General features: G+C 39.6%; 1 protein-coding gene and 1 pseudogene across 2 annotated transcripts; both read right to left on the bottom strand.

Moving 5' to 3' along the window:
* Window positions 1-19,344: 19,344 nt before the first annotated feature.
* Window positions 19,345-19,950, bottom strand: LOC145819064 (uncharacterized). The gene has a single exon (XM_082913049.1). It carries the CDS (start codon window positions 19,948-19,950, stop codon window positions 19,345-19,347), a length of 606 nt encoding a protein of 201 aa, XP_082769175.1.
* A 12,447-nt stretch (window positions 19,951-32,397) lies between these two features.
* On the bottom strand, window positions 32,398-56,015 carry LOC114263139 (cysteine-rich receptor-like protein kinase 25; annotated as a pseudogene). Its single transcript, XR_014361632.1, has 8 exons — window positions 55,581-56,015; window positions 53,896-54,316; window positions 43,279-43,302; window positions 33,938-34,066; window positions 33,696-33,817; window positions 33,385-33,595; window positions 32,927-33,164; window positions 32,398-32,621 (listed from the first exon to the last, which is right to left on the bottom strand). The product of XR_014361632.1 is annotated as a cysteine-rich receptor-like protein kinase 25 (transcript).
* Between the last annotated feature and the right edge of the window lie 16,074 nt (window positions 56,016-72,089).

Genomic DNA, 72,089 nt, shown 5'->3' with positions numbered 1-72,089 from the left:
TTTTCAAAAAGATTTGTCGGATTTGGACTCATTTGTGTTTATCTATTTCACATTGCACTTGTGAAATCAGATTCAAAACCACAGGAGTCCAAACTGTAGGGTTAATCGTATACAAAAGGAGTACGAAAAGCAAGCTATAGGGTACTAGCCAACAAATCCTAAGCACTAGCCAGTTTGTGACCCATCTCATCGGCGGTGGCAGCGACGGTTACTCCGATGCCGAGTTTAAAGGCCGGAAGGACTATTGGAGGATTAGTGGGATCATAAGCAGACGTCTCCAAATCTTGACGCCTTCTGCTGTGCATTTTTTTGGTAGGACCATTGGGAGGTCGGCGATGGCGTTGGCGTTCTGATGGTGGAATCAGTTGGGCTGGAGCAAAAGCAAATGGCTGGTCGACAGGGTCAGACATTGAAGCTTTCTCTAACCTCAGTAAAGAAGCAGCAAGAGAAATTGAAGTAGATGGAGGAGTCTCGCGCCTTCTTGGGACATCAAAAAGCAGGGACCAGTAGGTAGGCATGCAATTTAGTAGGATGAGGGCCTTCCGGACCTCGACGAGTAGGCTAAGAAGCCAGATGAGATCTCAACTTGCGATGTATGTTTAGCGGAAGTTCTTTGATGGCTGAGGATGAGCTATAGAAACAATAAGAAAACATTAGAACATATAAAAAGAATAAAATTTCTAAGTGTTAAATAGCGAAGGGTCTTGGGGGTAACTAAGTCCTTACCCTTATCTTCCCTCAAGACTCTTCGGTACAATGAGTAGGGATGAAGATCGTTGTTTGCCGCAAATTCCCAATTGCTCGAGATAATCAAATAGTCATCTCTAGCTCCTTTGTTGGAGTTAGGGAGGTCGACTATCAGTTTGTGCATTGTGGATCTGGGTTTGAGATAGAAAGAGTAGCCGCTAGCAGATTTGAGGCCATACGTGGTGTAACAATATTGTATGTCAGACAAGGTAATTCTAGCGTTTTGTTGATATGCCAACTTGGCAATACCATTGATGACCCTGAAAGTGTTTATGGCCAATTGCATGGGGTTGAGCTTATAAAAGTGGATCACTTCCCTAAAAAGGATGTTAAGGGGGAATCTAATTCCACCCTCTATAATGAAAACTATTGGAAATGGCATATAGGTCTCCCCAAGCATCATAGAGTCCTTCTTTCCAACCAATCTAAGTTAAACGTCGACTAGAATGGAAAACTCTTGGCAGAAATATTCTAGTTTGTTGGGTGAGTCGACTCTCCATTTGAACATTCCCATGACCTTGGCTAGGGTGAATCTAGTATGTTTTACTTTTGGGAAAGTGGACAGTATAGGTTAAAGACCTTGGCAAAACCCTAATGAGCACTAGGGCAAGGATCCTAGAGATCCAAGGAGGGTTCTGTTTCAATTTTTCCTAGGAATGATTTCTAACAAGTCCCAAATCCTAAATCTAGGCAATATTAACATAAATGGGCAAGAATCAGAGGCCAAAATCTAGAAATAGACAAAGAAAACCAGAAGAACATGATTCAAAATATGAAACAGTGACAGAAATGCAAAGAAAGGCACAGATATGGACAGTGCAGCGGTGTGTATTCGAGAACACAAAGAAGATTGGGGCATTTGCGGAATCGAATCATAAGAGGACGGATTCAAGAAAGTTTGGCCCATGGTACCCAGTGCTAGTGTGCAAAAAATCAAAAATAGGGTTCAAGAAATGTGAACCATTGTAGAAAATATAAAAGGGGAAGTCAAGATCATGAGGAACACTGAACAAATCAGGACAAAAGACATATGGAATAGAGAGACTTAAGCATGGATGCAGATTTAATGGCAACACAAATGTGAGTACAAATGCAAAATGTGGTGTTTAAACAATCCAGGGAAAAAATATATTCAAGAACAATAAGAAACCAAAGCTAAATAGAGGACTTATAGAATGAATCCGATGAGGTAGACCTTGCGATTGAGTTTGCCGGAGTCAAGCGATGAAGATGATTAGAATTAAACAGTGAGGGGCTCGCGCGTAGGAGTTGAACAGAACAGTTACAGAAGCTTGAAAGCACAACAATGGAGGTTTAAGAAAAATTTCGTAGAGAGAGAGAGACTGAAATTGCAGAACTAAAAAGATAAAGAGAGACAGAGGAAGAGTTTTGTTGAAATAAGAAAGGGTAGCAAAACATAATGTAATTGCATTGGATAATGTGCCTGTTAGGCGGCATGGCAGATTTGATGTGACTTGATGGCATGTAATGGGTATAGACCAATACGGCGATGACACGTGGAAGAAACAATTAGCATAATGGAGCACGACAGCTCATGCGCAGATGGGATTCTTGAAATTCTTGAACTAGTAGGGTAATGATCTCGGCTAGTAAAGCGATCTTGATTGAAATGTTGAAAGCACTTGGTTCTTGATTCTTGATTCTTGATGAAGTGGGCATTTGGGTCCTGGTTACTTGAAGTCAACGAGTCATGATCTCAGTCAGAGAAATACATTTATAGGATCCATCACCTTAGGTTGCCGAGGTAGTAGAACCTAAGGGGTAGTTGTAGGGAAGTATTTTGCGAATGACACCATGTGGCCAAGGTGGTTCTGAGATATTAGCTAAAGTGCCACGTGGGTGAGTCATAGTTGCCGAGATAATCGCGGTATTGCTGAGGTTTGGTACGGTAATGTCAGGATTATGGGATATCTGGATAGAGGACAAGAGTCCTAGATAAAAGGAGGCCCTTAGTCTGGATAAGGATAAGGCTCTTGAGGAGTTTATCCCTATCCAGTTAAGAGTCTGAGATAAGCACTAAGCTTGAGTCTTATGAAGTGAGACTTCTAGAGGACTAGGTCACTGCTGACTATAAAGGTAAGGCACCCTCGTGGATCTAAGATACGCTTTAATTTGTGCATTGAGTACTTGTGTGAAATCTTTGAGAGATTGTTTGACTGACTTGATCGTCGGAATGTTCCGAAGGGGACAAACCATTGCGGTATCCTCATTTTCTTGTTAGCAGGTGGTTGGCTCAATATATTCTGTCGTATGCTTTCCAGCTAAGTTTCCTATTTGATTGTATGATCGGAAATCAAGACCCACAATGAAATTTATTTTGTGAAAGAAAAAATTGAGACAAAAGGAATAAACACCAAAAACCGTCCTAACAGAATAGATATACGAGTTACTATGAATTTATCGTTGTATTCATTAGACCATGTGAGTCTTTAATAATGACTCATTGAACTTCTTCCATCTTTCAGTTGGAAATGTTAGGATGGCCATTACGAATCATTAGAATGTTAAGATTAAATAGTTACAAAGATCTTATTAATACGCGTCCTAATAAATTTCTAAAAGTTATAAATTTTTTATTACATGCATTTTTAAAAATAATATATAATTTTTTAACATGCTTCATAAGAGTACACATTAATAAAATTCAAATTTTTTATATACAACAATTTTCTTTCTCATCAAATTTTACTATGTATTTATTTATTTAATTTTGATAACAAAACACTCACATGAGTTTTAAGATAATTTTTCTTATCATTTCTCTCGAACTATCAAAACAAATGGCTGTCACCATAGGAACTTAAATTAAATTTTCATTTTTTGGGCTGTGAAGTGTTGACTAAAATGAAATTAAATTAAATTTCAATGGTGACCACCATTAGTTTTAGCTGTGTAAGAGGAGCTAATTTGAGCCCACTAAATTAATTAGGCCCAATAGTCCAAGGTTGATGGACCCGAATTTATCGCAAGTCCAAGATTGGTGGGCCCAGATTTATCACCATCAAACGGGCTGAATCGCTCTAAGCCTCAAAAGGGTTCAGATCCAAAAACATAGAGACTTACTCGAGCCCGGACTCAAAAGGATTCGGATCCATGAACCTTGAGATCCGAAGCACTTGGCTTCGAATGGATTCAGACGCAATCTAGAAGCCGCTCCATTAATGAGTCTCAGAACACTTGCGGACTCGAAGCTTTTCGGGATCTTCGTACCAAAACCATGGGCATAATGGAGTCCGAACAAAGGACCCAATCTCGAGGACGGTGAGTGGAGATAAATTCACTCTTTGGTTAAACTAGCCTATACCCGGATCAAGATGGCACGATCTAGGGGCTCCCTGAGACTCGGTAATATTCGCGACAGGACGTTCTCTTGAACTACCCCTGACCCTTCTGTGGCAAGACGTCCTCTGGGACTACCCCTGACCCTTTGGGATGATTAGGGATCATTGGTTAGGTGTGGCTAAGAATAAGGGTTCGTCGAGAGGTTGATCTCCTCTTCGGGACTTTCCTTATCCTCAGAGAGGTCACCTCCTCGGACAAGGTGGTTAGAGAGAATATTCTCCATGAGCCTTGCACATGGGCTCCATCCTGCATCATTAGGTGCCTATAAATAGCACCTACCCATAGCTTTACAAGGAATGGATTTTGGAGAGATAACTCTTGGAAAAGAACTAATTTCCCTTCTCCATTATCAACCTTGAGAGTGAAAGTGGGAGATCCATGAGAGAGCCTTGCCATTATTCTCTCTCTAACTACTTTGCCTTCTTCTTCACGCAATCTCTTATCTCTATCATCTCTTTGCTTTTGTGTTCTTAGTTGTGACTATTGAAGAATCTAAGTCTCTCATCATTTTCTAGAGAATTTGAATTTTTCTTCAAAGATCTTCGAATTTTCCAACTACATTCTTGAACCCCTCCTCGTACATTTGGCGACTCTGCTGGGGAGGCAGATTGGTTAATGGTCTCAACGAGATCTGAAACCCACACAACTCCGGCAAACATGGCAGGAGAAGATGAAGTTCACCAACAATGATCCTCTAACGGTGCGATGACAGGACCATGGCTCCAAATCAACCACTTTTACTCAAAGCCATTCAAGGACTTCAAAATACTCAGCAAGGGATTCTTACCACTCTGCAGAATCTCACTCACACCATGTTGGTGATGAATTCTAATTTTGCACCGGTGCAAAACGGAAATCAAACTAGCGGTGGAGTTAACCCCGCCGGAGTGCAAAATCAAATCCAAGGAGAAGTAGGCCTCAATTAGCCTATGGCTCATGGCAACACAACTTCAATAACGCATGCTCAAACCACAGTAGGTGGTAGCAGTTTGCCCACGCCCGGGCTACACGGCCTGCCAAGCCAAGATCTAATGGTGGCTAGGGGAGGTTCTGGTGTAATGAATGGCGCTCCGACGAATATTGGTGTCCAAGAAAAAATATAAAGGGCATGATGGCGCAAAAGGGAGCTCTGCCCATACCTAATCTTGTTCCACCACCAGTAAATGTTACTCATGTAACGAGCAGGCCTCCTTTGGTGCCGACAACAAATTTGCAAGCCCAACCCGGTATAGCTGCGACATGCAGTGGACCTTATGGACCTCAATTCAATATCCCATCACCAACTGGCTTGTCCATATGTGCCGATGGCCAGTATCGTCAAGTGTCTTCACCAATGATGAATTCTCAACACCAGAATGGCCAAGCCGTTCCTAGCTTATTCTTCAGGTCTACAAGCCAAGTTCTAGGAATACCACTATCAATTTCTCTCCCTCAACAATTTCTCACTCTTCCCGATGTGCTAGCTATGTTCGATCTTGAATGGGGCAAGATGACTCTACCCTCTTTGCCCGATCCTTATGTCAAGCCACTATACCCTATCGAGATGTTAAGTTATCCATGCCCAGAGGGATACACGGTGCCGCAGTTCATCAAATTCGATGGCAAGCAAGGAAATGCTCGAGAACATGTTGTTCGATTCATGGAGAGTTTGGGGATTCATAATTCAAATCATGTCCTCCATCTAAGAGAATTCTCCAAGTCCCTCACCGACCGAGCATACAGTTGGTATGTTAACTTGGCCCCAAACTCTATCCGAAGTTGGAAGGAGATGGTCAACAAATTCCACGCCAAATTCTTTCAGGTGGCCGAGAAAATGACCACACTTACCCTATGTAAGGAAAAGCAACGAGAGGGTGAAGACATTCTCGAATATGTGAAGAGGTTCCAAGACAAAGTCGTGGACTGTCATAAGGTTGTGGAGGAAAGCTACTTGGTCCAAATCTGTGTTGAAGGGGCATTGAATGGGTACAAGATGCTTCTTGTTAATCACTAGCTACCTACCTTTTTAGCACTAATTAAAGCATCTCAGAACATAAACATACCTCTATCTTAGGAGATCGGGTTCGAGACTAGTTATAACACTAGCTTTAAGGCATCCTGAGGACCTTCTGTCACTGTGGCTTCCGCGTCTTTTACCCGAAAGTCACGAGGGGAGGAATTCAGAGGTCAGAAAAGGAAAAACAGCGAAGATGACACTCCCTTTCCGTGTAGTGTTAAGGAGGTAAAGGCCTTAGTTAAAGAATGGGTGGTAGACGGGGAGCTAAAGTTGCCTCGTGTCGAAGAGCTTTTGCCAAAGAAAGACCACGAGGGCCCTAGTTATTGTGTTTTCCACCGATCACTGGGACATCCTACGGAAAAGTGTCAAACGCTTAAGATGATCTTGAGAAAGAAAGTCGAAGCAAATTAGCTAGAGTTCAAAGAATAGGGCCTCAGGATATCTTAGAAGATGTGGCTATGATGGCGTATGATGGCCACAACCCGAGCAGCTAGTGAAAGTTTTTCGAATGACCTAGCAACTCTAGAGGCAAATGTCAACATTCCGTAGAAGAAGTCTATCTATGACATTTACAATTTATATTTACTGCATTGTCCAAGAAGTTCTATCTTTCTTATGTTATGAAGATATTTATTTTCTCTATATTGTGTATCTTCATTGTGTTATGTTGCTTGAGATAGTTTTCAATTTTTGTTGCCCTTCAAAGAAGAAAGAGGAATAGTAAACTCGGTTACCAACTTGAAGAAACCTTTCTTGACGCAGTAGAAGTGCACTCCCACTAGGACCTCCGAAGAGTGGCCATTGCTTCCATCAATGCAAGCTTCGAGGGTCTTTCTTGCTAAAGTAGTGTGTGTGCTCTCACTCGGACTTCCGAAGAATAGCCCTTACTTCCGTCAATGCAAGCTTCGAGGGTCTTTCTTGTTGAAGTAGAGTGTGTGTTCCTACTCAGACGTCCGAAGAATAGCCCTTGCTTCTATCAATGCGAGCTTCGAAGATCTTTCTTGCTGAAGTAGAGTGTGTGCTCCCACTCAGACTTTCAAAGAACAAATCTCGCTTTCATCAGTGCGAGCTTCGAGGGATAGCCTTTGCTTCCATTGATTGTCAAAGAAGAGAATGTACATCCACTCGGACTTCCGAGGGACAGCTTTGCCTCCGATCGGATTTCCAGGGAACAATCTTTACTTCCGTTTGTATGAGCTTTGTAGCCTCGGTTGACAGTCAAAAGGGATCTTTCTTACGGTTGCTAGCCAGAAGGGATCTTTCTCGCCAAAGAAAAAAGTATGCTTCCCCTCGGACTTCTGAGGGACAACCCTTGCTTCCGTTTGGACTTCCAAGGGACAACCCTTGTTTCCATCAGTGCACGCTTTGAGGATCTTTCTTGCTGACGTAGAGTGTGTGCTCCCACTCAGACTTTCGAAGAACAGACCTCGTTTCCATCAGTGGGAGCTTTGAAGATCTTTCTTGCTGAAGTAGAGTGTGTGCTTCCACTCAAACTTTTGAAAAACATACCTCACTTCCATCAGCGTGAGTGTAGACGTCCCCGAACACCCCGGATGGATGAGTCCCGTTCTGTTCATTTTGTGGGGTCTACTACAGTTCGGACTCAAATTGTCACAGTTCTTAATCTGAACCAAAGAGTCCAAATCTGGCAAATCGTTTTGAGAAAACAGATTTTTAGAAAAGAAGTGCCAAACACGGACTGCTTTGCCAGATACAGAGTCGCCACCTAAATATTTTATTTTGGGGGAATTTAGGAAACCCTGACTCGGTGCCAAAGGCCACGTGTCCGTCATCACCAAAGTTGCCTCGGCTCGGGAACTTGGATATGATTGGGGAAGGTCAGCTATGAGCACCCCCTCTCGCCTGATCCGATGATCGGCCTCTACTAAACATGATATCCGATTTTGAAAACGTTATGTGTTCTTAATCCGGTTATTAGCCTAGAATTACTATGTTATTCGCACAGCAAACAAGTATAGACCAAATTGCCTAAATTGGAACAAAGCATTGCATGTTTGTTTTGAAAATGGTTTGCTACTCGCAAGTAGGCTAAAATGCAGGTTTTGCCACCCTCAAGTGGGCTTTGGAAAAGATGATTTTGTCACTATCTAGTGGGCTTAAAACTCACAGTTTTAATGCATTATTCCAATTTGGGTAATTCAACCTCCATCCAAAGGCATTCAAGCAGTTATATCACATAAGCAACTAGCCTCATTGTAATCATGCTGTCATGGCAACACTCACACGCATGCAAGGATGCTAAAGCATAAAAGCTCACCTAGTACTCCAAGCCAAAACAAAAACTAGTTAGTAATCATATGCATGATCCTAGTTCATGTTCAAGATGGCTAATGTAACACATGCAAGGATGCAATCCAGACAAGCTCGGCTAATCTACAATGACATGTGAAATGCTACAACTAACACGTATTGAAATATGAATGCAGTTAGATTGATGCGCTGAGCCCGGTGCATGCAAGAGAAATGTATGGATGCACGCATGCATAGCATAAGGTATGCTAAATTAAATATGCCCTAATACTAACCATCAAAAGCAGGTAAGTGAAAGGGAGAAAGAAGTGGGGGTTGGAAGACATGCACACACGCACCCACACTTATTACAAATTTGCCCTCGCTCGGAGGGACCGAAAGAATATTACAGTCTGAATAAATAATACTAAATTAATTATTACAGAACTTCTAATTTAATTAACAAATTAAATGCAAAGGGAAGGTGGCCACAGCCCCCGCCTCGGGATGCGCGAATGATGCATGCTTGACCCATCTCGCCCGGAAACTCGCTGCCATAGCACTGTTGCCTCTGTTAACACTGCCCTGCCCCTCTGGGGACTGCCAAAGTCCAAGGGTATGCTCTCTGGATGTTGGGGAATACCACCGACCAAGCAAAAACACCATCGGCCGAGGGGAATGATCACCGGCCGCCTTTTAATCTATCGGCCACAGATTCCTGGCCGGTCGGCACTGTATGTAGCCGACCGGCCAAAACTTCCTGCAGAACCTGCAATTGACAACAGCAGAGGGCAAGCAGTGTATGGCATGGAATTTCAAAGCAATGTGTGCATGGCCACTCTCCCAATCATGTAATGGACTCAAGGGAGTGTGGCCCTCGACCCTCGGGCCATCAATCACGCATTTCAATGCATGATGGCCCAAAAGCCAAGTGTGCAACTTCGATATCAAATGAAATGCAAGCACAAAACACATCAAAGGGCCCCAACCCCTATCATGTTTGATGAAGAGGCAAGGGATGCATGCTCAATGAAATGCAACCTAGTTATGGAGGCTAAGTATGCAACATGAACATGCGAATGAGCGATGTATACTAGGCGTGCAACCTAAACATGTAAGCAAACATGGCATGCAACAACATGTGATGATGGACTTAAACTAACATGGATAGCTCGCAAGCATGCCAAAGGCAGTGGCCATTAGATGAAAATGAGACAATTGAAATGCGTGCACACATGCACGCAAACCGCGGACCGAACCTAAGGCATCAAATGCCACTCTACCAAGGCATGGCAAGGGATGCAATATGGCATACAAACATGTGATTTCAGCACTGAAACATGATGCTAAACAGCTCCAAAACATGGAAAAATGGCACCCGATGCATGAGACGAACCCCGAAACTCAAAACTAGGCACATGGAATGACCTATAGCTATACAAAGCATGCATTATTTGATCATGAAGTATAAAGACAGAGCCAAGGCAGTCCCAAAACACGAACATTTCCAGTTCAAAGCATGGCCAAAAGTGCTAGCAAGATGGACTAAAATAGCATGCAAGATTGGCTAGCAAGCATGAGTTATATGGCAAGTATAGGATCCACATGGAATCTCACAAAACCAGAAAAAATCAGTGAATAAAACATGTGAAAATAGACCCAAATAACCACTGAAATGAGGCCAACACATGCAAAAAAGATGAGCTCCTTTGGAGAGCTATGCAAGGGATTCTTAGGCCCACACAAGATAGACACTTAGCATGGCACAAACAACTCTGAAAATCAACTATGATAGCTCCAAAACTTACCAAATTGACCTTGAAATGTGGCTAGGAAACATGCAAGATAGGGTCTCTTTGGAAGGCCAAAAAGACCATCAAACAAGGCAAGGAGAGAGGGGGTCACCCCCCTCTAATTTGGAGGCTCAAAACAGTGGGCTAACCACTAAAAATCTACTGGATTTCAGTGGCTAGAAGGCCAAGCCAAGCATGCAACAAGAGCTTAGGTGTAAGGCTCAAAATAGGGGACAATCAAGCATACAAGGAAGCATATGACCTCAAACAAGAAAATTCCCTTAATCAAACATGAAGATGATGTCAAAAGATGACTTTTTCCAGTTTATAACAAATCTCAAAAGTGAACACAAATAGGGCTAATATATTATGCAAAAAATAGCCATAAAAGAGGGATAAAGGGAAACCGGTAGCAGGCGGCTTCAAACAGAGAAAAACCCTTGATCAAACATGAAGATGAGCTCAAAATATGACTATTTATAGTTCGGGTCAGAGCCCAAACATTCTTGCAAGTATGGCCTATAGATGAAGCAAGAAAAGACTAGAAAAGGGAAAAGAAGAACTCACCCTTGTAGAGCAGTAAACCAGCAGCTCTTGGACCAAATTTCTGAGCCCTCAACCTCTTCAAATGGCCTCCAAGTTGCTGGAATGGAGTGTAGAGGTGTGGTGCTATGGGTTGTAGTGCAAATGGCCAAGAACCAAGGGTGTTTGGAGGCTTGGATGAGATAGATATATGGAGGATTGTATGCAATGCTCTAGCTGGTTTTTCTAACCCTTCAAAATGGTGGTGGAGTGCTGGTTATATAGAGGGAGAGAGGCTAAAGAAAGGAGGGGAAAACAAATTCAAATTTCCCCCCCAAAATGCAGCCCCTCGGACAGAGGGTCTGGTGCAAAATAGCTGGCGCAGCTAGCATTCAGTCAATCTATAGAATACTCCAGAAGGTCGTCGACTAGCAAAATTGGCCAATCGGCTACTTTTACTGGTCGGTCGGCCATCTATTTGGCCGGTTGGCTAAATGGATGGCTGATGTGTGGCTGATAAAAAAGTGGCCGGTGGGTTCCTAGATTGAAGCCCTGGAAGTTAGCTTTCCAATGGCGCAAACCTTGCATTAAAATTCCTCCTGTACAAAAAGTTATGCACTTTTTGGTGAAGCCGCGCAGATTCGATCCAACCGGGATGATGCCCAACTTCAACTGGTCATATCTCCCCCACCCGGACTTGGCTTTAAGAGATTATTGAGTGCAAAATGAAGCCCCGGAAGTAAGCTTTCCAACTGTGGTGGCCCCACAGCTAAAATCCAAGTATGCAGATGAATAAGCCCGATTCAGCGAGGGCTGCTCGACTCCCTTCTACCCGGATTCATGCCAAACTTCTCCCAAACTAGTTTTCTTCTCTCCTTTCCTCTTTTCTTCAAATCCAAACCCCTAAACAAAGTGTTTCGAAAGATTTTTTCAAAGATTTCATCTCTCTTTCATTCATCTGCACTTTGTCCTTGCTCGGTTTATCGAAAAACGCATCATTTGACAAAATGCGAGCCTCGGAACATCGCAGAAACTTTATTTCAAAAATGTTTTGAAAGAGAGGGTTTTAAGGTGTAAAAACCATCCAAAATAATTTTGGTCCAAAATGGGGTGTGAAGTTGAGATTTCTCTCTCTTTGCCGAAGAAATTGAACATTTGCCCTGCACACCTTTCTCAACCAAGTAAACCATCAGTGGTGCCCAAGTCTTAAGTGCGGTCAAAAATGGGGTGTCTACAGTGAGCTTCGAGGATCTTTTTTACTGAAGTAGTGCTCCCATTTGGACTTCCAAAGAACAACCCTCGAGACTCGGTTGCCTATGAGAAGAGATCTTTTTTTCCGAAGTAGGATGTGTGCTAGTATTCGGACTCCTGAGGGATAGCCTTGTTTTCGTTTAGACTTCCAAAGGACATCTCTTGCTTTCAATAGTGCGGGTCCGAAGAACAGCCCTTGCTTCCATTTGTTGGAGCTCCAAGGATCTTTCTTGTCAAAGTACAATGTACTCCTACTCAAACTCCCGAGGGATAGCCTTTGCTTCCAGTAGCTGCCAAAGTAGAAGTGTGCATCCATTCGGACTTCCGAGAGACAATCTTTACTTCTGTTGGTGCAAGCTTGGTAGACTTGGTTGCCTTCTAGAGAGATCTTTCTTGCTGAAGTAGGGTGTGTGCTACTATTCGGACTCCTAAGGAACAGTCGTGCTTCTGTTTGGACTTCCGAGGGATAACCCTTACTCTCATTAGTACGAGTTCTGAAGGCCTCGAGGTCATGGATTTCGTACAAGAATTCATTCTCCGAGTATACAAGATTCAAGTGGGTCATTTTCCCTCAGATTATAGTATTCAATATTAAATACCCAGTTTATACAAGGCTCTGACTCTGGATGGAACAAGTTCAGTAACAAATTTCAGGGCTCCAGATCCAAAATATTTTTTACTTGAAGATTATATTTCCCATTTGTAGCGAGATTCAACAGATTATAATACAAATTTCAAGAATATCTCTTCCAAGTCAAGATTCATAGCCCAAAATTTCTTACAAAACAAGTTTCAGTAAGAGTGGTGATTATCTCAAGATTAGGAGGTCAAATTTCAACCCAAAGACTCATATATATATATATATATATATATTTAAATGAATCGCACAACATTTATCAGGGTTCAAAAAGGGGTCTTCACAGGAAGCCTACCCACAGATCTAAAATTGCAAGAACAAGAGGATGAGGTTTTTTTTTAACTTACTCACAGAGTTGGGCAGAGTTTACCAGCAAAATTGAAGCAGCACAAATTAATAGGAATTCAAATGTAATTTCGGCATCAACTACTTATTTCTTGGAGAATCTACGAACGAGGAATTTTACATCAACAAATTCAAGCTCTAAAACAGTGATTTCTAGACTCAAACTCTACAACAACAACAACAACAACAACAACAACAACAAAATTGCTCAAGCTATAAAAAAATTCGCGGCAACTTTACAACCTCCAACATTGTGTAAAATTCATGATTACGTCAACAAATCCAGAATCAGGAGCCATTTTCTCGGGGTAGCAAATAAAAATTTTTACTCTCAAGAAATTTCAATATCAAGTGGGAGTCGTAACATCAAACTTCTATTCAAGCTCCTTGGTGGAGTTTCAAATCATAGAGCACTAGTTCAAGACTGAAATTAAAATTACCATTGGTGTCACGCCCCAAACTTGCCCCTAAAAATTCGGGCATGACCTACTCAGAAGCAGACACTTATCCTGCTATATATAATACCCGGGGCCTGAACGGAAGCGTTAATATAATAGAATTACATGCGGACACATCCATTGAGCTACTACAAATATGCCAGGACCACGACTCGGAATTAAACATATAGTGAACATGCATCTGAGATTAAGTTACATACACATTTACAAGTCCAGCCCAGAGGTTGGGCATATAACAAAACATTAGATACAAAATGACAAAGTCTAGCAAAATTGCACTAGCATGCAAGGGCTTCTCCAAGTGCCTGGTTGCTTCGGTTGACCCAAAAAGGTAGATGATATCAATGCTAGGACTGACCTCCAAGTTGGTTACCTATAGAATTAGAAAAAATTACAGAGTGAGACAAGCTCAGTGAATAACAGTACTTAAGCAGTTTAATATCCAATTTTAAACATAATACATAACAGTGCATTCATAAAAATGAGATCCAAACAGTGAGTCTGATGTGGTTTTACTTTCAGAACGGCCTTGGGCCTAGTTATCACAGTTATAACAGAACGGCCTACTGGCCCAGAAATACAGAACAGCCTTTCGGCCCAGAGGTATACTGAACAGCCTTTCGGCCCAGAAATATAGAACAGCCTTTCGGCCCAGAAATATACTGAACAGCCTTTTGGCCTAGAAATACATAACAGCCTTTCGGCCTAGAAATATACATAATCCTTTTAACATTACATTTCCACCGAGTTCCAATCAACACATATGTTAATGTCGTAATTGACGGAAAACAGAACCTTAATAGCAGATATTAATGGTAAATAAACGTACATTCAGTGTACTATTACTCACAGTATTGTTGCGCAGCGGTGGTTCCTCTTGTGGTGTGTCCTACACACATATATAACAAACATTAGTTTCTTTCTCCTTTTAAACCATTTCTTGCGTTATTACATTTCAATTGCATGTACAATCATCAAAAGATATAAAACACAAATTCTGAAAAGAGCTGAGGGTTAAGCACGTAAAGCGAAGCGAACGAGGTTTCCGACCTGGGCCGCACGTGCGGACATGCACCGCACGTGCGGTCCCCCTCTACCGCTCGTGCGGCCAAAAACAGTATGCTTCCCTATTTTTTTTTCCTCTTCTCTGCACGTACGGCCACGACCTCTGCACGTGCGGCTTGGCCCCTGTTTGGCAGTTTAACCTTCATACAAAACCCCATGTTTGGTGATCATCCATGAGGTCCAAAATAGATTCTTTATATGCCAAAACAAGGTTCAAAAATTATGTAAACAAGAATACAAACACAACCACTTGAACATGAAGTTGATCTACATCAATTGTTCACCACCACAATCTATTTCTATTACATATACATACATACATATATAGCCATATGTTTACATAAGTGCCAACATGATAATTCAAGAGATAAGTTATAGATTTCCTCTTAGGTGACCCATATTAAGTTAGAATCATCAAATAGTAGCATTATTTGTACCAACAGATCAACACACCCATCCAACTCTCCATTACAATTCTAGGTTACACCATATCAAGCAATTCCTTCTCCAAATTAAAAAGACAGGATGGAATTAGGGAAATTTAGACTTACCTTGAACATTACTATCTAGATCTCCCTTCAATCTCACAAGTCTCTACCTTCTTTGATGAGCTACTCCTCACAACCCTTCTCTCAACTAAGGCCTTGTTTGGCATTCCCTAAGAAAGTCAAAAAGTCACTATTCTGTTTAAGTCATATCATCTTATTTAAGTCACATCATCTCTCAATCACATCACTTAAAATCCAACCCATATTTCATTAAAAGTCAAAAAGTACACTTATTTAGAATATTCCAAACAACCCCTAAGTTCTTCCTCCAGGAGATATTTCAATAAGCTTCTAAGTCAAAATGATCCAAGAACTTTGATATATAGAGATATTTCTATAAGGGTGAATAAGACAAAAATTCAATCGTTTAAGCATCCCAAATTGAAATTCCACAGAAAATCCCATTATAGCTTAAAAATCATGTTGATTTCAAATGTCAAATCAATTTAAGAAAATTAAGTCTCTAAGGCTTCCAATTCCTGATTCAAACAGTTTAAGTGCGACAGATAATTTTCTTATTCAACAGATAGAAATCCATATTTCCAAGTTTCACTTAATTGGATGTAGTTTCACATAGAATTTCACAATAAGCATTCAAAAACACAGAATAGAGGACTGAAAAGATACCAGATTCATGTACGAGGGTCGGGTTATTACACTCTCCCCCCCTTAAATAAGTTTGGTCCTTCAAACTTGTTTTACCTTAGGACGGAAACAGATGCGGATATTAATGTTGCATTTCATCTTCCTTTTCCCAAGTTGCCTCGGTTCCGTAGTGCTCTTGTCATTCCACTTTTACCATTGGAATTTCTCGATTCCGTAACTGTTTCACTTGACGGTCCAGAATTCAAATTGGTTTTTCCTCATATGTTAACTTGTCAGTCAGCACAATTTGGTGATAATCAATAACATGTGACAGATCTGGAAGGTATCCTCGAAGCATAGAAACGTGGAACACGTTATGCATCTGACTCATATGTGGTGGAAGGGCAACTCGGTAGGCTACTGGACCCACTTTTTTCTAAAATCTGAAAGGTACCAACATATCGGGGTGTCAGCTTACCCCTTTTTCCGAATCTTGGATGTCCTTTCATTGGGGTAACTTTCACAAAAACATGACTATCCACTTCAAACTCCAAATTCCTTCCCCGGTTATCCGCATAACTCTTCTGTCTACTTTGGGCGGTTTTCAATCTTTCTCGAATAATGCTAACCTTTTTAGTTGTTAACTGGACAATCTCTGGCCCTAACAATGGCCTATCTCCAACCTCAGCCCAACACACGGGAGAACGACACGGTCTTCCATACAGAGCTTCATAGGGTGCCATTTGAATACTCGAATGGTAACTATTATTATACGCAAACTCGACCAACGGCAGATGAGTTTCCCAACTTTCTTGAAAATCCAGAACAAACATTCGAAGCATATCCTCTAGCGTCTGAATCGTCCTCTCAGATGGTCCATCTGTTTGAGGGTGGAAAGCTGTGCTAAACTTTAATTCTGTACCCATTGCATCCTGTAGACTTTGCCAGAACCTTGAAACAAATTTTGGATCTCTATCAGACACAATTGAGACCAGAACACCGTGAAGCCTTACAATTTCATTCACATAGATCACAGCAAGTTTATCTGCATTATATTGGGTCTTCACAGGCAGGAAGTGGGCGGACTTAGTCAATCGGTCGACAATGACCCATATAGAATTCATACTTCGAGGTGTCTGTGGTAAGCCTACAACAAAATCCATGGTCAGATGTTCCCATTTCCACTCTGGGATTGGAAGAGGTTGTAATAATCCTGCTGGTTTCTAATGCTCTACTTTTACTTGTTGACATTGCAAACACTTAGAGACAAACTCCACGATCTCTTTTTTCATACTTGGCCACCAAAAATTTTACTTCAAATCCCGGTACATTTTAGTACTTCCTGGATGCATTGAAACTCTTGAGGCATGTGCTTCTTCCATCAATTTCCGTTTAAGTTCTAACACATTAGGGACACATACTCGGTTTTGAAATTTAAGCACAGAATCCGTCCAAGTGAACCCCAGTTTCGGTTTTGTCTTCATTTCATCATGTATCTTCTTTAGAGCTCCATCTTCCATTTGGCGTAATTTAATCTCCTCAAGTAATGTCGGTTGGGCTATCATTGTTGCCACTGTTGCTTCTTGACCATGTACCACTAAATCGACCCCCATCTTATTCAGCTCATTTATCAACTCCTTTTTCTCCGTCAATAGATTTGCCAAATTTCCCACATTTTCCGGCTAAGTGCGTCTGCCACCGTGTTGGCTTTACCAGGATGATAGTGGATCTGCAAATCATAATCCTTAATAAACTCCAACCACCGCCGCTAGTGCATATTCAACTCTTTTTGGGTAAAAAGGTATTTGAGACTTTTATGGTCGGTATAAATGTCGCAAGTAGTCTCATACAGATAATGCCGCCAAATCTTTAAAGTAAAAATTACTGCGGCTAGCTCAAGGTCATGCGTGGGATAATTCTTCTCATGAGGTTTAAGCTGTCGAGAGGCATAAGTGATAACCCTTCCGTTTTGCATAAGCACACAACCAAGTCCCTTATGTGAAGCGTCACTGTAAATCACAAATCCCTCAGTACCAGATGGTAGTGCAAGGACCGGAGCTGTAGTTAACTTCATTTTTAATTCTTGGAAAGCAGAATCCCGCGGTTCCGACCATTCAAATGCAACTCCCTTTTTAGTCAACTGTGTGAGTGGTACAACAATTTTGGAAAAATCCTGAACAAATCTCCTATAATATCCGGCTAACCCCATAAAACTATGCACTTCAGTCACATTAGTCGGTGTCGGCCAGTTCACGATTGCCTCAATTTTGTTTGGGTCAACAGAGACTCCTTCCTTAGTTATAATATGCCCCAGATATGCCACTTCACGTAGCCAGAATTCACACTTCTTTAGCTTTGTGTACAACTTCTTTTCTCGGAGGGTTTGAAGAATTAAGCGAAGATGATCCTCGTGAGCTTCTACATTCTCTGAGTAAATGAGGATATCGTCAATAAAGACCACGATAAATTCATCCAGATAGGGCTTAAAGACACGATTCATCAAATCCATGAATGTCGTGGGTGCGTTAGTGACTCCAAAGGGCATAACCAAAAATTCGTAGTGACCATATCGGGTTCGAAATGCTGTTTTCTCAACATCACCAGCTTTAACTTTTAATTGATGGTACCCGGACCGTAGGTCAATTTTCGAGAAGACTTGCGCTCCTTGTAACTGATCAAACAAGTCATCAATCCGCGGTAATGGGTACTTATTCTTGATTGTTACTTTATTAAGCTCCCGGTAGTCTATACATAATCGGAGTGTTCCGTCTTTCTTTTTCACAAACAGAACTGGTGCACCCCACGGAGAAACACTCGGGCGGATAAACCCCTTACCCAGTAGGTCTTGCAACTGAGTCTTCAATTCCCTCATTTCAGCTGGTGCCATTCGATACGAGGTTTTAGAAATGGGTTGGATTCCCGGTAACACTTCAATCGTGAACTCGATTTCACAGTCCACCAATTCTCCTGGCAATTCTTCCGGAAAGACGTCCGGAAATTCATAGACAACTGGGATAGCATCAGTATTCCCATTCATTATTGGCCCTTCTAAAACACTACATAAGTACCCTTGACACCCTTTCTGAATCAATTTACAAGCCCTTGCTGCAAAAATCACATACGGTGGAGAAGTTACTCCCTGCCCCTGAAAAGTAGATTCTGATTGCCCCGGATGGTGGAACTTGATTTTCTTCGTCAGACAGTCTATAGTGGCACCATATTCACCCAACGAATCCATTCCCAGAATAATATCAAAAGAAGTCATATCCAGTGGTAACAGATTAGCATATACATGGACATCCCCAATTAGAAGTTCACAATCAGAATATACAGAGGTACAGATCATGGAATTTCCCATAGGTGAAGATACACACAGCACATAAGTCAATTCTTCTTCAGGATTATCTAAATTTTTCACAAATAATGTTGACACAAAGGAACAGGTAGAACAAGAATCAAATAAGACATAAGCAAAATGACCATGAACCATAAATGTACCTGACACCACTGTCGCTGCATTCTGTACATCTCCCGGAACCAATGCAAATACCCTGCCTTGCCTCGTAGTGTCCTTATTGTTAGCAGACTTAGCAGCTGACTTGGCATTAGGAGTCGGTGTAGACCCTGCTGAGCTTGAGGCGGCCTTATTACTATTTTGTTGATTCTTCTGCGGACAGTCTTTTATCAAATGACCCGTTTTACCACATCGAAAGCATGCTCCAGACAATCGGTGACAAATCCCACGATGCCTCCATCCACATTCTGGGCACACAGGAGTTGAATTTTAAGGAGAAGTAGTAGTGCTGGAGGTCCCCGAATTTTGCTTCTTATTTGGTGGAGTAGTTGACCCCTTGACCCATTGGTTATTCTGCCTCTTTCCTTTCCATTCAGAAATTCGAGTCTGAGCAGCGATATTCCCTTCTGCTATAACAGCCCTTTCTAACACATCAACATAGGTAGGCAACTTCAACACATTAACTCGGTCCAGAATAGTACCCCGCAATCCTCCTTCGAATTTTCGCGCCTTCTTATATTCTGTATCTACCATGTGAGTTGCAAACCGGGCTAGTTCCGCGAATTGAGCTTCATATTCAACAACAGTTTTATTTCCTTGTCTAAGTGTTTCAAATTCGGTTACCTTCTTGTCTCGCATACTTTGGGGAAAATATTTGTCATAAAACAGCTCCAAGAATCTATCCCATGTCAACCCCTGGTGCACTGTCCTTGTAAGCATCCACCATCTCCGCGCCTCATCTTCAAGAGTAAAAGCAGCAAGCTGCACCTTTTGGATTTCAGTACAAGGGAAAACTTCGAATAATTTTTCTATCCCTAACACCCACACCTCAGCCTTCATTGGTTCGATCCCTCCTTTAAACGATGGTGGTTTCATCTTTTTAAACTCCTTTGTAAGTGTAATGGTTCGGTCCACAACATGAAAATCTTGTATTACAGGTGGGGGTACTGGCGGTGGTGGCGGCTGTGGCTGTTGTTGCTATTGTTGTTGTCGTAGAGTCTCCGCCATTTCCATAATCATCATTTCCATCCTGTCCAACCGTGCCGAGGTAGCATCTTCCTGATCTTCGGTCCTTGTTCTCACCATGGTCTACAAGACAATCAATTACAACATACAAAAAAGAATACAATAGGCATTGATCATCGTCATTAGCATTAGCAGAAAACATTTAACGTTGCTATCGATCTTTCATAAATATGCAAAACGTTATGCATGATGCCTAAATCTTTCTAGACATCCAAAGGCTCAATGGACCCGTGTAAGAGATAGCAACTCATGCTCTGATACCACTTGTCACGCCCCAAACTTGCCTCTAACAATTCGGGCATGACCTACTCAGAAACAGACACTTATCCTGCTATATATAATACCCGGGGCCTGAACGGAAGCGTTAATATAATAGAATTACATGCGGACACATCCATTGAGCTACTACAAATATGCCAGGACCACGACTCGGAATTAAACATATAGTGAACATGCATCTGAGATTAAGTTACATACACATTTACAAGTCCAGCCCAGAGGTTGGGCATATAACAAAACATTAGATACAAAATGACAAAGTCTAGCAAAATTGCACTAGCATGCAAGGGCTTCTCCAAGTGCCTGGTTGCTTCGGTTGACCCAAAAAGGTAGATGATATCAATGCTAGGACTGACCTCCAAGTTGGTTACCTACAGAATCAGACAAAATTACAGAGTGAGACAAGCTCAGTGAATAACAGTACTTAAGCAGTTTAATATCCAATTTTAAACATAATACATAATAGTGCATTCATAAAAATGAGATCCAAACAGTGAGTCTGATGTTGTTTTACTTTCAGAACGGCCTTGGGCCTAGTTATCACAGTTATAACAGAACGGCCAACTGGCCCAGAAATACAGAACAGCCTTTCGGCCCAGAGGTATACTGAACAGCCTTTCGGCCCAGAAATACAGAATAGCCTTTCGGCCGAGAAGTATACTGAACAGCCTTTCAGCCCAGAAATACAGAACAACCTTTCGGCCTAGAAGTATACTGAACAGCCTTTCGGCCCAGAAATACAGAACAGTCTTTCGGCCCAGAAATATACATAATCCTTTTAACATTACATTTCCACCGAGTTCCAATCAACACATATGTTAATGTCGTAATTGACGGAAAACAGAACCTTAATAGCAGATATTAATGGTAAATAAACGTACATTCAGTGTACTATTACTCACAGTATTGTTGCGCAGCGGTGGTTCATCCTGTGGTGTGTCCTACACACATATATAACAAACATTAGTTTCTTTCTCCTTTTAAACCATTTCTTGCGTTATTACATTTCAATTGCATGTACAATCATCAAAAGATATCAAACACAAATTCTGAAAATAACTGATGGTTAAGCACGTAAAACGAAGCGAACGAGGTTTCTGACTTGGGCCGCACGTGCAGCCATCACCTCCACTCGTGCGGACATGCACTGCACGTGTGGTCCCCCTCCACCGCTCGTGCGGCCAAAAATAGTATGCTTCCCCGTTTTTTTTCCTCTTCTCCGCACGTGCGGCCACAACCTCTGCACGTGCGACCTGGCCCCTGTTTGGCAGTTTAACCTTCATACAAAACCCCATGTTTGGTGATCATCCATGAGGTCCAAAATAGATTCTTTATATGCCAAAACAAGGTTCAAAAATTATGTAAACAAGAATACAAACACAACCACTTGAACATGAAGTTGATCTACATCAATTGTTCACCACCACAATCTATTTCTATTACATATACATACATACATACATATATAGCCATATTTTTACATAAGTGCCAACATGATAATTCAAGAGATAAGTTATAGATTTCCTCTTAGGTGACCCATATTAAGTTAGAATCATCAAATAGTAGCATTATTTGTACCAATAGATCAACACACCCATCCAACTCTCCATTACAATTCTAGGTTACACCATATCAAGCAATTCCTTCTCCAAATTAAAAAGACAGGATGGAATTAGGGAAATTTAGACTTACCTTGAACATTACTATCTAGATCTCCCTTCAATCTCACAAGTCTCTACCTTCTTTGATGAGCTACTCCTCACAACCCTTCTCTCAACTAAGGCCTTGTTTGGCATTCCCTAAGAAAGTCAAAAAGTCACTATTCTGTTTAAGTCATATCATCTTATTTAAGTCACATCATCTCTCAATCACATCACTTCAAATCCAACCCATATTTCATTAAAAGTCAAAAAGTACACTTATTTAGAATATTCCAAACAACCCCTAAGTTCTTCCTCCAGGAGATATTTCAATAAGCTTCTAAGTCAAAATGATCCAAGAACTTTGATATATAGAGATATTTCTATAAGGGTGAATAAGACAAAAATTCAATCGTTTATGCATCCCAAATTGAAATTCCACAGAAAATCCCATTATAGCTTAAAAATCATGCAGATTTCAAATGTCAAATCAATTTCAGAAAATTAAGTCTCTAAGGCTTCCAATTCCTGATTTAAACAGCTTAAGTGCGATAGATAATTTTCTTATTCAACATATAGAAATCCATATTTCCAAGTTTCACTTAATTCAATGTAGTTTCACATAGAATTTCACAATAAGCATTCAAAAACACAGAATAGAGGATTGAAAAGATACCAGATTCATGTACGAGGGTCGGGTTATTACAATTGGAGTTCATAAATTTGGAATGTTTCAGAGTAGGAACTTCGTAATATCGAGAATTATTTTTGAATAGAAATGTAGACATTCTGCATTTCGGTTCCCTACAAAAAAGAAAAAAAAAAAAAAGGCTTCCAGCAAAATTAAGAAAGAATTCAAAGAGCTTACCCACCAATGTATAGAAGCAATAAAGAGACTAAAGACCAAAGGCAACGTATGTAGGTAGCGGAATAACTAGGTAGACCGACACCACGTTGAATCGGTGATGTGGTCGGCATTGGCGGGTCACGGCTAGAACCAACGGTGATGGATTTCGGTGGGCGGGAAAGGATATTGACAGACCGACGCCGCGTTGAATGGTGGCGTGGTCGTCACTGGTCAGTTGCGGTTCGGAACGAGACGGACGAGCCACGTGAGTTGAAGTGGTCAGAGAGCAACATCATAGTGTGGGTTTTCGGTGACAGGGCCTGGAGCTACGATGAAGGTCACTGTGCAAATGCCAACAGCCTCTGGTTTATTGAAGAATGATAGCACGGTGGCCTCTGGTAGTGTCGAAACAAAGCTTTCTTAAAGAAGAAGCTTGGTCTCTCTTTGTAGAGAGAGAATGTGTGCTGCTTAATAGGTCTTGCCAAAAAAGAAAGAGGTTTGGATTTTTTTTTTTTTTTTTGTCCTTATCCTCAAAAGAAAATATATATATATATATAATAGGAGATGATTCTGATGGGAATTTGGATCCTCGGCCGCCCTTCTGGGCGGCAGTTCCCAGCAGCCCCCCCAAAACGACGTTGTTTTGGGGGTTTTTTCATTTTTTTTTTCGCAGAACCAGAGCAGAGGCGAGGGGAGGGGAGCTCGCCGGATTTTGGGGTCCGGATTCGCCGTCGCAGGTCGTCAAGCTCGCCAGCCGTCCGATCGTCGCCCGATCTGCCGTCGCCTCCGCGTTCGGCCCGCCTCCGCCTCCTCCTCCTCCTCCCCCAGTGATTATGGCCCCCTCCAGTCCGGTGCTCCCTCTTCTTCTCCCTTCCTCTCTCTCTCCTTCCCCTCCCCTCCTCTCCCCCTCTCTCTCTCCCTCCCCTCCCCTCCCCTCCCTCTGGTTCGGTTTTCCAACGAGGAAGAAGAAAGAAAAAAAATCAAAATCAAAATAACCCCCAAAACGACGTCGTTTTCCAACGAGGAAGAAGAAAGAAAAAAAATCAAAATCAAAATAACCCCCAAAACGACGTCGTTTTCGGGGGCTGCTGGAACGGCCGCCGGGAAGGGCGGCCGAGAATCCGGACTCATTCTGATGGTCCCTCAGGTATGCTAAGGGTATATTTATATATATAATAAGCCTCTGAATATTCTGGAGCATCTTTGGATTTGAATTTTTTATAAATTGTTGAAGAAAATGCAAAGTCAAGTTTGACTAAAAAAAATGTGGGCTTTATCTTTTCAGAATAAAAAAATGATGATGATGGGTGTTTTATTCTTCTTGGAGTTAAAAAAAAAAAAAAAAAAAAAAAATCTTCTGCTATTAAAAAAAATAAAAATTTGATTTAAATCCAAAAAAAAAAAAAATCAAAAGCGCAAAAGTATGTTGGCCAAACATGGCATAAAGTCAAAAAAAACAAAAACAAAAAAAAAAAAAGAAAATATTTTTTTTATTATCTTTATTAGTTGTCAATCTTATCCATGAGTTATGATGAGTCATCAATTTTATCCAAAGGCCACATGAAGACAAAATATTCTCGAAGACGTAATGCGAAGCATGGCTGAAAAGGTGCAATTATGCATGTCCGAAAAAACTAAAATTTCTTATACACTATAGACACCCCATTTTTGACCGTCCTCAAGACTTGGACGTCATCGTTTGAACACCCGATAATCATCCATGTTTGTGTTCGTTTTGAGTTCCCGGAGGTCTCAGCCACGCGCCTTGCCTCAGGATCTCTTAACTCGATTGTGCTGTCCTTGGTTTTGCACCAAGAACTTGTTTGTCTTTGCACTTGAGGGTAGAGAGTAGCTTGTTAGCTATCCCTGATACCCACCGGCCTTGGCTTGAGGCCACCGGCCCTAGTTTAATGCTACCGACCATTGGTGATGGCCGGTCGACACTTGGTGTGGTCGATCGACCATTTGTTTGGCCGATGGACTCCTTTTCTAGCTGGTACCACCTTTTTGCCTTTTTCAGGCATGGTGCATGCTAGCTATGCCAGCTGTAGTGCACGAACTTGTCCTCCATACACGTGTATGGAGGAATTGCACCCTTTGCACCCTTTTGGTCCTAGCTTCCTCAAGAAGTTTGGACCCTTTGCTCAAGCTTCTTGAGGAAGCTTGATCCTTTGTCTTAGCTTCCTCAAGAAGCTTGAACCTTTGGGTTAGCTTCCTTGAGAAGCTTAACCCCCTTAACCCTTTTCATTTAGCTTCCCTTAGAAGCTTTAGCCCTTTGTCTTGCCTATATAAGGAGACTTTCCCTCTCCTTTGAGAGGGTTCAGCAAAACCAGACCTAATACGTATATATATATATATATCTGATATATACACCTCCTCTCTATATATCTCCCTCTCTCTCTTCATTTGTGTTTGTTAGAGAGCCAAAAGGTGTGTTTTGTTCTTAGTTTTGCACTAAGTCACCTAGCATTACACCATACTTCGACTTTGGAGGTGTTGAGGGTTTGTTCTTGAAGTTTTGAGCTGGTTTTGATCAAAAGAAGAGGGCTGGACTTGCTGTTCTTGAGGTGTTCTTCAAGGGTAACACTATTGTTTTATTTTCCCCAATCTTGCACTAGCTTTTAACCTATCTTGCATACTGATTTAAGCTTTGTGTATAACTGAAAAAAGTCTTGTATTTTCATGCTTAAGATACTTCATTAAGGTCATTTTGGTGTTGGGGGTCGACCTCCCCCTCTTAGGCCTTGTTTGGCCCTTTTTGTGCTTTCCTTGTTAAGCTTTGAATACCTTTGTGCATTGGCTTTTTCACCACTGAAATCCAGAGGATTTTCAGTGGTGAAGAAGGGGTTTTGAGGTCTTGCATAGAGGAGGGACACCCCTCTCCCTTTGTGTCTCATTTGTTCATGTTTTTGGCTCACAAGGGTAGCATGCATGCTTAGTTGTTTTTGGTTCCATTTCAAAGTTTTTTGGGTGTTGTATGGTCATATTATATCTCTGTCATTGGTCAGATTTATGGCCCCTTGCATGCACAATATACTTGCCTTGCATTCCTTCATTTTGCCTAGAAGGGTCCCATGCATTTAGGCCTCCATGCTTGCATGTTCTAGCTTGACTTCATGAAGCTTTTGGTCATATTTCATTATGCTTGAGGTCTGTTGGGTACTAATTTAATCATGTTTGCCATGTTTGATATAGCCTCTTTGCATTTTGGCTTGTAAGTCTTGAGTGTGTGGGTCACTAGCATGCTTAACTTAGCTTATTCTCATGATTTGGCATCATTGGAGATCATATTTCAGTCCATAATCCATGCTTGTATGCTTGCGTTCATCATTCTTTCCATGCCTAGAAGAGGTGTCCTTTTGTGCTTTGAAATGAAGCATTGTGCATGCCTATGTGTTTGAGGCTTTGGGTTGCCATATCAGTGGGTTTTGGGGCTCATTTTTGCATGATAAAACTCTGTTTTGCATTGAAAAATCCATGCCATGTTTGCTTGGGGTAGGTGTTGAGTAATGCTTTCTTTTGTGGCCTTGAATGCCTTGTATTTCGCATCCATTTCCTAGCATGTTTTGGCATCATCCTTCGCATGCTTTTTAGAGTTTAACATGAGTGTTTAATGTCCATATTCATCACCTTTAAGTGTCCTTCAAAGCTCCCCCTTCCATGCTTAGGTGATAGGCCTTGGTAGGTGCATGTTTGCATGCATGATTTGTGTCCTTATGCATCACCTATGGCCACTGTTTTGGGGCATGGCTGAGGCCTCCCATTTCAGTTTAAGTCCACCATTGCATGTTTTCATATGTTGCATTACTTTGGTCTCATGTTTGTATTGTATCATCTTTGCATGTTTGCATTGTTGCTTAGCTAGTTGCGCATCACGTTTGCATTGCATGTTTGGCACATTGCATACTTGCAGTATAGGTCACATTACATTTGGCATGTTTTGGGTACCTTAGCCTCATGCGCATACTTGAGTCACATCTCACACATGCATTGCATTTTGCTTGGTTTGGGGTGTCAAACCAAGCATGAGGAATGAGGCGTGTTCGTATTTAAAGTAATGAAACACGCCTCACACCTCGGTCGCCGATCCCCTTGATCTCAACATGATAGGGTGTTAGCACTCATTTGTTCTATTGCATGCATTTACATTGAGTTGCAAACTTGGTGCCTTGGGCCATCATGCATCGAAATACGTGATTGGTGGCCCAAGTACCGAGGGCCACACTCTCTTGAGTCCATAGCATGATAGGGAGAGTGCCCATGCACACATTGCTTTGAAAATTACATGCCATGCACTGTCCGTCCTCTGCTGCTGTCAAAACAGGGCTCTGCAGGAAGAAATGGCCGGTCGACCACTTTTAGTGCCGACCGACCATCAGTGTCCAGCCGATGGCTCAATGTTTGGCCGATAATATTATTACAATGGCCGGTGGACTCCAATGGTGGTCGATGGCACCTCACAACACTTAGAGGGAAGCTCAAAGCAGTTCTGGAAACCTGCATAATTTTCAGAGAAGCAAGGCAGTGTAAACAGAGGCAGCTTTGGACATGGCAATGAGTTTTTGAGCAAGGCGAATCGAGTATGCATCATCCACGCATTCCGAGGCAAGGCTGCGACCATTTTCTCTTTGTAATTAATTTGTTAATTGATTAGAAGTTTTTGTAATATTTAAATAGCTAGGATAGTTAATTATTTATTCGGCTTGTATTATTATTTGGACCCTCCGAGCGAGGGCAATTGTGTAATAAGTATGCGTGGGTGTGTGTATGTCTTCCAACCCCACGTCTTTCTTCCCTTTTATTTACTAGCTTTCGATGGTTAGTTTAGGGCATGTTTCAATTAGCATCCTTATGCTCGCATGTTTGCATTCATTCATCTGTTTTGCATGCACCAGGGCTCGGTGCATCATACTAACTGCATCGTATTTCAATTCCAAGTTGAATACATGTCACCTGTAGCATCTCATATGCCATCTTAGAATAGCCGAGCCTATCTTAGTTGCATTCTTGCATGTGTTGCATTAGGCATCTCAGCATAGTTAGGATTCATACATGTTTTCTAATTAGCTTCTTTCTTTGGTTCGGAGTACTCGGTAAGTGTTTATGCTTTAGCATCCTTGCATGCATGTGAGTGACTGCCATGATAGCATGCTTACCATGAGTCTTACTGCTTATGTGATATAACTGCCTGAATGCTTGTGGGTGAAGGTTGGGTTATTTGGATTGAAACAATTCATCGATTGCGAGTTTTAAGCCCACTTGAGAGTAGCAAATCACCCTGTTTCTTAAGCCCACCTGAGGGTGGCAAAACCTGCATTTTAGCCTACTTGCGAGTAGCAAACCGTTTTCAAAATGAACATGAGATGTTTTGTTCCAATTCAGGCGATCCGGTCTATATTTGTATGTTGTGAGCATCACGTAGTAAATATAGGCTAATAACTGGAATAAGAGCACATAATGTTTTCAAAACTCAATATCATGGTTAGTAGAGGCCGATCTTTGATCGGACGATCGGGGGTGCTCACGAAGTGACCTTCCCCAATTGTACACAAGTTCCCAAGCCGAGGCAACTTTGGTGATGACGGATACGTGGCCTTAAGCATGAGTCAGGGTTTCCTAAATTTCTCAAAAAAAAATATTTAGGTGGCGACTCTGTATCTGGCAAAGCAATCCATGTTTGGCATTTCTTTCAAAAAAATCTATTTTCAAAAACGATTTGCTGGATTTAGACTCCTTGATGATTCATCGGTCTTGCATTGCACTCTGTGAGATTAGATACAAGGCCGTGACTTTGAGTCCTGAACTGTAGTAAACCCAAATGAACAAAACGGAATCTCCTCCCGGGACGTTCGGGGACGTCTACATACACGCAAGGGGCAAATGTAAGAGGAGCTAATTTGAGCCCACTAAATTAATTAGGCCCAATAGTCCAAGGTTGGTGGGTCCGAATTTATCACAAGTCCAAGATTGGTGAGCCCGGATTTATCGCCATCAAATGGGATGAATCACTCTAAGCCTCGAAAGGGTTCGGATCTACAAACTTAGAGACTTACTCGGGCCCAAACTCGAAAAGGTTTGGATCCACGAACCTAGAGATCCGAAGCACTTGGCTTCGAACGGATTCAGACACAATCTAGAAGCTGCTCCATTAATGAGTCCCAGAACACTTGCGAACTTGGAGCTTTTCGGGATCTACATACCAGAACCATGGGCGTAATGGAGTCTGAACAAAGGACCCGATCACGAGGACGGTGAGTGGAGATAAATTCACTTTTCGGTTAAACTAGCCTATACCCGGGTCGAGATGGCACGATCTAGGGGGTCCTTGAGACTCGGCAATATTCGTGGTAGGACGTTCTCTTGAACTACCTCAAACAGGACGTCCTCTGGGACTAGCCCTGACCCTTTAGGAAGATTGAGGATCATTGGTTAGCTGTGGCTAAGAAGAATGGTTCACCGAGAGGTTGATCTCCTATTCGGGGTTTTCCTTATCCTCGGAGATGTCACCTCTTCGGATAAGATGGTTAGAGAGAATATTCCCCATATGCCTTGCACATGGGCTCCATCTTATATCATGAGGTGCCTATAAATAGCACCCACCAATAGCTTTACAAGGGATGGATTTTGGAGAGATAACTCTTGAAAAGGAACTAATTTCCCTTCTCCATTATCAACCTTGAGAGTGAAAGTGGGAGATCTATGGGAGAGCCTTGCCATTATTCTCTCCCTAAGTACTTTGCTTTCTTATTCACCCAATCTCTTATCTTTATCATCTCTTTGCTTTTGTGGTCTTAGTTGTGACTATTGAAGAATCTAAGCCTCTCATCATTTTCTAGAGAATTCGAGTTTTTCTTCAAAAATCTTCGAAGATCTTCAAATTTTCCAACAAAGTTCTTGAACCCCTCCTCATACAAGCTATAATAATGGTAGTGGTGGTGGTATGCTGGTGATACTTATGGTGGTAATGATGCTGATGTCTCGTATATATAAATTTAGTCAGAATTAAGTAAGTTTCATATGATTTAAAATTTTCTTAAATTTTAACCTATATTTTAAGATGTAATTCAAATTTTAAGTTATATCAATTGTGATTATCAAATGTACTTAATTGATTATCACTTAATAAATTCAATTTTTAATACCGAATCATGTTACCAAATACATCATGTTAACACCTTCGGTTCTTCCTCTTTAAGTGATACTGATCACATTTGATATCATTATTATTTGGGAAGTACTTTAGTACACACCATTCAAAATGTGTGTACTATATGTACCTTATAATAAATAAAAATATATATATAATTTCATACTTTTTAAATTATAACTTTAAAAAAAAAAAATTATAACCAACTACAACATTAGGTATAACTAAAAATCTCATAATTCATAACTAAAAATATATATATATATATATAACTGCATTCTTTTATACAATTAAAAGTCATGGTCTTGTTATTTCTGCTCCTAAAATTAAATTATTTCAAACTAAAGTTCGCTTTTTAGGATATGATATTCATCATAATACTATCCTACCCATTAGTCGATCCATTGAATTTGCATCCAAATTTCCTGATGAAATTCTTGATAAAACTCAATTACAAAGGTTCTTAGGTTCCCTCAATTACATTGCTGAATTTTATCGAGACCTTCGGAAAACTTGTCAACCTCTATTTGATAGGTTAAAGGATAATCCTCCTCCTTGGTCTTCTGTTCATACTTCTATTGTTCAACAGGTCAAACAATATGTCAGGTCTCTTCCTTGTCTTGGTATTCCCACTGAAAATTCATTCAAAATTATTCAAACTGATGCTTCCGATATTGGTTATGGTGGCATTCTACTTCAACAACTTACTCCTCAATCATCTGAACAAATTGTTCGTTATCATTCTGGTGTCTGGAATAAAGCACAATATATATATATATATATATATAACTAAAGAAAAAATAGTATAACTAAATATGCATATGGTGCACTCTTTGAGAGTGTATGTTAGAATTTTTCTAATTATTTATTAATTGATATAACATTTTACATGACACTTAACAACACTGTACACCATATTTTTGTATCAAATGATGTGGGAATTATTGGTTCATCTGCCGAGGATTCGTTTGACAAAAAAAAAAAAAAAACATGGGCTAAAATAGTTATAAAAAAACAAAATAGACTAAGGGTTGTTTGGTAAAGTTTTTTTTTTTTTTTTGACTCTTTGGGCTAAAATTTACAAAAAGACAAAATAGGCTAAACAGTAATGATTCAGACCCCCATAACCCCCCTCACTTGTGATTGGTCCAAGTAAGAAAGAGAAAAAAAATAAATAAATACAAACACATCATTGGTTCACTGTAGGGGTGGTGGGGGTCTCCCCAAAAAAGAGTCCTAAACATTATTCATACGCTAAAATAGCCAATAAAACAAAATGTTACATCAAATCCATAATCATTTCACTTTTTCTCTCAAAAATATGACATCCAACTATAAAAAGATCCAACTATCTTTCCAAATACAAAAATTTTAGCCTACTAAAATAGCAACTTCCTAAACACCTACAAAACATCACATCTAAACCATAATCATTTCTTTTTTTTCTCACAAAGTTAAAAAAGCCAAAAAGCCTATACCAAACGAGACTTTTTAACTGCAGGTTAAAATAGTCAAAAAGTCAAAAAATCAACTTATATCCCAAACGAAGGCCTAGAATTCTTCTTTTATATTCGATCAACTCTATAGAAAGAGAAGAAATAATTTATTTTTGCACATCACCTAACGGGAAGTTCTGAATAAAAATTAAAAACAAAATAAAAAAAAAACAAAAAAACAGAAAAACAAAAATCATTCTCAAATATGGGCGAACAAAGTAGCTGCTCCCAAAAGAGCATAATTTATGATTCCCAAGTTTGAGATGCTATTTGCATTCCAATTAACCTCAGCAACAAAACAAAACAAAGTCTCTCAAGAAAAGAAAATGAAAAATGAACTATTTTGACGAACACAAGAAAAACCCAATTATTTTCTTTTAAGTACTAATACAAACTTTGTTGACCAAGTCAAGTTCAGGGTTTCGGACCCAGGACTTGCATCATTAGGGATCACCACCTTTAAGGATATTGCAGATTGTCATTTGGGTTCATCTCACACCATAGAGCTATCCTTCAATCTTTGATATGGCCTGGACTTCTCACATTACCTTGGGTCTAGTTCAGTAATCGATACTTCATTTACCGACTATGATATTGACTTGCTTCCAGATTGATCTAAATCTAAAGATTTTGGCATACTTTCTGGTTTGCTACGAGCAAAGAATCCAGGTTGTTAAGGAACTGATAAAGTAACTGAATAACTGTTCAACATTAGAACTACAGTTGCCATGGAGGGTCTGCTCTCCGGATCTTCTTGGACACACAACAAGCCAATATGGATGCATCTAATGATTACACTTCTTGAATAAGACCCTTCCAAAATTGAATCCATCAAGTCCAAGGATCATTCCTCCGCCCACAGTTTCCAAGACTGCAACATTTCGTCATATATGACTTGAGGATGAGATGATATTGTCACCTAGAAGGAAAATAATAATTAGAATGGATGGTTACTACTCACATAGTTAAGAAGGTCCTCAGCACATCCTAATTCGTAAAAAGTATTATTCTTTTTGCCACTAATGATCTCCAAAACTAGAACACCGAAGCTAAACACATCGGATTTCACTGAGAATTGTTCATGCATTACATACTCTGAAGACATATAACTACTGCATAACAATACCACCAATTTAGCAATAAAATTAGAAGATAACAAGAACTAGTATCTAAAAGTTCATTTTGGAAGAAACCAAAAACGAAACCATTGAGTACATAATGCACCAAAATTCAACTAAAAAAGTGTAGCCCATCAAGATTATTGTCACTAGGTAGCTAGGTATAATATGCATCACTGAATTTGTTCATCCAAAGGCGAAGCTTTTGAAGAATTTGAGCTTGAGATTGCATAAATTATGTACTCATTAATTTAAACAACAGAAAAACAAACACATAGGACTTTGAGACACAAACTTACTATGTTCCAACAACTCGACTTGTATTTCCTTGAATTTGATCCACACCGAAAATCCTAACCATGCCAAAATCTGAAATTTTAGCATTAATATCTCCATCTAATAGAATATTGCTAGCTTTGAGATCACGGCATATAATTCTAAGTTAGGAATCTTCATGAAGATAAAGCATTCCTTTAGCTATTCCTCCAATAATCTTGTAACGTTTGACCCAATCCAACTTTTCTTCTTGTTTTGGATCTACACATTGATTAAAAAATATGTACTAGTTTACAATGAGGAATTTGAGTTGGGCAAGAAATGTCTGCATGCAGTTTGATTTGAAACCGAAACACAATGACGGTTATGCATTAAAATTGTTTCATCTCTTCAAATTCAAATCATGTACACTCATGGCAATCATTTATGAAACTAAACAAAATGCATCACTAAGAATTGGAGTTATTCAAATTTGCCATACCGAATAGCAAGTAGTCAAGGCTTTTGTTAGGCAAAAATTCATGTATGAGTATCTTTTCTTCTCCTTCCAAGCAATATCCCAGTAGTCTCACTAGATTTCTATGTTGAAGCTTTGCTACCAACACAACCTCGTTCTTGAATTCTTCTGCACCTTGCCCCGAGGTTCGAGATAGCCTCTTCGCAGCTACCTCTTGTCCATTGGAAAGTGTACCCTGATAATATAGAACATCCATTGAAATATTGGATCTAAATTTGGGAAGCAGTAAATGCAATAATATTTAATCCCATTATAGAAATCAAGTGCAATCTCACCTTGTAAACAAGGCCAAATCCACCTTCACCAATTTTGTTTTCAGTAGAGAAGTTGTTTGTTGCAGCTTGAACTGTACCCAAATTATATTGCAAGGATTCAGCTGTGGTGGTATCATTTCCAACTGAAAAACCAAAAAGATTATTGTGATAAATTAATTGATCTGTCACTCAACAGATAATTGTTAAAACAAGATGAGATGCACCAAAAATATATATATATGTATACATATATATTGTCTTACTTGTATCTTCTTCAATGGCATCATATTTCTTCTTTGATCTCCTACAAAAGCCTACAATGAAAAGCAAAACAGAGACTCCAACTGGAACAATGATGGCAATAAGTAGTTGGGTTGAGATTCCCCCCCTTCCTGAATCAAACCATAAAAACAAAAAATAAAAAAAGAATGATTCATTGAAAATCTGTTTTAGCATTGGAAAGTTGTGATTCATTCCAAATTCAAATCTCATATGTGAGCAGGTATGTTTATTTATTTATTTATAATCAATATGAAGGGAATTGAAAAAAAATGAGAAACTGTAATAATACTTGAATTCATCCACTAAGCTAATAACCTATTCAACTTGACCAGATTTTGTTGAATCAGATAATTATTTGGGTTAATTTTGTTTTATTTTATTTTATTTTGTCCCCAAGGTAAAAAATTTATGTCATTTTGATGATCACTATTTAAATTGTATCAATTTGATTTATAACATAAAAAATATTTCAATAAGCGTGACAAATGTGTAATATTTTAAGCTAAAAGTATAAGGATGGGCTTTTTGCCCTTTTGGCTTTTTGGCTATTTTAGTCTGAGGCTAAAAAACCTCGTTTTGGATAGGCTTTTTGGTTTTTTTTTTTTTTTTTTTGACAGAGAAAAAAATGAAATAATTATGAGTTGGATGACATTTTGTCCTATCTGACTAAAATAACCAATTTTGTCATATATGACTATTTTTGCCAAAGTAGTATCCAAAACATAGCCATAGTAAAATTTGAAAACTAAAAGTGTAATTTTGTAAGTGAAATTTCTCATTTATTCCTGACTTTATCATTATCTACTGTAAAAGTCATATTGAGGGATTTAATTGAAACTCTATTTGTACATATTGACACAATTTAAGCATTAACAAGTATTTTTCATTTTTGCGATTTGAATCTATCACAATGACCAAAAAAAGAAGCGATCTAGTCGATCCATGACAATAGATAAACAAAGCTTGGTTTGGATTTTGTTTAATAATTGATAGCTTATTTTACACTTTTCTTAATATTGCTCCTTCACATACTAGAAACAAAGAGCCAAAAGTGAATTTTCTATTATCAATATATCATCTAAAGTCTAAATCTAAGTAGCCAATCAATTCAAGATTATCAAACCTCATAAATGTGAGCAAGTAATTCTTTATTCCTTATAATTACCGTATCACTTCCTTATTTGAGTATTAAGTTTCTTACAATAAATGTATGAAAAATTGTTTCCATTCCAATTGATTTTATAATTTTTTTTTCTTTTGCATAAGACTAGATTTATTTCCTTTCGGAACATGGATAACTTTATGCGAATATTCTTTTATTCTAAATATTTGATTTACAAGACTAATAGTGAAGTATTAATAATCCTATTAACTTAGTGTGGTATTCACTATCCAATTGGATTAATATCCATTGGATTAATAATCCCACCCCTACCCCATTACTAATAATCCTACAAATTTGTTGGATTAATTATCCATTGGATTAATAATCCTAAACTAAAATTTTAAAAGAAACATAAGATAATTGGCCCCACGGATTAATAATGTCAATCCCATGCTCTAATCCACCCAATCAAACATACATGTTTGATTCACAAGACTAATAGTGAAGTATTAATAATTCTATTAAATTAGTGTGGTATTCACTATCCAATTGGATTAATATCCATTGGATTAATAATCACACCCCTACCACATTACTAATAATCCTACAAATTTGTTTGATTAATTATCCATTGGATTAATAATTCTAAACCAAAATGTTAAAACAAACATAGGATAATTGAGCCCACAGATTAATAATTTCAATCACATGCTCTAATCCACCCAATCAAACATGTCCAATATATACTTTTTGAGACAATCTCAATAATTCATGTGATTCATTCAGAAATGCTTCAATGTTTATCACATAGATTGTCTTACTAATATATTTCATTTCAAAGTTCTTAAAGAGAAATTTCTTAACTCGTACGATAAATCACGTACATTATTGACAAGAAAAATATCATCAATATACAAAATCATAAATATAAACACTCTCCCACTGATCTTTGGATATGTACACTAATAAAAAATGTTTTATTTAAATCCAAAGAAAAAATAGTATCATAAAACTTAAGATATAATTTTTAGAAAGTTTGTTTAAGTTCACAAATTGATTTCTTAAGTTTACAAGTCACATTTTCATTTTCCTCAATAGAGAAACCTTTGAGTTGATCTACACAAAATTCTTCATCTAACCTCAAAAAATTAATTTTCACATACATTTAATGCAACTCAATATCATGATGAGTTACTAATGCCATAATGATTATTAAATCGGCCCTTTAAGATACAAGCGAAAAGGAAATATCTCATTATAATCAAGGTCTACTTTTTAAGTAAAATCCTTAGCCACATATCTAGCATTATATCATTTTATATTGCCCTTAGAACAATAAATATTTTTGTACCCTTAGGCAATTCAATGAAATCCCATATTTCATTATGTTCCATTGATTTCAACTCATCATTCATGACATCAATTCATTTAGTAGAATCAATACTTTCTATGGCTTACGATAATAAAACTGAGTCTTTACTTATCTCAATATTATAATAAGATTGTTATTGTGGGAGCTAGAAAAAAAATATATGTCAGCTTATTGGGTCTAACCCAAACAAGGCCTACAATGGGTCTAGCCCAAACAAATATCACACCCCCTCACTTACATAAAGGGGGGGCATCCCAAGTAAAAGGTAAGTGATATCTTTCTACACTACAGACCAAGCATATCACGCCCTCAAAATAATAACATTAAACCCACAATATAGACATGCACTTATATATAAAAGATCCACATTCTTCTATTCATCAAAGTGTTCCATTACAAAAGTATTACATGTTAACAACAAAAGCAAATGCCCTAAGGGCTTACAGCTTTCCAAGTTAACACTTGGTTACAAAAAGAGAGTACTAACTCAATTACACATTAAGCCCTTGGCTTGAATTTACATATAATACATCAAAAGGAAATAAGACAACGAAAAGTCTGTCCGCCTCTAGCCTCCCAAGCTATGTCCTTGGAGGTGGCATGCTACCTGTACCTGAAAATGATGTTCCCATATAGGGTGAGCCACAACCCAGTAGAAATACACTAAACCAACTATGAACAATGACTAAAAAATTAGCAGTTGATAGATGGCTAACACCGAATCCATTCACTTATTTTACATTACAGTTTCATGACATACAAGTCCATGTTACATTTCATTTTCCATTTCTTTACAATTCTCAATTCATAACTATGGCTCAGAACCTAGCCAACAATTTATATGAGACAGTAACTTATATTAAACATTTTCCCATTTTCATAATAGATAAGCATACTAGCTATATCAACACATCAATAGATAAGCACATGAGCTATATCAACACTTCCATAGATATGCATAAGAGCAATATCACACTCCCAATGACAAGCATATGAGCTGTGTCAACACATCACTAGATAAGCATATGAGCTATATCTATGGAGTCCATCCCCTATCTTCTCCCAAACAACATCCGGTTTAGAGGTCCATCCCCTATCATCCCCTAAACCGTGGAATACATCCCCTATCTCCTCCAACACAACACAATGCATATAAACAATTATTATACACATCATCAATCAACACATAAAGTTAATGTATTCTTTCAACCGTCATACTCAATGACACATTTCAGTGATTAGTTTTAGTTTGCCTAATCATCATGCATTGTCTACAACAATCAAGACTATCCTCCACTGATAGCCCAAAGCAGTTATTTCTATACAGAATATAAAAGCAACAAATGGATATATAATCAATATTCTAACTAGGTGAGCGATAAATAATCCAACTACACCCTTTAATCCCATACATTCCCAATCTCAACATTCCCAAATCAATTCCTCATTTTTCACAATTAATTATACAAATTAATTAACCGATGTAATTAGGGCATTTTCATTAATTAACATTACAACCCTTAGGTTCCATTCTTATCAATGTCTCAACATTTATTCCATTTCTCTATGCCAAACATGCATCTAGGTTTATTATAATTAAAACCCCAACTTTTGTAAAATTACACAAAGGCCCAAAGTTTTATCAAAATTACACAACAACTCCGAACATATCAAAATGCTAAAATTTAAAGACAAAGCTCATAAAGGGGAGTAGGATATCCCTACCTCGAAGTTAGAGCCAAAATGGAGATGAAGACCAAAACCCAACGTACTCCAAATCCAAAGATTTTCAGATTAAATCAAAGCTCTCAATGCCCTTTATCTTTTTAACAAAGTCCCTAGGGTAGATTCACACTCTAGGGAGATCAAATCTTAGAGAGAGAGTAAGTTTAGAGAGAGAGGGTCTCGGATTTAGGGTTTTAAAAGAAAAGGGAAAGAAAAAGTGATGTTTAAAGACGCTGCTGTCCGCTGATATAAAACAGGCTCGCTCGAGCGAAGACTTGGTCGCTCGAACGACCAGACACAGAAAACCCTCGCTCGAGCCGTGAAGGTCTCGCTAGAGCTAAAAACTCAGAAGCACGCTCGAGCGACAGAATGCTCGCTCGAGCGAAGAACAACCAGACCCCTCGAGCGAAGGAAAGCTCGCTCGAGCCAAAAATTACAGTGTTCAGGTCCAGTACCAGACGCAATCATTCGCTCGAGCGAAGAAACTCTGGCTCGAGCGAAGGATCTAAAACACAGAGCTCGCTCGAGCGACAAACTCCTCGCTCGAGCGAAGGACCAAAATTCTGGGCTGCAACCATTTGTTCCCAAACACAACCAATTTGTAACAAACCTGCCCAACACATCCTGTAACCCAAATACAAAGTAAGAAATGATGTAAACAAGATAATAATCAACTACCAACATCTACGGACGCATGTCCGGATCACTGTACAACAAGGGTAAATCTGGGATCGCTATAACCTCCCCCCCTTAAAGAATTTCGTCCCCGAAATTAGGCACAAGTTTTAACATTTAATAACTCGACCCATTACCGGTCATCCCATCTCTTATCAAGAGGCATTTCATAACATATATTACTAGTGTATTATCAACATGCATTTCTCTTCCATTTCCAACCATTTCCAACATGCATGGTTCACAGTTTATATCATAATCAATATACATGATACAACTCCATTTCTACAATATAGCCAACATATGCAATATCATAATCAACTCCCATATCAAGGTAAGTTCTACAACATACTTCCATTAAACCAAAACATTATCAATGTTTTACAACTTAAGATATATATAAAGCTCTTAAGTCCAACAATATTACAAAATCTAAGTACAAGATTACACATCAATAAACAAGTCCGGATATTTCTCGCGGACCTCCAACTCACGTTCCCAAGTGGCCTCCTCCACTCCGTGATGTTTCCACAAAACCTTCACCAAAGGGATGGTCTTGCCATGCAAGACTTCATCCCGCCTATCCAAGACCCGAACCGGTCTTTCCTCATACGAGGCATCCTCATCCACCTCTAAGTCTGTCCAATCCAATACATGCGATGGATCCGGCTCATACTTCCGAAGCATACTCACATGAAACATGTCATGAACTCCGGACAACTGCGGCGGTAAAGCTAAACGATAAGCAACCTCGCCAATCCTCTCAAGGATCTCAAAAGGACCAATAAACCGAGGGGATAACTTCCCACTCTTCCCAAACCTCATCTGTCCCCGCCTAGGTGATATCTTCAGAAAGACATGATCACCCATCTCAAACGCCAAAGGCCTACTCCTACGGTCAGGATAAGATTTCTGACGACTCTGGGCTGTAACAAGCCTCCTACGAATAAGCTCAACTTTCTCCGTAGTCTCCCTAACCAATTCCGGACCCAACAAAGGTGCGTCACCCATCTCGGCCCAACAAACCGGAGACCTACAAGGTCGGCCATACAAGGCCTCAAACGGTGCCATACCAATGCTAGACTGAAAGCTATTGTTGTAGGCAAATTCCACCAATGGTAAGTGCCTCTCCCACGTCCCACTAAAGTCAAGGACACAACCCCGAAGCATATCCTCAAGGATCTGAATAGTACGCTCGGACTGCCCGTCAGTCTGAGGGTGATAAGCCGTACTGAAGGTCAACTTAGTACCCAAGGCACTCTGCAAACTCTGCCACAACCTAGCAGTAAAACGAGGATCTCTATCTGAGACGATTGTCACTGGGACCCCGTGCAACCTCACTATGTCCCGATTATACAAGTCGGCAAGATGATCTATCGAATCTCTCACGCGCATAGGAATGAAGTGCGCCGACTTAGTCAACCGGTCTACAACCACCCAGATAGCATCACTACCCTGCTGAGTCCTCGGAAGACCTACAACAAAGTCCATAGTGACATGCTCCCACTTCCACTCGGCAATAGGCAAGGGTTGTAACAAACCCGCTGGCCTCTGATGTTCGGCCTTCACTTGCTGACAAGTAAGGCACTTAGACACAAAAACTGCCACATCTCTCTTCATGCCCCGCCACCAAAACTGGCGACCCAAATCCCGATACATCTTGGTGCCTCCGGGATGCACCGCAAGACGTGAATGGTGAAACTCTCGGAGTACCTCCTCTCGGCAAGACTCCGGCACAAACAAACGGTCTCGGTATCTCACACTCAGGTCGGGATACACTGTCAAGCCCTTCTCAACCTTCCCACTAGAGATCTTCTCTCGGAGGGATTCTACCTCAAGGTCACCTCTCTGTACCTCTAACACTCGAGTCACTAGTGTAGGCTGTGCAACAACGAAAAACAAGGCCGCAGCCTTAACGGATTCGCCCAGTAGCAAATCAAACTCGCCAAGTGCACCCAACATCTCCCACTCCCAGATGGCTACACAAGCTACATCACCTATGGATTTCCTGCTAAGGGCATCGGCCACAACATTGGCCTTCCCCGGATGATAATGCAACTCGAAGTCGTAATCCTCAATAAACTCCTTCCACCTCCTCTGCCTCAAGTTCAAGTCTTTCTGTGTAAACAGATATTTCAGACTCTTATGATCTGAGAACGCCTCGAATCTCTCACCATAAAGGTAATGCCTCCAAATTTTCAAGGCAAAGATCACAGCCGCTAACTCTAGGTCATGAGTAGGGTAATTCTTCTCGTGAATCTTCAACTGACATGAGCCATAAGCTACCACTTCCCCCCCTTGCATCAACAAACAATCCAAACCCTCTCGTGAGACATCACAATAGACTGCATAACCTAACCCTCTCTCCGGAATAATCAAGACCGGAGCAGTGGTCAATCTAACCTTCAGCTATTGGAACGACTTTTCACAAGTCTCACTCCATACAAATTTGACTCCCTTCCGAGTCAATCTAGTCAACGACGAAGCTAACCTGGAGAAATCCTTCACAAATCGGCGGTAATACCCAGCTAAACCCAGAAAACTGCGGATCTCAAACACACTCTTAGGTTGTGCCTAATCCTGCACTGCCTCAATCTTGGAGGTATCAACGGACACCCCTTCCCCAGAAACCACATGGCCTAAGAACTTGACTTCTCCTAGCCAGAACTCACACTTCCCAAACTTGGCATACAGCCTATGGGCTCTAAGTAACTCAAGAACCACTCTCAAGTGTGCCTCGTGCTCCTCCTCTGAAGGTGAATAGATAAGAATGTCGTCCACAAAAACGACCACAAAACGATCCAAGAATTTCTGAAGGATCCGGTTCATCAAGTCCATAAAGACTGCTGGTGCGTTGGTAAGCCCAAATGGCATCACCAGAAACTCATAATGGCCAACCCGCGTACGGAACGCCGTCTTCGGAATATCCTCTTTCCTGACCCTCAACTGGTGGTAACCCGATCTCAAGTCTATCTTAGAGAAACAGCGGGAACTCTTCAACTGGTCAAACAAATTATCTATACAGCGCATAGGGTACTTATTCTTGACCGTAGCCCGATTCAACTTCCGTTAATCAATACACAATCTCAAGGCACCATCTTTCTTTTTAGCAAAGAGGGCCGGTGCTCCCCACGGTGAAACACTAGGGCGAACAAAGCCCTTAGCTAGCAATTCCTGGAGCTGAATTTCCAACTCAACCAACTCTGCTGGAGCAAAACGGTAAGGTGCCATAGAAATCGGCGCCGTGCCGGGCACAAGATCAATAGAGAACTCAATCTCTCGATGAGGTGGTCAACTAACAAGATCCTCGGGAAAGACATCCGAGTACTCACAAACCACCCTTGGCAACACAATCTGGGTCTCATCACAGTCACCACTCTCAAAGCTAGCAAGTAGACCACTAAGCTCACTCCGCCCTCGCGAATCATATCCCGGTGGCAAAACACTACCAACCCGGTCCCCCAAGAAATGGAACCACTCCCCGCTCAAGGTACATAATGTGACCCTCTGGCGGTAGCAATCGATAACAGCCCGGTATGACGATAGCCAGTCCATACCCAAAATAACATCAAAGCCCTTCATAGGCAAACTACAAAAGGAAACGGAAGCCTATAGTCGACGACCTCTATATCACAACCCCTACAACCCTGTTTCAGAATCAACTCACCCCCAATAGGTGACACTACACAAATAGGAGATGCTAACTGCGCCAACTCCAACTCCAACGCAGATGCAAATGCAGCAGATACAAAATAATGAGATGCACCTGTATCAATCAACACACTAGCGACCGAGTTGCAAAACAAAAAGGTACCTCTCACTACTGATGGAGCCAGTTCTAGATCCTGTGCAGTAACAGCATACACGCGCCCTGTCGGCCCCTGATCCACCTGCTCACTCCTCGGAGCATACGACTGCTGCGCTGACTGGGACGACGAAGCCCCCGGATTGGCCCTCGAGGCCTGCACAGACTGAGCTGGCTGAAAACCTTGCGTCTGTCTAGAACCAGACGCTCCTGAAGTGGCATTCAACTGTGAGCAGAACCTCTTCAGGTGCCCAGGCTGTCCACATTGATAGCAAGATAAGGGATGCCCTCTGCCCAAACTCTGACTCTGCTGTCTAGCTGAAGAAGAAGCAGCTCTCTGACCTCCGCCCTTCTGCGGGCAAACCGAAGACTTGTGACCCAGCTGGCCACAAGTGTAGCAAGTCAAACCTCCCTGATTGCCTCTCCCCGAGCCTGTACTCGGCACCGGAAGGGTCGATCTAGCAACTCCACCCTGAGACTGCTGAGGGTTATAACCTCTCTGTCTCCTGCCATCACCCTGACCATCTTGGCTCCTCTTGGAGCCTCTATGTTTCTCCTCATCCTCCTCCTGCATCATAAGCTCCATATGAACTGTAGCATCCACCAAATGTCTATACTCTCAGATATAAGACCCACCAACCCTCAACTTGAGGCCATGCCTCAACTTCCGCTCAAACTCATAGCAACGGCGTTCTTCGGACGCCACCAGTTCAGGTGCAAACCTGGACAAGCTAGTAAAAATGGCCTCAAACTCTGCCACAAACATACCCTGCTGATTAAGCCGGCTAAACTGATCCCTCAGCTTCTCCCTAGCAACTGCAGATAAGAACCTCTCCTGGAAAGCATTTACAAATGCCTCCCATGTACCACTAACACGAGCCTTCTCGTACTTCCACCATTGACCCGCATCTCCTTTCAGCTGGAAGGATGCCAAGGTCACTTTCAGTGCTCCGTCCTCGATGCCAAGCATCTCGAACGTCTTACTCATTTGTTCTATCCACTCGTCAGCCTTCAGTGGCTCCTTCGGATCCCCAATAAACTCATCCGAGTTAGACCGGAAAAGCTCCCTCTTCAAGAAAGAAGGCCCTGCCTCAGCAACCTGATTCTCAGCTTTGAGAATACCCAAAGCTCCTGCTATCTCTCGGGCCAAGGCACTCATAGCCTGCTGACCCGCTAGCTCGGCCACATTGGCCTGGCCAACTCCCTCCTGCACAGCCGGAATATCATCCGGTAAAGACATCTCCTGCCTACCACGCCTGCCACACCTAGCACCTCTTCCTCGTCCTAACATCCTAATAAAGGTAACACAGAACGTTAGCACATTCATAAATGTGTCGAAACTAAACACTGGTGTCCTAATGCATGGACAACTGTAATTCACTCCACGTAAGCACATAAACACATAAGCACTTACGAATTTCATTTCCGGATGATCATCGTCCCAAGGCGTTATTAGAGTTCCGGTTAGAAACAACATTGATCCAGTGCCTTTCCAACAAGACTCCCAAAAACCCAAGGATCCAATCAACATCCTAGAAATTAAATCCCATACCCAAATAAACACATAAGCATGTTATCAATTAAACACATAGCATATGACACTACATCTAAGTCTCTATCAAGCGAGACAAACCCATTGTAATACTAATCACTTCCCACGTACCCAAAGTATTCAAACCCGGTACGCTCTGATACCAAGTTGTCACACCCTCAAAATAATAACATTAAACCCACAATATAGACATGCACTTATATATAAAAGATCCACATTCTTCTATTCATCAGAGTGTTCCATTACAAAAGTATTACATGTTAACAACAAAAGCAAATGCCCTAAGGGCTTACAGCTTTCCAAGTTAACACTTGGTTACAAAAAGAGAGTACTAACTCAATTACACATTAAGCCCTTGGCTTGAATTTACATGTAATACATCAAAAGGAAATAAGACAACAAAAAGTCTGTCCGCCTCTAGCCTCCCAAGCTATGTCCTTGGAGGTGGCATGCTACCTGTACCTGAAAATGATGTTCCCATATAGGGTGAGCCGCAGCCCAGTAGAAATACACTAAACCAACTATGAACAATGACTAAAAGATTAGCAGTTGATAGATGGCTAACACCGAATCCATTCACTTATTTTACATTACAGTTTCATGACATACAAGTCCATGTTACATTTCATTTTCCATTTCTTTACAATTCTCAATTCATAACTATGGCTCAGAACCTGGCCAACAATTTATATGAGACAGTAACTTATATTAAACATTTTCCCATTTTCATAATAGATAAGCATACTAGCTATATCAACACATCAACAGATAAGCATATGAGCTATATCAACACTTCCATAGATATGCATAAGAGCAATATCACACTCCCAATGACAAGCATATGAGCTGTGTCAACACATCACTAGATAAGCATATGAGCTATATCTATGGAGTCCATCCCCTATCTTCTCCCAAACAACATCCAGTTTAAAGGTCCATCCTCTATCATCTCCTAAACCGTGGAGTACATCCCCTATCTTCTCCAACACAACACAATGCATATAAACAATTATTATACACATCATCAATCAACACATAAAGTTAATGTATTCTTTCAACCGTCACACTCAATGACACATTTCAGTGATTAGTTTTAGTTTGCCTAATCATCATGCATTGTCTACAACAGTTAAGACTATCCTCCACCGATAGCCCAAAGCAGTTATTTCTATACAGAATATAAAAGCAACAAATGGATATATAATCAACATTCTAACTAGGTGAGCGATAAATAATTCAACTACACCCTTTAATCTCATACATTCCCAATCTTAACATTCCCAAATCAATTCCTCATTTCTCACAATTAATTATACAAATTAATTAACCGATGTAATTAGGGAATTTTTCATAATTAACATTACAACCCTTAGGTTCCATTCTCATCAATGTCTCAACATTTATTCCATTTCTCTATGCCAAACATGCGTCTAGGTTTATTATAATTAAAACCCCAACTTTTGTAAAATTATACAAAGGCCCAAAGTTTTCTCAAAATTACACAACAACTCCCAACATATCAAAATGCTAAAATTTAAAGACAAAGCTCATAAAGGGGAGTAGGATATCCCTACCTCGAAGTTAGAGCCAAAATGGAGATGAAGACCAAAACCCAACGTACTCCAAATCCAAAGATTTTCAGATTAAATCAAAGCTCTCAATGCCCTCTATCTTTTTAACAAAGGCCCTAGGGTAGATTCACACTCTAGGGAGATCAAATCTTAGAGAGAGAGTAAGTTTAGAGAGAGAGGGTCTCGGATTTAGGGTTTTAAAAGAAAAGGGAAAGAAAAAGTGATGTTTAAAAACGCTGCTGTCCGCTGATATAAAACAGGCTCGCTCAAGCGAAGACTTGGTTGCTCGAGCGACCAGACACAGAAAACCCTCGCTCGAGCCGAGAAGGTCTCGCTCGAGCTAAAAACTCAGAAGCACGCTCGAGCGACAGAATGCTCGCTCGAGCGAAGAACAACCAGACCGCTCGAGCGAAGGAAAGCTTGCTCGAGCCAAAAATTACAGTGTTCAGGTCCAGTACCAGGCGCAATCGTTCGCTCGAGCGAAGAAACTCTGGCTCGAGTGAAGGATCTAAAACACAGAGCTCGCTCGAGCGACAAACTCCTCGCTCGAGCAAAGGACCAAAATTCTAGGCAGCAACCATTTGTTCCCAAACACAACCAACCTGTAACAAACTTGCCCAACACATCCTGTAACCCAAATAAAAAGTAGGAAAGGATGTAAACAAGATAATAATCAACTACCAACATCTATGGACGCATGTCCGGATCACTGTACAACAAGGGTAAATCCGGGATCGCTATAAAGCATGCTACCCTTTCTAGACTTTCAATCTGTTTATCAAGTGACTGACTTCACCATCGGAGTGCCTCCAGCCGGCAACCCCGGTTGGGTGGCGCCGATCATGCTCATCTTCGCTGGTCTACCAGGACAAAGTTCATCTCTTCGTTAGATCTCTACAATCTATGTGAGAGGATATTTCATGGTCTCACAACTGGCACTGTCTGTGGGAAAGAGCTAAAGAATTCAACGAAGAGAAGAACCAATATGACACCCAAGGTACTCGGACCAATGAGCACTAAGGTTAACCATTCTCTTTCTAAAAAAGGAGACCACAGCTGGGTTTTTTGCTTCTTTCATTCTGATTATGTTTTTTGCTAAAGTTCAGGTATACATATATATATATACACGTCTATGTATGTATCTATTTATGCTCACAGATTTGATCAAACCCTTGTTGAATATTAATATTGCTTAGAAAGGTTGTCAAAACAAGATGAAGTTTGTAGCTATTTTCTCTCTAAAAATGGGTTTCACACATTTCTTGGTGCAAACATTTTTTCGGCAATTTAATAAAGTTGTTTGGCTAAATCTACACATCGGTCTGTCCATTCATTTATTTATTCTTCTTTATTTCTCAAAACGACTGGGTCTTTAGGTTTTCTCTCTCTAGAGTTATTCCCAGCAAGAGACATTGCCATAGGTTGGACCATGAGTTATGATAAAAAAATTTATTATTATTATTTAATTAATTGTGGTAGCCGGCAGGCTATATATATGTATATATATGTATATATATATATATGCATATAAATTCAAACAGTTTGATCTGGAGGCAACTTCAATTGTCATGAATGGCTCATGTTGACGCCGACCAAAATCTCGACAAAACCGAAGATATGCAAATTCACCCCTGGTCATTATTTATTTATTTATCTCTCGGCTAAAATAAATTTAATAGATCTTCCCATATAATATGAAATCAACATATATTGTTTATTTATTTATCTCTCGACTTCATATGTTTTCAATTCCGCATTTGAATACTTCCATGCATACAGAACTTTATTAATCACCTGCTGGGTTCAAGAATCACGTATTGCAATTATACCATCTTCAACCTCTCTATAAGTCTCCTCGGCAAGAAAATTTGACAACGTTAGGACCACTTCAATTACCATAAAGGCTCATCATATTTCCTTTCCTTAAACTTCTAACTCTATCTCTCTAGGTAACTATGATCTTTACTAAAGTTTTTTGCATAGTTTTAGTTGGATTGGGTCACCATTATTGCTCATGCCAGTCAAACCCAAAGTGAAAGCCAACCACTGGCTTGCGGCAAGTGAAATAGTTAACTCACTTTTGGTGTAGACATGATGCCGCCCAGCCAACAGTTCTGCCAACGACTGGAACACTCAATTCCATAATATTCGGCCAAACGAATGGAGCTGTTAGGCAATCCAGCAAGAATTTCCATTCATATTCGGCGTTCAAGCCTATACATGTGCATTTTGGCAATACTGAGGATTCATAGCCAACTGCTCGACAAAGCTCCAAAGCTACTTTACATGTCATTTATTCAGCTTATTTATTCGGCATATCAGCAACTCTGCATATTCACAACTTATTCGGCACTAACATCTTGGCAACTCGGCAAGACTATTTGGCCACATCGCTCCACATTGGATCTTTTCGACAATATTATTCGGCTAACATTGCTTGTCAACATTTGGCCCCATTGCTTACTCGGCAAGACTACTCGGCCACACACGGTAACATTGGACATCCTCGGCAAAATCCTTATGCTTATTATATCAGCATAGAACTAACATCTCAGCTTGACGAAATCAACATTTGAATATACGAGAGGATTCGTGTCAAATCAAGGAGTCCAAACCCACCAACCCGAGCAGCCAAGAAGTAACCAAAGTTCGCTAGAAACTGCGAAATGGGCCACTTTTTCCGAACATTAAAATTTTCAAAGTTGTCGGAATCATGTTTTGATCATCCCAATGTGAAGTACTCATCGAGACGAATCCAACACAACAAACCACATCAAAATCGGTGCTAAAACGAAGTCATACGGGCCGATCAAAGTTTACCCAAAAAAATGAATTCTTTCGCTGGAGAAGACGACCGAGCAAGCAATGAAGAAATAATCCTGTGCTTCGCAGTTGCCTTACACCCAGTTGATTTGAACCCTCATATCTATTTTGGCTACAATTGCGGCATCAGGAGTCTGATCACAATGATCCAACAGTTCTTTCTAGCTATTTGACGCATTCTGGGTCCATCCGTACGGTCAGAATTTCCAAATTCAGCTCAAAATAATAATAATAATAATAAATAAAATAAAATAAACTAAACAAAAAAGAATGAAAATAAAATAAATAAAATAATAATAATAATAAATAAATAAAAATAATATATATATATATTTGCAGATTTTATTCAAAAATTGAGCGTAATGGCTCACTTCGCATATCACCAAACACCCTACTTTGTCTTGGCTTCATTCTGATATCGCCATGACACCAAACACGGGCACGGAATCCGTTTCAAATTGTTATCGGCAATTTCGGCCCAAGTCAATTTTATTCCTTCCGAATAACAAATCTTATTCAAAAGCAATGGGGCAAATATATGTTGGACAAGAAACTCAACTTCAATAAATTGGCAACCATTGTCAACCAAGTTCTTAGCAAATCCAACTCCGAAGGGATGCCGACACACCGCAAAGCTAAGAAAAATCACTGACCAAAAGATCGGCACAATCACCAACCCAAGTGTAGTTGACCAACTTTTCGGCAAAATCACATTATATATGAAACAGACCGATATTTTGAAACTAGTTACTCGGCAGTGCATCAACTTTACTCGGCAAGATTATTCGGCACCATTATTAATTCAACATTATGTATGATCATTATTTGGCCGTGCATCAACTTTATTCGGCTAAACAACATTATTTGGCAAAACAATTGCCCACCGGGACATCTTAGTCAATTTTCCGCTTTCTAATTAGGGCACATCAGCCGATCATCATCTCGGCACCTTTGATATGCATGCATACTCGGCCAAGTTGGTACAAACATTACAACAACATTTACTTGAGTTACACACTCCTGCTCCTTTTCACACTGCTCCAAGCAAGCGCTATTTTTGGGGCAATACATTACACACTTGGCAGTCAGCTGTTAACACTTGGCAGGTGGCAATTCGCATTTGGCAGTCCGCAGTTCGCATATTGTTGTGCGCCGTCATTTTACCAAAACCGAATCTTCCCTAAACCATAGGGAAATGGGAATCTGCATCCCTTCCGACTAACACCTGTCATTCGAAAGCAATGGGACAAGTCTACCTTGGACTAAATGCAAACCGAGCAAAATGCAAACCGAGCAACTCGACAATTAAATAGTTGACCCAATATCTACTTGGCAATTCCTTACAAATGGAGCAATATTATTGGTGATTAACACGTCCACCTTATTCGGTACATGATGCATTATTCAAAGTCCTTAGCCATATTGGCACATGGTTGCCACTTAAAATCAGCAAAAGTCTCCGAGTATAACGTAATCTTCGCACTTGGCATGGAGCGCCATCAGCAAAGGCCTACACCCATGCCCGGGGGTTAGAATACCGCAGGCCTACACCCTCGCCCAGGGGTCATAATACCACAGCCTACACCCTCGCCTGGGGCTTAGAATACTGCAAGCCTACACCCTCACCCGGGGGTCATAATACCGCAGCCTACATCCTCGCCCGGGGGTAACAATACCATGGTCCATCGTTATGATTTGTTTGGAACTCATGTGATAGACATATGTTCATTTATACATACATTCAAGCATACATGCATTCATGCAGTCATTCATTTTTTTTTATTTACCCAGAGTGTTCTTTATCAAAAACCCTAACAGCTATTTGAACAGCGTAACTCGGCGGGAAAAACTCTCATTCCTTCAACCGCAGACAATGAAAGTTTTGGGGCAATCATGGGAGCCAGGAAAAAATATATATTAGCTTATTGGGTCTAACCCAAACAAGGCCTACAATGGGTCTAGCCCAAACAAATATCACACCCCCCTACTTATATAAAGGGGGGGTATCCCAAGTAAAAGGTAAGTGATCTCTTTCTACACTGCAGACCAAGCACGCTACACTTTCTAGACTTTCATTCTGTTTATCAAATGACTGACTTCACCATCGGAGTGCCTCCGGCCGGTAACCCCGGTTAGGTGGCGCCAATCATGCTCATCTTTGCAGGTCTGCCAGGACAAAGTTCATCTCTTCGTTGGATCTCTACAATCCATGTAAGAGTATATTTCATGGTCTCACAGTTATAGATATACCACATAATCATTCGAAATGACAAATCTCTTTACCTTATGAAATCTTCTTAATAATATTTCTTGTGGTTCTTCTACAACTTTTCATTGGTGACAATTACATTTTAGAGTAATTGATTATTCATTTGTTGTTCCAAGACATTAAGTTGTTTAACAACTATAGGAATGACAATTTCCTTCAAATTATGGATAATGATACTTATTTCCAAACTTACTAAATAATCACATTTCATAATTTATCCCTCCTACTAATTTCAACATTCTTATTAAATTTGATATTATCAGTTTCTGTGATTCTTGTACTAATGGCAAGATAGTAAAACTAATATCCTTTGAATTTTCAAGATAATCAACAAATAACCACTGAGTATTCTAAAATTCAATTTCTTTTCATGTGGATCAATAATTTTAATTTTGTGGACAACCCTAAACATGCAGGTGTCTTAAGTTCGGTTTCCTTTCTGTTCACAGTTCAAAGTGAGTGTTTGGAACTTCCTTACTAGGAATCAGATTCTATATGAAAACAATAAATTATAACGACATACATCCACAATATTATGGGTATTTAGAAATTATTTAACATCCTCTTAGTCATATTCATTAGAGTACAATAATGTTTCTCAACTATATCATGCTGTTGAGGCATTATGTCTTTCATAGAGTTTAGTAAATAACCTTGTACTTTACACTATCTTTATGTTTTTTCATATTTTTGTTTAATTGCCTTTCTTCCTTAATAATGTACACATCAATGGTATCCATTTACCAGAGATCTGTTATGCAATAAATAAACAAAATCATAAAGTGAAAATTCATCTATAAAAGTGATAAAATAACTTTATTTACCAAATATAAAGTGACAAAATGGCACATTAATGTCTATTTGGGTAATATTAAAAAATCCTGACACTTTACTTAATGTGATTGAATTGTTTTTCCTTAATGCAATAAACACTCCCACTAAAAACAATAAAATCTAAATTCACAAGAATCTCAATTATTTAAGTTTTTTCTCTTCTTAAATAAACATACTAGTTAATTTATTAACTTTCTACTTACTATTCATAGAATTATAGTTAATATAAATGATCCATACTGAGGAGATAAATAATTCAAAATAAATTGCACGAAAACAAACTCATTCACAAATTTTCTTAAATTCTTTAATTGAGCAGTCAAGTTAGACAATTTAATGACATGCTCATGCATCTCGTGCATATCATCAAACTTATGTTGGTAAACTTAACCATAAGTGTCCCAGCAAAAAACTTATTAGCAATTCGGAAACGTTCTTTTATATTGCTTGAATCATAATAGAAGGAAATTTCTCAAATAGTAACACTAAGTCAAAATTCAGAACATTGAGATGAAACTGAACTTATTCTATTCATTTTGAGATTTTTTTTTTCATTTAAAATCAAAACAAACAAAGGATACAAATATTGCGAAACAAAACTTTAATCAATAGTTCATGCCCACTACATTAATACTAAGAGTAATCAATAATTGACAATTAGTCAAGATAAACACATGTTCAAACAATCACAAATAGTATCACTGTGATCTACCTTTGGGATAATCTAATGACATACTATTTAACAGTTATGGTGATTCCCTTTCACCAATAGGACTAGTAGATAAAATATTTATAATTAAGTAGGTCTGTTACCTTTGGGTATTCATTCAATAGCAATTATGAATGAATACCCATCAACTATCCTATTACAATTCAATAATTATTTAGAAGTAGTGCACGTTTGGACTAACCTAACATCTTTATAATTAAACAATTGCAATTTGCAAAGTCATTATTTTTTAATACTTAGGAAGGGTATTAAATTTCAATTATTTGATTTGATATCTATGTGTCATTTTCATTGGGTCACTTTGGCAACTACCAATTGTATCATAATTTAAATTTCAAATCACAATAAAAACTTTGTATGGACATTATTGAATAAATAATAATTTATTCACAATTATTCGTCATCATAATCATAATGCATATTACTAAATCATAAGAATAATATTAAGATAACAAATATTAACACAATTCATATTTTATGTTACATAAGAATATATACTTTTGCACCTCATCAAACCACCCACAAAAACCAAATTTATACATAATGGTGGCAACCATATTGAAATAATTTTTAGAGGTTACAATTAGATTCTTAAATAGCAATATGCTTGGTACTATAGATATCACAATAAAATTTTAATATACTTTCTCATACTAAAATTTACTTTAAAAATTCAACAAAACAGGAATAATAATAATTCATTATGCAATACGACTATCTTTAGGCATTACTAAATCAAACAATACAATGGTCATTAACCACTAAACCTTTCCTCATAATAAAGATAATTAAATCATTCACAATATTCAATTATCAAAATATTAAAACATTCGGTTTATCATCAAAGATTTAACATTCATTAAATATTATTTATACAATACGCAATCCAATCTAAAGTAGGAATATAGGAGTTGCATATGAAATTTCATATCATGTTCAGCAAATTAAAATTTTGAGGCAATTGTAATTATAATCAAAATTAATTGATATTTAATTAATCGAAAAATCATAATAGTCTGAAACATGAGCTCTGATACCACATGTAAATAATTTTATGGTGTTACGCATATAACAATCTTCATAATTCAAAATCATGAACTATCATGAATTTTACAAATAATAACATAATATAGAAAATAAATAACATACCCGAATTAGTTATGCAAAACGTTCAAGTGATTCAATATTGATTGAACATAAATCTAATAATAATATTAATGGAAAAAGAATTTTCTCTCTTGACCCTCTTTAGAATACATTATCTTAATATACTTTTATAAGTAAAGAGATGATCAGTTTCCTAATATAAGTATAACTTCATTTGCCCATCAAAGTAGGAGATTTGGAAACTACTCTACCTATTGACCAATCAGATAATAACTTGTGGTTCAAGATATGAAACTATAATCTTATTAAATTTATAATCCATATTGCCGGGTAGATTCCCATAATGACTAAATAATTAAATTTAGTCTTACAACCTCGACTAACTGAAGGTCCCGGAGAAGGAAGGACCGGTGGTGGAGGCGGCAGAGCAGTGGCAGTGACGTTGTAAAAAGGGTAGGACTCATGCCTAAAATTACAACTCGGAAACAGAAACGTCGCTCCCGGATGTCCATCACAGCAAACCGGTAAGTCCGAGATAAGATCTTTAAGACATTTGTTGCAATCCAATAAAGTCAAGTCCGGCGTGCACTGTGCTAACGCGTACAGCTTTTGAAGCGACGACAAATTAGCTTCTCTAGTCGCAAATTTCTTACCCGATCCACCATTCGAAGCTCGAGTTGCTATGTCATCCATTACACCTCCCAAGATTTCTGTGAAACGGATGTCGTCCGTAGAGTTCTGTGTATCATTCAAAAAAATTATTTCTGCAGATTCATCGGATTTGGAGAAGATGTGTTGGAAATGGTAGAAAAATTCTGGGTAAAACCAGAATTTTTTCTCAAGTTTGGTCTATTTTTTAGGTGGGCCCCGAGTGTCGATTTACTCGGGTCAAAGTGGTAACACGTTCTATGCCGCGTTGTGATTCACGTGGTATATTTGGTTGCTCAAAACCATTACCGAGTGAATGGGAAATTAAAGCCAAAGTGTGCTCCATAGAAATGGAGTTTTGGTGGAAATTCCTTAAGGTTATAAATTGGCTTGTCCCACATTGATTTGGTGGGAAGTTTTGAAAGGGTTTATAAGGCTTAGGGTGAGATACTTGGGGTGTGCCCCAAGGGGTACCCAAGTGTTTTAGAGGGAGAGGTTATGGACAAAATGGGCTAGACCCATTGGACCCAAAAATCACCACACGCGCGCGCCGCCGTCCGTCCGGTCGGCCGGGCCGGGCCGGGCTGGGCGCGGGTGCGTGGTGTGTGGTTGGGTTGGGCTTCTAATCTTTTTGGGCCAAAAACATTTGAATTTAATTTTATTTTTATTAAAATAAAATCCAGAATTCAAAATTTTTTGTTCATCCAAACAGGGCCCTTCCCGTTTTCAAACAGAATTAAACTGGTTTGGATTTATTGCTCATCCAAACAGAGCCCTTCCCGTTTTTATCTGTTTGAATAATTAACCCAACAGATTCAAATATGTTTAAATTTGAAACTAACAGGTTTCATATCTGTTCAATTCAAAACCAAGAGCCACCTTTACATCTATAAATAGACTAGCCTCCCATTTGGATTTTACTCCAATTTTTTCGTACTCCATCTTCTGCAAATTATATTCTTCATCTTGCTGCATTTTATTTCTGAAAGAAAGAGTGTAAACACTTAGTGTGTTCGTAAGGCAAACAATTTGTAGTGCTGCTATTGTTTGTGGTAAGATCATTTCATCCTGGGAGATAGATGTCCAAATTCTGAAAGCACCGTGGAGAGGACGAATCTGTCTTAAGGACACAGTGTCAAACACTGGACTTGATTAGAAAATAATTCGAAGAAATTAAATCAAGTAAGTTATTTAATTTATTTTCAGTGTTGTTTTTTATTTATTAAAATCAGATTTAAATTTTGTTTTTTGTAACAAAATAAAATCTGTGGTTTTATTTATTTATTTTTATTTCGAGTTTGATTTTTGTAATCAAACAAATTCTCTCATTTTCTTTATATTCTTGTTGTTGTTTTGTACACAACAGAATTTAATCTTTTTAAATACAGTGAAGATTGACCAGCAAGATGTACTCGTTCGAGTATCGTAACATGCACTCATCGTACCAAATTGTGACATTCGTCGACTTGGGACAACGTTGGACTACTTCTTTAGCAGCAGTGGTTACGCAGTCTTGACAGACGACGGTGGAGACATCGCCGCGGCAGAGGAAGAGGCCGTAGGCTATGTCGGGGGGGTTACGGCCGGCGGTGGAGTTGGAGAAGCCGTAGATGGAGGTGGAATTAGAGGAGAGGGAAGAGAAGAGGGTGTTGAGGTTGGTTTTGTATGTGCTATTGGGAGTGTAAGTTGTTGTGTTTGGGCAATTGATTGAAAGGAAATTTGGGGTTGATTTGGTTTTGATGCTTAGCAAGCAAACGATGGAGAGACAGAGGAGGACTCTGGAGGTTTTGATGGATTTGATCATGGTGATCAAAGTGCTTATTTTTAGAGACCCTTTGGGCAGTTCAATTTATAAATGTCTAACTTCACTTTTAACCTTCTTTTCCTATCATTTTTTTTATCAGTAATATTACAAATTTAAATTTAATTATTCAAAAAATATTTAAAATTATCATTTTATAATGTAAATTTATTCTATATATAAATCACACACTAAAAAAAATTAGAAAAACTAAACTTTTGACGCTTTTAATTTAACTCAAAATTTATTTTAATTTCTCCTATTCTAAATTAAATAATTTGATTATTATATTTTAACTGTAATTCAATTTGTTCCTTTTCTTTAAGTTTGAGATTAAAGTTAATAATTTTGGAATACTAGGCAATCTCTTAAGGTGTACACATGAAAATAATTAATTGAAATTTAAATAGAATGATTAAATTGAAACTAGACTTAAAGTATATAGATTAAATTATTTAAATTAAAACAATATAGACCAAAATAAAACTTAGGTTAAATTATAGGAGAAAAAGTATTATTTACCCTAAAAAAAATTGACATTTTAAGTTTGTCTTAATTTTATTTATAATTACAATGTGTGTGAGTGATTTTCTGATCACACTGCCCACTTAGTAATCAGCTAAAGAGCACCGGAAGAATAGATGGCTTCAACTAACCTGCAACAGAAAGAGAAGGCTCTGGCGGTGGTCTTCCACCCGGGGGCACTCCGACGATCAAGTCAGTATATCTCTCAAAGATAATCAAGTGCTAAATTCACTGCTCAAAGCATAAATTGCGTACCTTAGACCCACGGGGGTGCCTCTCTTTTATAGTTTACTCAGTCCTAGTCCCACTAGAAGCTTGACTTCTATGGACTCCCATTCAGTGTTTGCTTTGGACTTTACAAGAGATAAGGATAGACTCCCTAAGAATACTATCCTTATCCATCTTGAAGTCTTTCTTCATTCTAGGACTCTTGTCCCTTATCTGTTTATCTCGGACTCCGATATCTTCGAAGATAACCTCGGCCTAGCCGAGATCATCTCGGCGTCATGTCCAAGACATGTGGCACCTCGGCTGACACGTCGGCGTCACCTTGCCATGTGTTGGTACTCAGAAAATATATCCCTTGGTTGGATGTCCCTTCTGAAAAAGCTCAATCTCCCCGAGGACTCGCCTTTGAGAAACGCCGACGCTATTCCTCTTCTATTCCCTCCGCCAGCACCTCCAGCTCAACCTGATGACGATTCTGAATCCGAGGACGAAGATGAGAATGTGGCCTTGGTGAGGAAACCCAAGGAGGCTGCTGGGGCCAAGTCTTCTTCGTTGAACGAACAAGTCCTGGACTTGGCTCAGGATGACGATGGTGAGGAAGTCCCCAGGGAAGCTACTCCTGAGCAGGTACCTTTGGTCGTGCCTCTTGCCGACAAGAGCATTGACCAAACCCTTGCAGAGATTGATGCTGAGCTTGCGGCGGAGAAGGTGATCGAGATGTCCTCCCATAAGTCTTCCGAGGTTGAGACCCAACCTACTAACGATGCTGAAGAATCTTAACTTCATGATTTTCCTTTCCCTTCTTGTACTTTGTTTTTTGAAACAATGTAAGCTTTTCACATGGCCGATGTGCCGTCTTTGTAATTTCTAAACAATTACTTTTAGTTAGGTCGTAATGCCCTCTTTTGTGTACAAATGCATCAGCTTTCCCTGAATGCTTGAATCTTTATCTTCTCTTTATTGCTTGTGCATAATTCTATACTTTGAATATTCTGCATGTCTTTAATATACTCTTCCTTCTTTGTGCAACCTTCTCGGGGTGACATACCTCGGTTACAAACTGATGACTTTGTAAACTTTTCTTAAGTTTCAACAAGTGTTCGAGCATCTTCTCGGTTTAACTTCAGCTTGTAAACTTTTCTCAAGTTTCAACAAGTGTTTAAACAATGATCTCGGTTTAACTTCAACTTGTAAATTGCTACAAATTTTAACAAGTGTTAAACAATGATCTCGATTTAACTTCAACTTGTACATTGCTACAAATTTCAACAAGTGTTAAACAACGATCTCGGTTTAACTTCAACTTGTAAATTGCTACAAATTTCAACAAGTGTTAAACATCTTTGCCTTCTCTCTGCCCCCTAATGTGAACCTGAGTTCCACTTGGGTTCTCATTATTCAGAAACAACATTATGCATCTTTATCAGTCACAAGTGTTGAAGAATTCTGCTAAGATTTTATTGATGACGTCGGCAAAAAAAAAAAAAAAAACAAAGAACATCTAATGATAGAAAATTTTCAAATTACGAGCGTTCTAGGGCCTTGGCAATTCTTTGCCCCCATTATCTTCAAGCCGATATTCTTAGGACCTCTATGTCCTTGTCTTCGATTTCTACCATTTGTATGCTGCAGGTGAACTTCATTGCTGCCATGGAGCAATTTTTTGCCTGCAGCTGATCTCCTCGGACCTCTTCTATCCCATGCTCTATTGGGAACCGCAATAGTTGGTGCAATGTTGAGGGAACTGCCCTCATTGCATGCAACCATGGCCTTCTTAGAATAGCATTGTAAGGGGATAGTGTGTCGATGACGGTGAACTCTATCTTGATCTTCTTGGTGCCAGCCTGCACCTCCAAGTTTACTGCTCCCAGTGGCCATGTCGGCGTCTCATTGAATTCGACCATCGGGCCGTTGGATTGCTCCATGTCATTGGGGTGAAGGCCGAGCTCCTTGTAACACCTGACGTACATGATGTCACAAGAACTTCCTTGGTCAATCAGGATGTGTTTCACTTGGCACTATCTAACCTGGAGGGATACTACCAAAGAATCATTATGCGGGTGCTAGACCATTTTGAGGTCAGCTTCGGTAAAAGAGACGACTGGTCCCAAGCACTCATCTGCCCAACATCTCTTGTCCCCGACTTGGTAGATATGTTGTAGGTGCTTCACCTTCTGAGTCTCCCCCCTGACTTCGTTCTCATTAACCCTTGAGTGAATTACATTAATTACCCGAGGTCCTCCTGCCTGAAGCTACTGTGTTGGGGGAGGCGGAGCTGCTTATGCCTCAGGCAATCTTGCATGTTCTTCTCTCGTTCTGGCCTGTCGACAAGGTCTCTCAGATGGCCTTGCCTCACTAAGTCTTCCAAGTGTGCTTTCAGGGCTCTACAACCCTGAGTCATGTGCCCATCTTCATTGTGGTAAGCACAATGTCTGCCAACGTTCCTTTCCATAAATTCTCCTGGTGCCCTTTCCAGTGTTCTGAAATAGGGTTGATTCTGAATTTTATCCAGGACTTTGTGAATTGGGATTCGGAACACAGTTGTCACTGTCTGTGCAGCCCTTAGTTCTACCTCTTGCTTATTCAATCCATTGTTACCTCGGCCTCGCTTCGGCGAGCCACTGGCTTTTTCTTGTTTCGTCTCCTTGTTTCCCGACGTATCTTCCTCGGCTCTGGCGTACTTCTCGATTCTGGCCATGAGCTCTTCCATGCTTTTTGGCAATATTTTTGCCAAAGATTTTCGTAGCGGGCAGTCGTTTTTTAGGCCGTTCTTGAAAGATATGACCGCCACCTCTTGATTACATTCGGGTATTCGGTTAAATACCTCATAGTATCTTTTTGCGTAGGGCTTAAGACCTTTAGCTTTGCTGATTTTTAGGGCCATCAAACCGTCCACCCTCAGTGGTTGAAGCTTGTTTATCACAAACCTGGCCACAAACATCTCGGCCAGGCCCTCCCAGGTCTTCACACTTCCCTTTGGCAGTTTGTGGAACCAATCTGATGCAATCTCCCCAAAAGAGGAGGGGAACACTTTGCAGAGCAACAGCTCGTTCCCACTATATAATGCCATTGAATTCAAGTACAATCCGACGTGGAAGTTGGGGTCCGACTTCCCATCGTAGATCTGGAACCTCGGCATGCTGAATCTCTTCGGTGCCTCAAATCTGTCAAACTCTACTGAGAATGGTGTTCTCGGTTTAACAGTGGATGTTACCTCAGCATGATCTTGCCTCCTCTTGAGGTAATCCCTCAAGTCTTCCTTAGTTCGGCCAGGAGCTCGGTTGTCTCCTGACTTTAGTCTCTTCGGAGCACTGCTCTCAGCTTCGTTGCGAGCCCTTTTCAACCCTTCTCCGTTAGGTGTGTTGAAGCACAGCACCTGTCCCTGAATATGCTGATTTTCTTTGGGGTCGGCCTCCGTGGTGCGATGCGTCCTTCGTGACTCTTCCTTCCTTGACTCCCCTTGCCCGACCTCCCCGGAAGGCCGGTGAGAGTGTCTTTCGCTCCTGGTGTGTTGAGGGGCTATAGGGATTGTTTTCTGCCCTCCCTTCTAGGTGTTGGTCGCTCGAATCGGCGTGTCCTGCAGTGGGAATGGTGGATGCATGACATTGTTTTGCATCATGAAGTTGACGATCGATTGCAGGTCTGCTAACTTGTTTGCCAGTTCCTTTACTTCTTCATCTCTTCGTAGGCACCTATCCTTCCATACCTGGAGGTTTTCTTCGTTACAGTACCTGCTTTGGTCTGCTTTTTTTGAAGTGTTGCCCTCCTGGCCGACGTCTTTCTCTTCGTGACGCTGGTTATGAGTTTCCGTGTTGCAGTTGTCTCTTTCGACGTCAAGGTCGATAGGCCTGCCACTCCCGGTAGGAGCGTCGTCCCTAATCTTTTCCTTCTGTCCGTTACCTGCCATCTATTCTTCTTTCTTTACAACAGACGGTGCCAAATTGTGTGAGTGATTTTCTGATCACACTGCTTGCTTAGTATTCAGCTAGAGAGCACCGGCAGAATAGATGGCTTCAGCTAACCTGCAACAGAAAGAGAAGGCTCCAGTGGTGGTTCTTCCACCCGGGGGCACTCTAACAATCAAGTCAGTATATCTCTCAAAGATAATCAAGTTCTAAATTCACTGCTCAAAGCATAAATTGCGTACCTTAGACCCACGGGGGTGCCTCTCTTTTATAGTTTATTCAATCCTAGTCCCACTAGAAGCTTGACTTCTATGGACTCTCATTCAGTGCTTACTTTGGACTCTACAAGAGATAAGGATAGACTCCCTAAGAATACTATCCTTATCCATCTTGAAGTCTTTCTTCATTCTAGGACTCTTGTCCCTTATCTGTTTATCTCAGACTCCGATATCTTCGGAGATAACCTCGGCCTAGCCGAGATCACCTCGCGCGTCATGTCCAAGACATGTGGCACCTCGGCTGACACGTCGGCGTCACCTTGCCATGTGTTGGTACTCAGAAAATATATCCCCACACAATGTAAGCTATGTGTTACTTTTTTATTTATAATGAATGTAAGACTTAATTTCATTACCATGTTATTACGGGTGAATTATAAGTTTTGAATTATGAATTTTTATCATTCTTATTTCAAAACAAACATGTAATTCTTACCATTAATTTGCAAATTAAAACATATCACCCAAAATTCAGTTACAATTAACATGTAGGAAAAATATGAAGTGGAGATGCTACATGTGAGTTGCGCAGCAGCAGTTGCTGTGCGGAAAAATGGGTCCATTTCGGGGCCCATTTTAATAGTTTGAACCGTTCACATTTTAGAATACATCACGTAGGAGATACCTGCAAAAAATCAAGTTAATCGAATATCGTTTACTCATTCATCCACGCACATTTGTATCTACAAAAATAATTAACAATTGTGCTTTAAAGTATTAAAATGAATATAAATGTGAGTGAATGAATAGGTAAACGATATCCAATTAACTTGATTTTTTACAGATAGGTTCTACTTAATGTATTCTAAAATGTGAACGGTTTGGATTATCAAAATGGGCAGACAAAAATATTTTAATATTTTTACTAAGTTTTTTTAGTTCGAATAACTCATGTAGTTCGTGACCCTAAGGGCCCATTTGTTTTCAAAAGTAGAATGGAGGGGATTGATAGTGAGAGGATTAAGTAAAATTGTGCTTGTTTTGATAATAGTTGTTAGTGCGGAGATTGTTAAATTATTACCCTATAAACAAAATATAAAATATTAAAACAAATAAAATTATGATTTTTATTTAACAAAAAATACAAAAACATTAAACATTAATGTTCAAAAACAATGCCCAACATATAAAAAAAAATTAAAAATAAAAATAAAACAAAAAAAAAAAAGAGACAAAAATATTAAGCTGGTGACTTCTAATACCAACTCTCCCACCTTCATCTCAATCCCCTCTCTATGGCCCATCCTAATTCGGAAGGCCATCTCAATCCCCTCTCCATCTCCCAAAATAAACACAACATTAGTGGATCCTACCTTCATCTCAATCTCAGTCCCTTCCCCATCTCCCAAAACAAATGGGGCCAAAGGATTTTGTTAGCGAGGGAGTTGAACCTAAGCCTTTGGAGGAAGAAAATCCCCAAGCCCCAGACCTCATCCACTAGGCCAAATCTTTGGACTTATTTTTACTTGAGTTGTTAACTATATAAACAACATACTACAATTACATAAAATTATGTGTTTATTTTTAAATGTAAAAAATATTTGCTTCTAGAGGTAATATAAAACTGGATATATTATACTAACACTTTTTTTTTTGGTTCGGCGAAAGTCAATTATTAATTATTAGATTAGCAATTAATGAGAGTTAGCCCTTAAGAGAGTCATAGTGCCAACGAAGCTAGGCCTAGTTGGTTGATAAATTATACTAACTTTTCCCAAGTTTTGAAAAAAAATATTGCAAGTCTCGTAATTACAATGAACTCTTTTAAAGTTTAATTCATATAACATGCAACTTCATTTTTATCAATAAGTCGTTAGTCAAAATAGATATGAATACATACATATATATATATATGTCATATATTTTATGTTAAAATGTATATATTTTTAAATTTTCTTTTTATATATTTTCACACCATTTATATTAATTCTAATATATTTAATCATATTTTAAAAAAAATAATACAATTTATTAGAATTGTGAAACTTATTTTATTTAATCTGAACCATAATAAAGTTACAACAATGATTGAGACCCTTTTTTTTAGGTGACCCCCACTATAACGCTCTCAAAATATAATACAATCATCCATTCCATAAGATCTATAAACATAATAGAAATGATGTATTTTCATTCATCCGAGTTTATATTACAAAGGTGTTACATGCCTTATACATTCATAATTATTCATTCTGAAACTACAACGCATAACGTTTGTTAATAACAACTAAATAAATGTCCTACGGGCTTATATCTTTCCAAGATATAACTTGGTTACAACAAAAGAGAGTCATGAGCTCTATACATTTAAAGCCCTCGACTTTAATAAACATTTACACACAAAAATAACCAAATAGAGCCTTCGGGTCCTAAGTCCTCCCTAGCTATATCCTTGGAGGAAGCATATCGCCAACACCTGAAAATGGTTTCCCAAGCAGGGTGAGCCAAACCCCAATAGAGATAGACTAACACAATTTATGAGGTTTAACTAAGATATAAGTGTCAGACAAATGTTCACTATTCATGACCAACTTACATTTCTTCCATGACAATTCAATATTGAAACCCATATCTCAGTTCATTTCCATTTATTCATTTCAAGTTAATTCATCTCATTGCAAGTCAATTCATGAGTTGAGTTCATTGTTATGTATACAACCCAAATGAGACTACAACTCAGTGGTTCACAAATCAATATAAGCATTATTCAAACATTGTAATTTTTTTTTTTTGCCATTTTACAGAATTCTCATCCGAGGGAATCGACACCCATTTATACACAAGCACTTCAAAGTTGCCATTTTACGAAATTCTCATCCGAGGGAATCGGCACCCATTTATACACAAGCGCTTCAATTTTGCCATTTTATGGAATTCTCATCTGAGGGAATCGGCACCCATTTATACACAAGATTTTGGGACTTTCACCCTGGACACTCCGGCCAACTTAATTATAAATGGAGTCCATCCCCTATCTCCTCCCAAACAATGGAGTATATCCCCTATCTCCTTCCAAACAATGATACATATACAATGTATTTACAAGCATTGTTGCATACAATGACTATCCACAACACATATTCAATGATTTAATCACACCGTCATATTCAATGACATAATTTAAATGATTAGTTTCAATTCACCTAATCCTCATGCATTTTCTACAACAATCATGGCTATCCTCCATCGATAGCTCAATACAGATATTTCTAAACAGATATACAATCTTTATAACAGATAACTTATCAAATTCCCTTAGGTGAGTGATTTATCAAATCCAACTACACCATTTATTCACACATCATCCCAATTTCACATTTCCCAAATCAATTTCATTATTTATATAAAATAATTATTCAACACAAATTAGGACAAGTTTTTCCCTTTTCTCAAATATCAACCCCAAGGCCAAATTTACCATTTTTAACCTAAGGTAGCCTCATATTCAAAACCCCACTTTCATTCATAGAACCCAACATAGAAATCCCTCTTTCAAATTAGATCCAAACCCTAACTCTACCCAAATCACTCCCAAATCTTATCATTGATACATAACAACGAATAACTAGGCTAAAAACCATAACAAAGTGTAGAATATTCCTATCTCAAGTATAGAAGCCCAAAGGAGAAATGGAATAAACTTTGAAGATGACCAAACTCCACCTTTTTCGGATCAAATGAAAGCCCACGAGATGCTTTATCTTTTTCTCAAAGGGAGTAGAGTAGAGACCCTTAGATTCTAGGGGATTTATACAGAGAAGTTGGGTTTTAGAGAGAGAATGAGCCGTTTTAGGGTTTTGGAGCAAAAAGATGCAAAATTTCTGTATAAAAATGAGCTGCTGCGAATTGATATATGCGAGGCTCACTCGAGCGAAGGAGTTGTCGCTTGAGCGACCAGACACAACAAGTGACCTCGCTCGAGTGCAAGAAGTGTCGCTCGAGCATAGGATACCTACCTTCAGGTGCAACATAGACGCACACCTTTGCTCGAGTGCAAAAAACCTTGCTTGAGCGAAGAACTTTATCTTTCCAGAAATACTGTGTCTGGGAAGGAAACTTGATGTAGACGCGCCCATGTGAGGCCTTCGTGCTACATTTCGGACTCAATTTGTGTCACGGTTCTTAATCTGAACCAAAGAGTCCAAATTCGGCAAATCGTTTTGAGAAAACAGATTTTTAGAAAAGAAGTGCCAAACATGGATTGCTTTGCCAGATACAGAGTCGCCACCTAAATTTTTTTTTAAGGGGGAATTTAGGAAACCCTGACTCGGTGCCAAAGGCCACATGTCCGTCATCACCAAAGTTGCCTCGGCTCGGGAGCTAGGGTACGATTGGGGAAGGTCAGCTATGAGCACCCCCTCTCGCCCGATCCGAAGATCGGCCTCTACTAACCGTGATATCCGTTTTTGAAAACGTTATGTGTTCTTATTCCGGTTATTAGCCTAGAATTACTATGTTATGCGCGCAGCAAACAAGTATAGACCAAATTGCCTAAATTGGAACAAAACATTTCATGCTTGTTTTGAAGATGGTTGGCTATTCGCAAGTAGGCTAAAATGCAGGCCTTGCCACCCTCGAGTGGGCTTTTAGAAAAGATGGTTTTGCCACTATCTAGTGGGCTTAAAACTCACAGTTTTAATGCATTATCCCAATTTAAGCAATTTGACCTTCATCCACAGGCATTCAAGCAGTTATATCACATAAGCAGCTAGCCTCATAGTAATCATGCAATTATGGAAACACTCACACGCATGCGGTATGCTAAAGCATGAATGCTTACCGAGTACTCCGAGCCAAAACAAAAACTAGTCAGTAATCATATGCATGATCCTAGTTCATGTTAAGATGGCTAATGCAACACATGCAAAATGCGACTAAGATAAGCTCGGCTAATCTATAATGACATGTGAAATGCTACAACTAATCACGTATTCAATTTGGAATTGAAATACAAATGCAGTTAGAATGATGCGCAGAGCCCGGTGCATGCAAGACAAATGTATGAATGCACGCATGCATAGCATAAGGTATGCTAATTTAAATATGCCCTAGTCTACCATCATAAGCGGGTAAATAAAAGGGAAGAAAGACGTGGGGTTGGAAGACATACACACACTCACACACACTTATTACACAATTGCCCTCGCTCGGAGGGTCCGAATAAATATTACAGTCCGAATAATGAATCAACCATAATTAATTATTACAGACCCTCTAATTAATTAAAAAATTAAATGCAAATGGAAGGTGGCCACAGCCCCACCTCGGGATGCGCGAATGATGCAAGTTTGACTCGTCTCGCTCAAAAATTTGCTGCCATAGCACTGTTGCCTCTATTGACACTGCCCTGCCCCTCTGAAATTTATGAAAGTCTCCTGAACTGTTCTGAACTTCATCCTGAGTGCAGTGGAGTTCCACCGACCGAATCAAAAGGCCACCGGCCATGGGAATGAGGTTATCGGCTAAAGGTTTTTCTCTCGGCCGAAATTCTTTGCCGGTCGGCACTCATCATTGCCGGCCGGCCAAATCTTCCTGTTGAAACCTGCAATTGACAGCAGCAGAGGGCAAGCAGTGTATGGCATGGAATTTTCGAGCAAATGTGAGCATGTGCACACTCCCTACCATGCAAGGGACCCAAGGGAGCATGACCCTCGACCCTCGGGCCATCAATTGTGCACTTTTGATGCATGATGGCCTAAGAGGCCAAGTTAGCAACTTTGATGTAAATACGTGCAAACAAAACAAAAAAAAAAAAAAATGAATGCCAACACCCTATCATGTTGAGGTCAAGGGGATTGACGACCGAGGGTTGAGACGTGTTACATCACTTGGAGTATGAACACTCCTCAATCCTCGTGCTTGGTTTGACACCCCAAACCAAGCAATGTAATGCATGTATACAAACATGGCTCAAGTTTACAAAAGACTAAGTTACAAAAACATGCCAAATGCAATGTAAGCTACTATGCAAGTGTGCAATATGCCAAGCATGCAATGCTACAATACAACCTAGTTAGGCAACTAGGCAAAGTGGTAAACATGCAACAATGCATTGACTACAAGGATGCAACAAACATGCAATGTAATGAGTATACTACAAGATACAAATGCACGGGCTTACACTAGGATGGAGGAACCTCAGCCACCTCCCCAAAACAGTGGCCAAAGTGCACTAAAATGATGATGCCAATCATGCAAAATAAACATGCAAAGTAATGAGCCTAAGACTAAGGCATGAAAGGCAGCTTTCAAGGGCACTCACAAGATGACAAACATGGATGCTAGGCTAACATATTAAGCTCTGAAAATGCATAGAGGAAGATGCCAAATCAACCATGTCATGCAAGCAAGGCATTCAACAATGATCCAAACTTTAAGCCAACCAAGAAGGGTCGAACCATGGCCATGTTAATCAAACCCCGATGGACCAAAATGACCTAAAAGAGTCCTAGAGGACTCTAAAACAGGGCTGGAACATGCAAAGATCATGGTCAAAACACGCCAAGGAATGAGTCCAAAACATGGGCATTCAAGGCCAAAAATGGGAGCATTGCTCAACACCCCCCCCCCCCATGCAAACACGACATGAATTTTTCAATACAAAATGGAGTTTTAGTATGCAAAGAGGGCCCTCAAAACCTACTGATATGGCAGCCTAATGTCTAAACACAAGGGCATGCACAATGACCATTTTCCAAGGCACAAAAGAACAACCTTTCAAGGCAAGAAAGTGATGATGAATGTGGGCATACAAGCATGGATTAGGGACTAAAATGGCATATGAAATGACTCTAAATCATTGAAACAACCCAACTAAAGCATGCTAGTGACTCACACACCCAAGGCTCACAAGCCAAAATACAAAGAGGCTATACCAAACATGGAAAATATGACCAAACCAGCACCCAACAGACCTCAATCATGATAAATCATGACCAAAAGCTTCACAAATCTAGGCAAGAACATGCAAGCACGATGGTCTAATGGCTAGATGCATTTCTAGGCAAAATGGGGGAGTACAAAGCAAGTGTATTATGCATGTAAGGGACCACAAATCTGACCAATAACAGAGGTAAGATATGCCCAAATAACACCCAAAAACCTCTGAAATAGGGCCAAATACAACCAAGCATACATGCTACCCTTATGAGCCAAAACATGAGCAAAATGAGACACCAAGGGAGAGGGGTGTCCCTCCCCTTTACAAGACCTCAAAACCCCTTCTTCACCACTGAAAATCCACTAGATTTCAGTGGTGAGAAGGCCAAGACTCAAGAGTAACCAAAGCTTAAGAAAGAAAGCACCAAAAGGGCCAAACAAGGCCTAAAAGGGGGAGCTCGACCCCAAACCATAAAAGGACCTTAATGAAAGATCTCAAGCATGCAAGTACAAGACTTTTTCATGTTATACACAAAGCTTAAATCAGCATGCAAGGCAGGTCAAAAACTAATGCAAGATTGGGAAAAATAAAGCAAAAGTCTTACCCTTGAAGAACACTTCAAGAACAGCTAGTCCAGCCACTCTCTTCTGACCAAAATCAGTCCAAAACTTCAGAAACAAACCCTTAAAGCCCCTCAAGGTCGAAGCAAGGTGTAATGGTGTGTGTCTTAGTGCAAAACTAAGGTCAAAACACACCTTTTAGGCCTCCAAACACACACTAAGGATGAGAGAGAGAGAGTATATGACAGATGTATATATGTGTAATCTCTGGTTTTTTGTTCAAAATCTCTAACCCTCTACAATGGAAGAAGAGAGGTGCTTATATAGGCAAAAGAAATGGTTCTAAGCTTCTCAAAGAAGCTAAGTAAAAGGGGGCAAAGGGGGCAAGGAGGTCAAGACTTCTTGAGGAACCTAAGACAGTTGGCCAAGCTTCTTGAGGAAGCTTTGACAAAGGGTCAAGATTCCTCAAGAAGCTTTGACCAAAAGGGGGCAAAAGGGGCAAAACAGCCACATGTTAGCCCCGGGGTAGGTTTGGTGTATTCCAGCTGGCACAGTTGGCATGCACCATGCCTGAAGAAAGCAAAAAGGTGTTACCGGCCAAAAAAGGAGGTCGCTGGCCAACAGATAGTCGGCTGGCCATATGAAGTGCCGACCGGCCATTGGTATTAAGAAACCATGGCCGGTGTCAGCAATTAATGGCCGGTGATGCAAAGGGAAGGCCGATGGGGTGTGGGGATGGTCAACAAGCCATTCCCTATCCCTAAAAGCAAAAACACAAGTATTTGGTGCGAAACCAAACGCAAGACGAACAAGTTGAGAGATCCTGAGGCAAGGTGCGCAACCAAGGCCTCCGGGAACTCAAAACGAACACGAACATGGATGATCACCGAGTGTCCCCACCGGTGACGTCCAAGTCTTGAGGACGGTCAAAAATGGGGTGTCTACACCTGAGAACCCTCAAAACTCGCTCGAGCACAAGAAACCTCACTCGAGCGAAGAAGAAAATTTCACAAGGCTCACTTGAGCGCAAGAAGCCTCGCTCGAGCGAAGAAGCCAAAATCTGGGCAACAACAATCTAGATCAACTAACAACCACCCTGCTCCAAACACACCCAACATATTCCAAAACTCAAATTCGAAGAGTTAAAGGAGGAAAACAAGACATAAATAATAATATTAAACCACAACCCGAGTCCGGAATACAACAAAGGTCGGGTCAAAACCAGGATCGCTATACCCACAACCACTTTAGATCTCAACCATTGCTAGTATGGGCCCCACACATACAAATTATGGGTTTCATTTGGGCATGTAGGACTTATTATGGATTTCATTTTGATAATCTGAATTGTTCATTTTGTTGAACACTTTTTGTATTTCATCTACATAAAAAATTTGGTCGATTCGATAACTGTAACTTGTTCAATTCATCTCATTTTTAATAACTAAAATTTATGATTTATTTTTAAAAATACAATTTTTTTGGTTAAAAATGCACTTAATTGAATAAGTTCGACTTAATTTTTGTATGGATAAAATACACAAAGTACTCGACAAAATGAATGACTTAGATCTTCGAAACAAAACCCATAATAGATCTCATAGACCAAAATAGTGCCATCTAATCCAAAATTTGGGCGAAGGAAATACTCTTCCAAATGTAGTTTATCCTATAAAATATAGCGATTCTGATTTAGACTTGACCCATTTTGTATTCCGAACTCGGGTTTCATGGTTTTGTATTGTTGTTCATGTCTTGCTTTCCTTGTATATCCTTAAATTTGGTTATTGGATTGTAGTGGTTGTGTTTGGAACAGGTTGGTTGCTTGGTTTTCAAACCTTTGTTGCCCAAAATTTTACTCCTCCGCTCGAGCGGCACTTTTTGCGCTTGAGCGGGCTTTGTGAACTCTCAGTACTTTTGCAAGTCTGCAAAACTACTGGGAGAGTTTATTCTATGCTCGAGCGGTGCTTTCTGCGCTCGAGCGGTCTCAACTCAAGCTATCTTTCTTATGCTCGATCGTTAGTTTGTTGTCTGCAAAACTACTGGGTGTGTGCATTTTGCGCTCGAGCATCACTTCATGTGTTCAAGCGGAACAACTTATTGTGTCTAACGCTCGAGCGTCACTTCTTGCGCTTGAGCAGATTGCGCATATATCAGATCGTGAAAGTGACTTTTTACATCACTTTTTCATATCTTTTCTGTCAAAATCCTAAAGTTGCGACCCTCTCTCTCTAAAACCTACATTCTCTCTATATTTTCATCTAGATCTGGTGGGTTCTCCACCTGTGTGCCTTTGCTAAAAAGGTAGAGCGCGTCATGGGCTCTCTTTTCTTCCAAACAAAGGTGGGTTTCGGTTCATTTGAGGTTTCTCCGCTCTCTCCTTAATCTCTAGCTTCGAGGTAGGGACTCTCTACACTCTATGAGTTTTAACTTAGCTATTTGTTGATGTGTAAGAAATATTGAAATTTGGGATGATTTTGAACAAACCTAGGGTTTGGTTTAAAATCGAAAGAGGAGTTTTCAAATGTATGTATTAAAAATGGTTATGGAAGTAGACATGAGGTTGTGTTGTGATAAATTGTTGATTTTGATACTAGAGGTGGATTTTGGAAGAAAAATGAGTTTTGCCCTGAAATGTCTCAAATAGTTATTTTGTATAAATAAATGAAATTGGTATTAAGAATGTGAAATTGGATGGATGTTTATATAAATGGTGAGGTTGGATATGTATTGCCTCTCATCTATGAAAATTTGGATAACTTATCTGTTTTGGAGATTGTTTATCTATTTAGAAATATCTGTGTTGGGCAATCGATGGAAAATAGCTATGATTGTTGTAGAAATTGTATGAGGATTAGGCAAATTGAAACTAATCTCTTATCCATTGTCATTGAATATGACTATGTTTTAATACATTGTAAATGTATGATGTTTGGGAGAAAAAAGAGGATGTACTCCATGTTTGGGAGGAGAAATTGGATGGACTCCATTGAATTAAGTTGGCCTGTGTGTCCAGGGTGAAAGTTCCAAAAACGACGTGTATACATAGGTGCCGATTCCCGCGAACGTAATATCCGTAAAATGAAAAATGGAAGTGTTTGTATAATGGTTTTATTGGTTAGAAACCCACTAAGTTATATCGTCAGTTTGGTTGTTTGAACGAATTGGTGAATGACTCATGAAATGAGATAGAATGGTGAATGACTCACGAATTAAGATAACATGAATTGAGATATAAAGCTTGGCATGACATGGTTTTGCAAAAGAGTTATAAATGATTTTATCATAGGCATTGAATATGCATCTCATACTTATATCTTTGTTAAGGTTCATATATTGTGTTAGATTGTTTCTATTGGGGTTTGACTCATCTTATTTGGGAAAAACCATTTTCAAGTGTTAGTGATATGCCTCTGCCAAGACAGTAGTTTGGAGGGATTTGGGGCAAGAGCTTCTTTTTTATTGTATTTACTTTGTATAGCCAATGGCTTGATTGTATTGAGTTAGACTCATTTTTGTTGTAACCAAGCAGTTACTTGAAAAGATGTAAGCTTTTAGGGCATATGAATATCTATTTAACTTTCATTCATTTTTACTATTTGTAACACATGCTTTAGATTCAGGATGAACTATTTATGAATGTATATTGCATGTGTCACCTTTCATATATTAACTTTAATGAATGAAAGTATTTTATTTAAACTTTATTTCCGTTTATGAGATGGGTTTATCATATTTAT

The sequence above is a fragment of the Camellia sinensis genome, chromosome 2 (genome assembly GCF_055761805.1).
Source record: "Camellia sinensis isolate YWXY chromosome 2, ASM5576180v1, whole genome shotgun sequence".
NCBI classification, from domain to species: Eukaryota; Viridiplantae; Streptophyta; class Magnoliopsida; order Ericales; family Theaceae; genus Camellia; species Camellia sinensis.
This window is presented reverse-complemented; position numbering and strand designations above follow the sequence as displayed.

Coding starts and splice junctions, on each gene's coding strand:
- LOC145819064 (XM_082913049.1), bottom strand. CDS start 19,950: ATGAAACCACCATCGTTTAAAGGAGGGATCGAACCAATGAAGGCTGAG.